Source organism: Protopterus annectens, chromosome 3.part1, assembly GCF_019279795.1.
Source record: "Protopterus annectens isolate FY-2018-M chromosome 3.part1, PAN1.0, whole genome shotgun sequence".
NCBI classification, from domain to species: Eukaryota; Metazoa; Chordata; order Ceratodontiformes; family Protopteridae; genus Protopterus; species Protopterus annectens.
In genome coordinates, this window is record NC_056732.1 from 1,004,808,173 (window position 1) to 1,004,880,261 (window position 72,089).

Consider the following 72,089-nt stretch of genomic DNA (forward strand, 5'->3'; position numbering starts at 1 on the left):
TTAAGGACAACAAAACATTGTTAGTTTTGTGCTGTCCAATTTGGTGGACACAGTCATCATTTAGGTGGCAGTATTTATGGCATGGCAATCAGATGAATAAGAAGTTGTGACATGTCAGCAGAAATTTATGCAAACAGAAGGTCATGTAAGGCTTCAGTTCAAGTTTAGAGTTATAATGATTTAGTAAAATGCAGAAATGTATAAGATTTGTTGGTTTATTTTGTATTTCATTTACTATTTGCAGTTCTCTTTTTAATTGCAGAGTGTCACAGCAGTAGTTTTTTTCCCTGATCAATACACCCATGGAGTTTAATACATTATCAGGTGCATCAGATACTGGAGTCTGATGCAGAATGAGGCACGCTGGCAGCTTTACAATTGCTCCTGGCCAAAGTTTTGATATGCATGTTTTAAAGAAAATCACATGTTTCATGATGATAGAGATTGATTATTTGATACAGCAGGTGCTCTGACCCCCCCGACATATACTTAAGTCACATGTTCATTTGTGTTGACTAATATTTCTATCATGTGGTTAACAATTCAGTTGTCAGGTTATATATTTGTAAAAGGAGACAAGTTTAATATAAGACATAGTACTTCAAGTGTCACTCTGACCTCCACAGAATATATTTTTAAAATGAACCACAGACATTTTGTTAAGTTTTTACTAAACACAAGTCTTCCTTGTAGTCATACACTTACCAAAATACAAAAGTGAACCTTTTAAGGCTTGCCAAAACTCAGAAGAAGAAAAAACAAGTCTTAAAAACTGTTATTACAATATATCCTTTATTTCAGCTTTTCTACCCAGGTTAGCACTTAGGAAAAACAAGTCTATAAGTCAAGAAGCAAGCAGTAGCAGTATTTTGTCTTTTATATTTTATAAATCAAGAATTTAGGCTATTAAATAAATGCCACAATATATTTTATCATAATTCATAGTTGGCATAACTACCAAGATTGTATTCTATGTCAATCAGACAGTGTCATTTGTTAATGTAGGATACTCTTTTTTCTGTATAACAGCTTTGTGTGACTTTGTGATTATGGAAGAAAGAGAGAACTGAGTGTAAGAGTAAGTTTCTGGTTATAATCAGGTAGTCAGCAATTTGTTTATCTAAGTACTAACTTTAGGAACCAACAGTACTTCACCATCATATGCTATTATTCTGGTGTAGGATCCGTTCCTTGTTTAGTAAGTTACAATTACTTAGTACTTTTTATTTGCAATTATTTTTTGGAATCCAAAGTTCTTTATCATAATAAACTGCCATTTTGATAGGCTTGTTGAGTGCAAGTTACTGGTTACAGTCAGTCAGTAACTTCTCCTTGCAAGTACTTAGTTTGAAAATTCATAGTATCCTATCACCATAATACTTTAGGTATAGGGGTTGTTGATTATACAGTAAGTAGCTGGTTTCAGTTAGTCAGTAATTTCTTTTCAGTAACCACTTAGTGTAAAGTTCCACATAACAAACACAAATATTATACTGGTGTAGGATTCGCTGAGTGTACAAAAAGTTACTGATTATAATTAGTTAACCAGTAATTTCTTTTTTGCATGTACTTAGTTAAGAAAACCAAAGTACCTACTATAAAAAGTTATTTTTGGTGTATTGTTTTGTCAAATGTTTAGTACATTGCTGGTTATAAGTAATAAATCTATTTCCATTCTGTAAGTAATTACTTTAAGAAAATAGAATATCTTGTCATGATAAGTTATTTATAGGATTTGTCATGTGTTCTGTAAGTTTCTGGTTGGAACTAGTAGGTCTGTATTTCCTTTCTGTAACTAATTAGTTTAACAGCTTATAGTATTTCACCATAATAAGTTATATTTTGGTATAGGATTTGTTGAAGAGAACTCTATTGTTTATTAACTGGAGGTTTTAACAATTAATTGGGGCATTTCAACTTGTAACTTCATGAATGCGTTATGACACATAATGATACTAATTTGATAGTATTTGATATGCATAATGAATTGCTGGTTGTAGTTTAGTTAGTCTGTGCTTCCTTTTTATAAATAATTTCATTAGGGACTCACAGCACCCTACCATAACAAGTTACTACTTTGGTGCGATATGTTGAAGAGAACTTTACTGTATAGTAATTGGAGGTTTTGCAAATCATTGGCATATTACAATATATAATACTGTGACTGCATTATTACACCCAGTGACATTAACTGGGTAGTTGGTATTTTTATGTAGGCAGTTGAAACTATTTTCTGCACATATAGTTTTGTATAATATTAAACAAAAAGTTAATCTGAGTGACTTGATATAAATACTTTGGCATTTGGGAGAATGCAAACATTTAAAAAATGTATTTGAGGATTTGCTAGAATATAAGTTTTTAGTAGAATTCTAGGATGTAAAGCATACTTAAGAAGCCCATCATGTGCCAGTAATCGTATAAATTGCAAGAAATAAGAAGACAGATAATATAGTCACAAGAAACATTATAGATGCATAACTGACTTTGTTATGAACTGGGATGAGGAAGTTAATATAGATAAAACTTCGAAGATAAACACAATAAACAATGTAGAATCAATAGATATAGACCACAAAGTATTACAAGGCAATGCAGAATAAATAGAAACAGATTACAGAGCATCATATGATATTTCCTAAAAAGAGGAAAATAAAACTAAACATATGACTGAGAAGAAAAATACAGAAACGGTTAAAAATATGGAAGACAATAAAAGAAATGACTTTCAGAAGAAAGTATTCAATTATGAGGTACTTGTGTTAATATAACTGAACATTTGTCATAACTGCATGATCTTCCACAACATTTTATCAGGAGAATCATATTGTGTGAACATTAGAAAGTATTAGTGGGAAGGAAAATTTGGGAGTAAATTTTGAAGTATTTGTTTTTAATGCAGGGGATAATGGGGAGGAAGGGAAATTGAGCGATGATAAGTTTATAGATAACATGGGAAACAGTAGATTATATAAAGATGAAAATTTAAAAAAAGGAGATTGGATAAAATGGATGTATAAGATGATGAGGGGAGAAAATAAAAAGCATAAAATGAGAACTTCAGGTAGTCACATTGTTCTTAATTAGATAAAAGGAAACAGTATTACGTCTTGATTCTTTGTAACAAGTACAAGGAAATACAATGATTTATAGAACTGAAGTATGAGGAATATCATTCCTGTTAATAATAAACCAGTTCAGAAATATACTAATTATGTTCATACCAGTAGTATTAATGAGCCTGAGTTACTAACCTTGGGGGACTCTAGGCTTAGAAATACAGTTGCAAAATTAAGTGATCTGTTCAAGGCAAGGATTATTGTATCACCGCTTACTGGCTTAAAGTTAATAGATTTTATAAAACTCTTAACAAGACTGATAACTATTAAGATAAAATATAATAAAATAGTAATATATACAGGGACAAATGATTTAATATACACACCGTTAACATATGAGCAACAGGCAGTACTGGATGTTGCAGAATGTTAAGAAATAACTTCACTGTAAGTGATATTTTAGTGAAATTATACCTATATATCTATGTACAAAACAGTACCAATATAATTCTTGGCTACACCATTTATGTTGTGTTTACAGTGTTGATGCATTGACTTACTAGGAGGAATGTGTTTAAAATTCATGGTTGTTGATAAAAGTTATAATACATTTAAATTATCATGTTTCTGGGTTGGATGTTTGAAGGAAAAGGGAATGACCCTGTATAAAGATCAAAGTGTGGGTTTGGGTGATGTGAAAACAGTGAAGTGTATTTTTCATTGAATGAGGTGTCTTTGCTAGGCATAACATTTGGGGAAATTGATGTAGTTATGATGCATGGGGGGTTGATAAATGAAATAAATATATCTTCAGTGGAGAACATATAAATTAGCATTCAGGAAAAATCCTTAGCTGGTGAATTCTGTATTAATGGGAAAATAGTTTAGATGTCAAATATTTATATGATCTCATAAAAATATGAAAATGAAATTGTGCAATTTGTGTTTTCTTTCATATGAGGTTCAAGATTAAATCCAGCAAAAAGATATGCATATGAGTGAAGATGAAGGGGGATTGGTGTTACTATATCCATGTGTTTATTTTGCTTCTTAAATTTGTATAGAGTGTTAAATTGGGTAAAGGAAAATAATGTGAAATTAACAGTGAGAATGTTTAAATATAAGGACAGAAAGTTCTGGAAGATGATGAGAATAAAAAGGAAGAGAAAAGGTATATGTAAATGAAGAAATTAAAAAAAAAATCAAGAAAAAATTAATAACATGGAAAATAAAAATTAATGATATAGAGAAAGACAGAAAAGTGTAGTATAATAATATGATGAAACAATATTATTACGTAAATCCATGGGAAAATTTACCAGAAGAACTGATTAAAGCCACCAAGGTCAGGAAAAAGTGGTGTGCCAAGATACTAGAGTGGTGGGATTTCCTATAAAGACTAGTAAAAAAGAAGTTACCAGTAAAGGGGAATATGCCACATAGTGAAAGAATGTTTATTTTGTGGGGAGGAAGAGACAACAGAGCAATCTTTTGAAATGTAAAAGAGTGATGAAACTCTGGAAGAAGTTGTGTGAAGAAAAAATTCAAATATTCATGACATAAACCATAGAGATATGAATAATATCACATATGGATATTATAAGAATAAGAAAAAAGAATATGCGACAAATGTTGAAAAGAATTTATTTTATGTAATATGGGTTATATGGAATGAAAGACTGCATAAAATTTTATTTAATGGAAAATGGATTTGGGAAAAAAATAGATTATGTTTGTGGAACAAGGAGTGGGGATCATTTGTGGAAAATATAACAATGAGGATGTTATAGGAAAATTGATAAATCGTGAAGAAAAAGCATAAATATGCATACATGTGCACATAAATATATAAATAATGTATTTTTCATGTTGTGTAAAATAAAGAACCCCTACTCATTTTGATGAGGGCAAGGGATCCTTTTACATCCACCGGAACTACCACCACCTTAGATGGGACCTTGGTTTCACATCTCATCCAAAGAATAACATAGTCAGGAGTACAATACCCTCTTTTTGCTGCACTGCAGTGTCCCCAATCCATTTACTAGATGTCAGAATAGAACCCACAGCCTTCTGTACCAAAGGTGAGTGTGCTACTTGCTACATCATTGACAAGGTTTTCTGACACATACTTGTATATAACTGTACATATCTGCTACTCTAATTCTGTTTTTCCAATGTTTATATTCCCTCTTTGTGTATTTGCCTCTATGCTCTTTTATCTATTTGTATTTATATCAGTGCAATCTACTGCATTTTATTGTATTTTGCTACTCGTGTGGTTGAGACTGAACTTGGTCAGTTAGGATCAGTGCACTAGGCTAGTCAACAAATTCAAATAAAATAAAATAAAAATGTTTTGTACATTCCTTATTAGAATGAATGGATATTATTAATGAAAACAGTCAAAATGCTATTTACCAGCCCAGTTTTATCAAAAGAAATTCTACCCAAACTAATTTAATATAATTTGATGATCACATAACATTAGCAGCAGATTAGGATTTAGACAGCAGTAATATTCTTGGATTTGGATAATACATTCGATATGTTGCCTCACTCAGTACTATATACTGTTTTAATAAAAGAAAAATACAACCCATATTTAGTAAATTGGATATCTAATTGGTTAGTAGGAAGAACTCAATCCATAACTCCAACTATTCTCTGTCTCATATCGCCTACTTAGAGGCGATCTCTGTTTGACTTACAAAGCCATGTCTGACCCAGCTCTGTTAGGAAAGCTACATCTAAAGAAATCCAAGTCCCTCCACACCACACGCTCCAGAGGCCTCAACCTCATTACCACAATCAACAGAACATGGTAAAGGGACAGGTTCATAACCCAGAGACTGCCCATGCTATGGAATAGAATTCCCATACATGTCAAGCAGAGCACCTCACTGGCCCTCTTCAAGAGAAATCTTGATGAGTGGATGGGAAATAGAAAATTCACCCCAGGGATCATTCCAGTGGCTTTACTTGACAGAGGCACTGTGAACTAAGTTAAGTGGTGGCACGATGCCAAGGTAATCCTATGGGCTAGGCTTGTAAAGGCTCCAGGGCCATTAGCCTAGTGCACACCTATGAACCTATGAACAATTCAGGGGTATATTTTTAAGCCATTAACAACATCAAAGGTCGCTTCATGGTTCTGTGTTACGGCAGCATTCTTTAATACTGTATTTGCAACTTTCCCAAGAAATAAATTATGTTGATTAAATAAGTATGCTAATAATTGTAAAATGAGATTTGTAATTATTGTTAAGAATGATTTACTGATAAGAATGAGTACAGATATATTAATAATTACATGGCTGAAGTAGCTGGTTGGAATGATAAAACAGGTGTCAAATTTAGTCTGAATAAGTACAATACTATGGTCTTTGGTAGACATATATTAAAGGACCATTTGATACTACAAAACGCTATACAATCTGAAGTTAAAGAGTATAAGGATTTGAGTGTTACTGATAACATCATTTTTTTCATTCGCTAGACGTGTGGATATAGTGGTTTCAAGAGCAGTAAAGCAGGTAGGATTACTATTGCAAAACATATCCCTTAGATAAGAATAATACTTAGTGGAATTGTATAAGTTATACATCAAATCGCTATTGGAATACAATAGCATGTTTTGTTCTTATACAATGGTACACCTTAATAGGCTAAAACTTGTTCAGAGGAAGTTTACAAAAATAAATTTATTACCCAACTATGACTATAAAGAAAGATGCTGTCATCTTAATCTTTAAATCATTTATTATTGGCATTTTAGAAGTAAGCTAATTGTAGCCTAGAATGCTTCTCAAAACTAGGTATTACATGCAGCACTAAATGTAATGATTAACAAAAGCATAAAAACATATAAGCACTCTAATTCTATTTTTTTCTAGCTCAGTGTCATAGAACTAATTTGCTTAGGCCATTTATTAAACAAAATATTCTGAAAATATGGAATAAACTTCTAATACACACACACACACACACACACACACACACACACACACACACACATATATATATATATATATATATATATATATATATAGGTCTACTACATTTGGTCAAAAACACATTTGGTCAAAAGTCCATTGGGTGAGCACACGACTAAAAGCTCACTTCACTGAAAACTCATTTGGTTGAAAGTCATTTTGTCGAAAGTTATATATGGACCCTTCCCCAATGAAGTGCCATCCTGGAGTTAGAATATAAAGTAAGGGGAGGTGTGGAGGCATGTGTAGGAGACGTAGCCCCCCCCCACATAGTTTTAGTATATACTGTCTTGGGGAAAGACTTGTTCATTGGAGTTGTCAACATCTATGTTTAAAACATTTAGAATATGTGGGGGACTATGCCCCCCACCCCAAATGTGGGGGGCTGTGCCCACACACACCCTTACTTTATATTACTTTATATTACTTTATATTCTAACTCCAGGATTGCACTTTATTGGGGAAGGGACCATATATAAGTTTCGACAAAATGAGTTTCAACCAAATGACTTTTCAGTGAAGTGAGCTTGTAGTCAAGTGTGCTAAATGTGTTTTCGACCAAACGTAGTAGACCCATATATATAATATATTATATATATATATATATATATATATATATATATATATATATATATATATATATATATATGGGTTCATGTCACTACATCGACATATCATTATGTCGACAATTACTGCAGCGACACAAAATAATCAACAATTGAAACCGTCGACAACTGGAATCACACACTTTAACTTTACCGACAACCCGAAAGCACTTTTAAATAGAATGTTATTTGTCGAGTACTAACATGGGTCAAGATGGGGTGAAACACCAGTACTGTAGACGTACAAATCACGCCCCCATCTTGACCCATGTTAGTACTCGGCCCAAGTATATATATATATATATATATATATACACACACACACACACACACACACACACACACACACACACACACACACACAGAAAAAATGGTTCCCTTCAGATGATCGAACTTTTAAAAGCTCGAATTTCATATGGCCGCGACCATATGATCGAACTTTTAAAAGTTCAAACCGTCTGAATGGAGATCTCCATACAGAGCGAAATGTGAAGATTTCCCTTTTCCGAAATTTAATGCGATCTCGGAGTTGGTGTATTTAAATAGCGGGGAGGGGGTTGCAGGTATGCTTTCCTCTCTGTTAGAAATGTTTAGTTCATTTTTTTTTTCTACCATGTACAAACTTTTGAATGTTCAATCTTATGGTCTCGGCTATATATATATATATATATATATATATATATATATATATACACACACACACACACACACACACACACACACACACACACACACACACATAAATCTTTATCTTTAAGGTTTTTTTTTTAAAGATTAAATGAAAGATAAGACACTTAAGGAATCCTTGTTCTTATATGATCTTTTGAACCTATCTTACCTTTAGAACCATGTCAGGTTTTTGCACCATGTAGGACATAAATTTTAATGTTACAAAAACCAACATTAAGTAGAATTCTCAACAGATTGCTTCATGCTCTTAAGCATTATATCAAAAATGTAATGTATTATGTTATGTCCAGAATTTATTTCAAGACACTGTAAGAAGAGACATGAATTTGGTAATGTGAAGTTCCTACTACACGGTATAAAAAATGCATACTATAATATTCAGTTTCTTTAAAAACACAATGCCTGGATTTGCTCTTCTTTAAGCTCCCTCACTTAGTTCTGCAGTAATTTTCTGTTTTGAATGAGAAAATAGTTTTAGTCACACACTAGCTGGCTAGTTTGTTTTTCCGGTCTTGAAAGTTTTAGTCACACACACAGGTCTTTGCTTTGTGTGCATCTGCTGAGTAACAATGGCACAATACAGTCTTACTTTTTGGCTTTAACAAGGCACATACAATCACTTCAGGCAACTCTGATCATTCTGCTAAGCTCTTCTGGTAACTTTCTTAATAAAGAGCTAGTCTGCTTTTTAACATCCCTGCCAGGCCATCTAAATTAGATGGTTTGCCTTAATCGTTCTAAGTCTGAGACAGAACAGGGACAACTATGTTAACTTGAAATGCAAAAGCTCTAAACCTTACAGCTTTCACATTTCTATGGTAAACCCCTTAATCTGAGTATAAATCATCTTTAAACATAGGTATTGAAGAGAATAGGAATTCATGCAAATATATAAAAACACAAAATAAGTGTTTCATGGGAAGGAAAACCCTTACTTACGTAGTATCACTCTGAGATCATTCCAAGACAGAGAAAGAGCAATCACTCTTAGAACATGAAAAGAATGATTGCTCTTTTCTATACATCTAGGAGTATGATTAACATCATAGGTCCAAGCCTAAAAGAAGATTAGCTACTCTGCTCATTTAGATGGAGTTGCTGCTATAGAGTGTGATAGAGTTACATCTAGGATGACAGATTTATCCCTTGTGCTCATTGTCTTACAATCAAGATAGTAAGATGAATTGTATTTTAGAAGGAATAGAAGTTCAAGCTCTGTTAGATTCTATATGCATGATTTCCCTTATCAAGCTTCTATTAGTTTGTAAGCATGGTGGCAAAAAGGAGTACCACATTACACATATAGTAATTTTTCTGGGGCACCTGTTACATCCCGTGTCATGTATTAAAAGTCACCTTGGGATGGACAAAACTATTAGCCAACATTTTGACCAAATTTGAATGCATTACCAGTGGACATTGTGTGGTTATGGTAAAATTCCAGCAATGGTATTTGTATATGAATCACTTTAATGGACTATCTTATCAAATTTGCAAAGACTGTGCTAATGATGAAGCTATTGGCAGGGAAATGATTCTGTTATTATTCAGAGTAGGTATCTCTAAGGATATATATATATATATATATATATATATATATATATATATATATATATATTTATATATATATATATATATATATATATATATATATGTGTGTGTGTGTGTGTGTGTGTGTGTGTGTGTGTGTGTGTGTGTGTGTGATTGACCAAAGCACTCCCTTTATACTGAGAGTAGTATATCAGTTGAAGACCTCTGCCTACCATCTCCAGATGGATGGGTTAGTTGAAAAGTGTAATAAAACACTGTAATCCCTGTTAAGAAAATGTGTTAATGCAGACAAAAAAAAACAGCACTAGTTCCTACCTCACTACTGTTTGTAATCAGATATATACCACAAGCTTTAAATGGGTCTACCTCATATAAACTTGTGTATGGCAGGCAATTGAGAAGGCTGGTTGCCATTGGTATGGAAACTTAGGAAGAAAAAAAGACACCCTACAACAGTGTGATAAAAACATTATGTTAGTTTACAAGATCGAATAACGTTGGGAATGCCTATTGCAAGGGAAGGCATGGAAAGACCCCAGGAATAACAGCAGAGTTTATAATAAGAATGCTTGATGTTAAGAAATGAACCCAGAAAGTCAGGTACTAGTGGGAGTGCCATCCATGGAAAACATATTTCTGGCCAGATGACAGGGGTTCTGTGAGGTGACAAAATAAATAAATGCAATAACCTATAAGATCAGACAGCTGAGAAATAGAAAGGTAAAGCAAAGTTGCTATATTAATGTACAGAATGCATAGAAGGAGTCAGAAACTTCTGCAAAGAGCTTGCAAGCAGAGGTTACTACAGGAGAGACCAGAGTGTGTCTACCTGGAGTATAACTACAGGAATTCTTGGCAGAAGGACAAAATCTGGAATTGAGAGAATTTTTGCTTAGAAATAAAGGAGTGCTCTCACAAAAATCTCACAGAAGTAAACTAAACTAATAAAACATAACACAGAGACAACACCCAGAGTACATTTTAGGCAAAGATCTTACACAGAACCACAGTTACAGTAACAATTAATAAGATATGAGGCTCAAAAAATTTTTTAATTTGGCATGATGGAAGAAGACAAAGTGAAAGGAGTAGCCCAATACTGTTACCCCCTAAGCTAGATGGAATTATTAGATTACAGGTCTATATTACCTTGTCGAAAAACCTCTTCAGCGAATACCTGTTCGCCAAACACTAAACAGTGAAATCCAACTTCTTTGAACGTAGGGGAAAAAAATCATTTGGCCAACCAAAAACCAGACAAACTTGCAAACCCTTCAAAGTGGAGGGCTTCACCCCCCACAACCCCCAATGAGAACGGGCTCTGTCCCCATGCCCCGCTGACTAAATATACCAACTCCGAGATTGCACTAGAGTGGGGAAAAAGGGAAATTCCCAATGATGATCAAGTGTTTTTCCCCTACGAAAAAAAAAATCGCTGAAACGGCCATTCGTGGGAGCTAGATTTTTGTGGTTTAGCTGTCGGCAAACAGGTGTTTGCTGAAGATATCTTTTGACAAGGTAATATAGACCCTTAAATTACATAATAACAATAGGAAATTGAACAGCATTTCAAAGTTTAATAGCTATCCCATGCCCAGTACTGATGACTCGATAGAGAACTTAGGGAAGATCACATACTCACTGGATTTGATGAAGGAGTACTGTCCAATATCAATTATCCCTGCTACCAAAAAAAAACAGCTTTTGTCAACCTTTGATTGTTTATTTCAGTACAGAACATTACCATCTGGCCTACATGGGACCCCAGTCACTTTTCAGAAGCTGATGGCGTGATGCCCGTGCACTGGCCCAGCAATCAAGGAGCCTCAATCCTCACCACGAACACCAGTGAGGGGCTTCCATATAGGGAAAGTATAATAAATAATACACACACAGTAAAGTACAATTTCCCTTAAGAGCACACAGAGATCACAGTCAGTCTGCATCTGGTTTCTCCCTTTCTCTCCAGGTCCCCAGTAAGACTCCCCACTGGCACAGCTATAGGGTCCAGATCTCAGCCTAGTGGGCAAGCTAAAACCTCCAGCACCCTCTCTGTTCACCCAGTGCTTCATGTCCCTGCCCAAGTAGCTGACACACACACACACACACACACACACACACACACACACACACACACACACACACACACACACTTTGAGATAAGAGTTATATACAACCACAAAGACACTTCTGGGGAAGGCTGGCACAGGTTCTCCAGCTCTGCCCCTTTTCTGCCCAGTCTAAAAGGTAGTACCAGCTGCCACCACCCACTAATATCAAAGGCTCTTCTGAAAGGGTATCCAATTATTACTGTGCAATATTAGTATCCAAATGGTAAGTGTTATTGAACAGTCAAGGCTTATTAGAGTGACTTGGTACAGTATCACTATATACATGCAATGTACTCTAGAGCTTAAATTATCTGTAAATAAAACAGCCACAGTTGAAAGGTTTAAAATATTTAATAATAAATAATAAAAACACAAGACAATACTTCTTATGACACAGTGCTAGTCAGAGAAATACTTAAAATAATACCATAGAAAAGTTCTGACATCACAGAAAAACAAACTAGTCTAATCTTCCTATTTCCTAGCTATATCTAAGAGAAAACACAGTTCTAAATAACTTACATATAGAACAAAGCAGTGCTGGTGATGTTGGATGTTCTCAAGACAAATGCTCTGAGCTCTCTGATTCTCTCTCTTTAAATTAATAACACAGAGCTGCTTCACATGACATCATTATTCACACTTCTCTGGTGTTCCCAGGCTAACATAAACTACATTTACATTCTTTACACCTGGTCAGAAACCAGAGCAATAAAGGACATTTATACAAGCAAATTCTAGCCATTAACTCTGGTCTTAAAACAATAGGCAGGATGTCTCCTTCTAGATATATCGGCTCTGAATTTTGACATCAAAGACAGTCATAAAATGCTTGACTTAGCTTTCTTACAGCAGAGTGCACTGTTGTTACATTTTTGCAGTTCAGTATCCAATGCAGTCTTTTCACATTTAAGAGAACAAGCCTGTGGCTTATATTAATATTTACAAATGACAGAATTAACTACAAAATTCTATTTGGCTAGGCTGGCAGCCTTTACCTATCTTCACAGATGGCTAAAATATGGAATCCCCACTCACTGTGTGTGTGTGTGTGTGTGTGTGTGTGTGTGTGTGTGTGTGTGTGTGTGTGTGTGTGTGTGTGTGTGTGTGTGTGTGTGTGTATATGTGGGTGGCATGCTTTCAGCTGTTCCAGATTTCACAGAATGTACCTGATTTTTGCCTGACACTTGTCTGAACTGGAAGATATCATCATTCAGCTAAAGTAAGTGTGCACTGAATAGGAACAAAAGAGAAAAGGGTATGCCATGGTGAGCTGAACAAGCACAAAAATACCCCTCCAGTACAAATTTCAGTCTGGTAGTGAGTGCAGAGGATTGAGGCTATGTGTTATGAGCAGCTAATGAATTAATTCCTTGAACACATGGTTTGATTGACATAGATGCTTTCAGCTGTCACAGATTTCACAGAATATATCTGATTTTGGCTGATACTTTAATATGTTCCTTATATAAAGTTTATATTTTGGCAAATGACCAAAGATTGTAATCAGTAAATACTGGCAGACATTTGAGTTTTAGACTTAGCAGCAGCATTCAAAAAAAGCATGCCAGTGTAAAGCTTATTACTCTAACAACTTTCTAAATATATAAGGCCTGTATTTGCCCCTGCTTTCGGACTTTTGTCCCCCATTATTTCTCTGATTCTAGAGGTCAAACACTGAGAGGTATGTGGGGAGGGTTGCAGTGGGATGTATACTGTATTCTGACAGTAGTAATCTCTAAAAATACATTCCTGTGTGTCAGTTTTTTATTTGTTAATTCATTTGATGCCATTCCTATTTCTGAGGTGTGTGTGTGTGTGTGTGTGTGTGTGTGTGTGTGTGTGTGTGTGTGTGTGTGTGTGTGTGTGTGTGTGTGTGTGTGTGTGTGTGTGTGTGTGTGTGTGTGTGTGTGTGTGTGAGTGCCAGAATGTATATGTGTCGGTTGAGTGAGATAGCAGCAAATCACTAGCGCAGTGGTACAGACAGTGGAGTTGCCGCCTCACATTGCTTGCTTCCTGGTTCAGTTTTTGGTTGTGGTTTCATCTTATAGTCTGCACATACTCCCTTTCTTTGCATAGGTTTTATTGAGGTGTTCTGTTTTTCTCCCCAAGACCCTCAGGTCCCTAACATATTTTTCTGGCCATTTGTGCTTCTACTTTCATTCCAATCTAACACAAGAGGGGTAATGGAAGGTAACAATTTTTTGGAGGGGTAGGGAGGTGGGCACTATTATCAGATAAGATTTGTAGATCCTTGCAAGCATTTGACCTATCCGTTTATTGGGAACTAATGTTTTGTTAGCTTTGAGCATTAACTGTAGGCACAACATAGTTCTCCTTAAAAAAAAAAAAAAAAAAAAAAAAAAAAGACAGAATCTTTAATAGTTCATGATTTTTTTTCAGGCTGTCATCAGATCAAAAGGTTGTAAGAAGCTATAAAATGCTCCTCAGACCATCTAGAACTCTATAACAGGACCCCCAGCCCCCTGGCTTTGTTTGATTACTTCTTCCACAGTTACTGCAGTGGAGCCTTGACCAATTAAAATGTATTAATATGATGAAGGAAAATTTAGCAAATATGATTAAGTCTGAACAAACAAGAAGTCATCTATCTGAATGATGTTGGCCAGGTTTGGGGATAAATAGGGAAAGGCACCAGGGAGGTGCAAAGGGGATTGTTGTGCAACAGGGAGACCTCTGGAGTTCTTTGGCTAGGTTTCCATTTTCATGGACATCTGAAGTGTGCATTGTCAATAAAGTGACCATACAGAGTAGGCATTGAAGAAATCTGTGGATGAACATGAATAACACCATCTGTTGTTTGATCACAAGCAACAGTTATTGACCTGCCATAAAAGAGCTCCCACTTAATCAATTGCTTCCCACAGACCCACCCCACCCAGGCCCCCAACCCCCCTTTGAAGTCACCCATCACCACTGCATAAAGTGTAGGCTGTGTTAGAATCCATAAGAGTTGCAAGCCTGACTGTAACTGCTAAGAAATGTAAACTTAATATGGTCAAAACCAAGTATTTGGGGTATGTTAGAGGAAGAAGGTTGGTAATATCATGACTAGAAAAAAACATAGGCCATGGAAATTGGCCTGTACCCATGAATAAGAGACAAGTGAATGGTTTCCTTAGACTAGCTAGGTAGTACAAAAGGTTTCTGCCTAATTTTGTGGCTATTGTCTACCTTTAATAGATCTCATAAGGGTAAAGCTATTGTCAAGGTACAATGGTCTTTTGAGGCAAATATAGCATTTAATGAACTAAAAAAAAGATAATTTGTTAGGAAACTGTGTTAGGAACTTTTGATTTTACTAAAGAGTTTTCCTTATATAAGTTCATAAGTTATATAACAGCATTAAGCCCATATGGACATCAAGTAACACTGATTCCAAGATTTCTGGATCAAACACTTTGTCCCCAGCCCATGAATCCATAAAGGATTCTAAGTTATTACTGTCTTTTGAAGCGGTAATTAATACCACTAATCCTTGAGTTAAGTAAGACTGACATAACTGTATCCTCATAGTGCCTAAATCAAACTTCATAGTTGATGTCTCCATATTAAACTACATTTACATTCTTTACACCTGGTCAGAAACCAGAGCAATAAAGGACATTTATACAAGCAAATTCTAGCCATTAACTCTGGTCTTAAAACAATAGGCAGGATGTCTCCTTCTAGATATATCGGCTCTGAATTTTGACATCAAAGACAGTCATAAAATGCTTGACTTAGCTTTCTTACAGCAGAGTGCACTGTTGTTACATTTTTGCAGTTCAGTATCCAATGCAGTCTTTTCACATTTAAGAGAACAAGCCTGTGGCTTACATTAATATTTACAAATGACAGAATTAACTACAAAATTCTATTTGGCTAGGCTGGCAGCCTTTACCTATCTTCACAGATGGCTAAAATATGGAATCCCCACTCACTCTGTGTGTGTGTGTGTGTGTGTGTGTGTGTGTGTGTGTGTGTGTGTGTGTGTGTGTGTGTGTGTGTGTGTGTGTGTGTATATGTGGGTGGCATGCTTTCAGCTGTTCCAGATTTCACAGAATGTACCTGATTTTTGCCTGACACTTGTCTGAACTGGAAGATATCATCATTCAGCTAAAGTAAGTGTGCACTGAATAGGAACAAAAGAGAAAAGGGTATGCCATGGTGAGCTGAACAAGCACAAAAATACCCCTCCAGTACAAATTTCAGTCTGGTAGTGAGTGCAGAGGATTGAGGCTATGTGTTATGAGCAGCTAATGAATTAATTCCTTGAACACATGGTTTGATTGACATAGATGCTTTCAGCTGTCACAGATTTCACAGAATATATCTGATTTTGGCTGATACTTTAATATGTTCCTTATATAAAGTTTATATTTTGGCAAATGACCAAAGATTGTAATCAGTAAATACTGGCAGACATTTGAGTTTTAGACTTAGCAGCAGCATTCAAAAAAAGCATGCCAGTGTAAAGCTTATTACTCTAACAACTTTCTAAATATATAAGGCCTGTATTTGCCCCTGCTTTCGGACTTTTGTCCCCCATTATTTCTCTGATTCTAGAGGTCAAACACTGAGAGGTATGTGGGGAGGGTTGCAGTGGGATGTATACTGTATTCTGACAGTAGTAATCTCTAAAAATACATTCCTGTGTGTCAGTTTTTTATTTGTTAATTCATTTGATGCCATTCCTATTTCTGAGGTGTGTGTGTGTGTGTGTGTGTGTGTGTGTGTGTGTGTGTGTGTGTGTGTGTGTGTGTGTGTGTGTGTATGTGTGTGTGTGTGTGTGTGTGTGTGTGTGTGTGGTGTGTGTGTGTGTGTGTGTGTGTGAGTGCGCGTAATGTATATGTGTCGGTTGAGTGAGATAGCAGCAAATCACTAGCGCAGTGGTACAGACAGTGGAGTTGCCGTCTCACATTGCTTGCTTCCCTGGTTCAGTTTTTGGTTGTGGTTTCATCTTATAGTCTGCACATACTCCCTTTCTTTGTATAGGTTTTATTGAGGTGTTCTGTTTTTCTCCCCAAGACCCTCAGGTCCCTAACATATTTTTCTGGCCATTTGTGCTTCTACTTTCATTCCAATCTAACACAAGAGGGGTACGTGGAAGGTAACAATTTTTTGGAGGGGTAGGGAGGTGGGCACTATTATCAGATAAGATTTGTAGATCCTTGCAAGCATTTGACCTATCCGTTTATTGGGAACTAATGTTTTGTTAGCTTTGAGCATTAACTGTAGGCACAACATAGTTCTCCTTAAAAAAAAAAAAAAAAAAAAAAAAAAAGACAGAATCTTTAATAGTTCATGATTTTTTTTCAGGCTGTCATCGGATCAAAAGGTTGTAAGAAGCTATAAAATGCTCCTCAGACCATCTAGAACTCTATAACAGGACCCCAAGCCCCCTGGCTTTGTTTGATTACTTCTTCCACAGTTACTGCAGTGGAGCCTTGACCAATTAAAATGTATTAATATGATGAAGGAAAATTTAGCAAATATGATTAAGTCTGAACAAACAAGAAGTCATCTATCTGAATGATGTTGGCCAGGTTTGGGGATAAACAGGGGAAAGGCACCAGGGAGGTGCAAAGGGGATTGTTGTGCAACAGGGAGACCTCTGGAGTTCTTTGGCTAGGTTTCCATTTTCATGGACATCTGAAGTGTGCATTGTCAATAAAGTGACCATACAGAGTAGGCATTGAAGAAATCTGTGGATGAACATGAATAACACCATCTGTTGTTTGATCACAAGCAACAGTTATTGACCTGCCATAAAAGAGCTCCCACTTAATCAATTGCTTCCCACAGACCCACCCCACCCAGGCCCCCAACCCCCCTTTGAAGTCACCCATCACCACTGCATAAAGTGTAGGCTGTGTTAGAATCCATAAGAGTTTCAAGCCTGACTGTAACTGCTAAGAAATGTAAACTTAATATGGTCAAAACCAAGTATTTGGGGTATGTTAGAGGAAGAAGGTTGGTAATATCATGACTAGAAAAAAACATAGGCCATGGAAATTGGCCTGTACCCATGAATAAGAGACAAGTGAATGGTTTCCTTAGACTAGCTAGGTAGTACAAAAGGTTTCTGCCTAATTTTGTGGCTATTGTCTACCTTTAATAGATCTCATAAGGGTAAAGCTATTGTCAAGGTACAATGGTCTTTTGAGGCAAATATAGCATTTAATGAACTAAAAAAAAGATAATTTGTTAGGAAACTGTGTTAGGAACTTTTGATTTTACTAAAGAGTTTTCCTTATATAAGTTCATAAGTTATATAACAGCATTAAGCCCATATGGACATCAAGTAACACTGATTCCAAGATTTCTGGATCAAACACTTTGTCCCCAGCCCATGAATCCATAAAGGATTCTAAGTTATTACTGTCTTTTGAAGCGGTAATTAATACCACTAATCCTTGAGTTAAGTAAGACTGACATAACTGTATCCTCATAGTGCCTAAATCAAACTTCATAGTTGATGTCTCCATATTAAACTACAGCTGTAAATTTTATGTCCAAGATAGTTTGTACACTAGAGTTGTGAAATACCTTGCAGGCAAATATTAGTTTACTATGGATGTAATGATGATGAATAGTAAATAAATTGAGGTATTTGCATCTATTATTGCTACAATAATCTTTGTGAAGAAAAATCAACTTGGTGAATTTTCTTTGTACTCTGTCAAGATGATTCAACTGACCTGCATTATATGTACAAAACATATTATTGTACACTAAGATTGTCCTCATATATGCCTTATGTAGTAATGTAAGACAGATCTCATTTCTTGTGGTAAGATTTATAAACACGTATCTTATTTGACACATATTTTTATTACTTATCAGTTGAGCATTGTGTCAAGGGAAAGATTAGCAGTGATGGTAATTTCCAGGTCTTTATATTAGATTACCTCTTCTAGTGTATGCTCTAGTAGGTACACAGGTGAATGAACTGCAGCCTTTCCAAAATACATTGCTTTACATTTGTTATAACTAAAATGCATACCTATGTTGTGTGCCCAATCACTAAGCTGTCCAATATAAAAATTTAAATGTTCAATACACAGGTAAATTTGTGCAATTAACTCAGTCTTACAATTATGTATGTACTTACTTATTCAGTATGTCTTAGATCTATGAATAGAGGCAAATACAATATAGCAATAACCTACGGCTGGGTGCGGGTAATGCTAGATGTACCCACTGTTGGTGTGGTTTGGTCAAGAGGGCAAAACCCAAGTGGCCAAACAAAGCCAGCTGTGAGTAAATCAGCATTACCCACACCCAGCCATGGGTTATTGCTATTATACAATTACATTACTTAATAGAAAAAATGTACTTTTCTTAAATGATGTAATTGTATAATGGTGCCGTGGTGTTCTTCCACTTTAATTTGATGTCTTGGGGATGCTTGATGTACTGTGCATGCATATGGGACTCATGAGCCCAAGCTTACACAGAACACCTGTGCTTTAGAAAGAAATATAGATGGGGAAGATGTTACTAAGCCACTAGGTCAGCTGTGATATTCTACATGCAGGAAGAATCAGGTATATTTTTCATTTCTTTTTTTGTTGTTGATGTACCTGATTCTTCTTTTTTTTTCAATAAACATCTTTATTAAATTATCACATATGACACAGGCAATCTTACATTTATATAAATGAAAAACAAACAACATTGACACCACTTTAGTTGTAAACATTATACATCACAGACACCATTGAGGCAACAGCAGTTGCAAACATTATGCATCACTTATAATCTTTCCAGTCATTGTCAGTTAAGCATTATATGGCTCATTCAAATCCTGCCCCTTAAGCATCATTCCTTTTCTGCATATATTGTTCCCACAATTACCATTTTTCCAATGTAGTTTGCACCTTCCCTTTTCTAAAGATCCCAATTCCAGTTGTTTTATCTCTGTTACTATATTCACTACTTCTAGTAAAATTGGTCTAGACTTTGATTTCCATTTTCTAGTAATTGCTTTTTTGGCAGCCACCATAATTAGACTCAGCAAGGCTTTACTATGTCTAGGCAATTCCGATTCTGTATCATAGCTCAAAAAAATCATCTCCTCACTCAGTCCAATCCATTCACCCAGCATCTTCAACAGAGTGGTCCACAGGAAATCCCTAAAGTCTGTGAGCTCATTACACTCCCAAAACATATGTCCCAGCCACTTCTTTCTTGCCATTCACACCTCCGACATTTGCTATCCACCTGAGGAAAAATTCTTTGGAGTCTACTTGGGGTATAAAAATACCCATGTAAACAAATCCATGTAAAGATCCTAAATCTTCTAGACTTTGTTGCATATTTGGGAGATATACATATATTCCCCCATTGTCTCTTTGTGATTTGCTTATCCAGTCTCTCTCCCCAATCCTTTCTAAACTCCTCTGATTGATTCTTTTAATTATCATGCAATATTTTATATTCTCTACTAATTATTCCTTTTTTAAATGGCAGTTTCTGTTCTAGATTCTATTAAAAACTCTACCAGTGCTGGTCTTTCATCTAGACCCCCCCTATTTCTTTCTCTTTGCCTATACTCTGATATCAATTCTTGATAGGGAAGGCAATCTCTAATCTGCAGTCCAAATAAATTCTTGGCCTCTTCCCATTCTATTACCTTCCCCTTTCTAGATATTTGCTCCCAATACCTTGGTTCCTTTGCCAGTTTTCTCCAATAAATTCCAGCCCCCTCTTGTCTATTCTCTGTATCCCTAACCACAGTCATCCATATCATCAGAATCTCTTTTTTCCATTCTCTTGCTGGTTTAGTTATTAGAATACTCCCTGCTATTTTATAAATATAATACTCTGTATGATATGTTTTCTGCCTGTGCTATGTATAAGAGCCTTAACGGTGTTGCTCTAAAATACCCCCTCAAATTGGGTAACCCTAATCCCACTTGACTCTTGCTCTCTTCCCTTCCCAAATAAAATACTTGAACTCTTTTTTAATTGCTAACCACAGCTTCTCCTCTGGTTGATAAAAATATGCCTGACCTGTGTATAAGACTAAAGGGACTAAAACATTTTAATTTCTTGTATCTTACTATCAATAACAAAGCTTCCAGTTTCTCAGTTTTTGTATTATCTTCTGTTTAGTTTCTTCCCACATATCCTTAGCTGCCACAACAGCGTCATTTCAAATGCATACTACTAAATACTTCATTTTATTATGTCCCCATAAATATGGATATCGTTGGACCAATTTGTATGTGGGTATGTAATTTACTGCTATTGCCTTTGTTTTAGCTTCATTCATTTTGTATTCTGAGAAGATTTGAAACTGTCTTAAAATGTTCCACAACACTGTAATGTTCCTTTCTGGTTTTGTCACTATTAAAATAATATCATCTGCAAATAGAGACAGCTATTCCTGACTACCATACCAATTATATCCTTGAATTTCTGAGTCCTTTATTTTCTTTGTCAATGGTTCTAAATATAATGCAAACAACAAGGGGAAAGCAGACAACCCTGCCTGGCTCCTCTACTCAAGCAAACTCAAGTTACCTACTTTCACATCTAACTTCTCTAGTGCACACTGCAGTGCATTCTTTTCAATCTTACCTTTAAGACTAGCACTTTCTCTAATACCTGCTGGAAAGCACTCCTTGTTAACAAGGAGAAATTAATAGTAGGCACTAAACAGCCTATAACTGCAAAGTACCTTGCTAAGTAAACAGCTCCTTTACAAAGGTGATTTCTCCTGTCCACCTGGTGAATCTACCACCCAACACTACAACCTGTGAGAGATGCACTTACATAGCCAAAATGGAAGCAAAGCTCTCCACACAAGATTGTGCTAAACAGTCAAGAGGAGAAGGTTAACACCCACACTACATCTCAAGCAACACATAGCCCTTCTAAACCCACACCACCAACACCCACATATAGCAACACTAAATCCACATATGCAGAGGCCCTTAACTGTAACCTGCCCAAGCAACAAAGACCTCTGAAGCTGAAAAACACCAATCACAACCAATGTGTCACATAGTTCACAAAACCAGTGTGCCACCCAGCAACAGCCCCTAAGGCAAGACAATGTACCTAACACTTTAGTCATAGGTGACTCTATAGTCCGGCACACTGATGTCCCTCTCACCAGATTGAATAAGGAGAAAATTACAGTCAGCTGCCTGTCGGGTGCCAGGATCTTCCACATAACGCATGCACTCAAGTCACTCCACAACAAGTACAAATATGACTCTGTCATTGTCCATGTTGGAGTGAATGACTTGAGACATACCTCCCTGGACTACATGAAAAGAGACATGGAAGAGCTCTCGGATCATGTGGTCCTGCCTTTGCCCAGAATGATACCACAATATAAGGATAAAATGATTGACTTCAACAATTGGCTGCTTATGGTGTCATTCAAAGGGGATCCAGTATCTGTCTGCCTGGGATGACATGATTGACAGACCACGCCAGAGATGGTCTGCACCTTCAGGTTACTGGCTTTTTAGGCAAACTTCAAAGAAAAACCACCACCATAACAGGTACAAGCATGCAAAATCTGAAGGTAATGCTACTCAATGCTAGAAGTCTAAACCTCAAAATGCACTCTCGGCACTCCTAAAAATGGAGTGTGCAGTAACTGAGACCTGGTTCAAGGCTCCAGAGAGCACCCCTGCAATACCAGGCTAAACCAGGACAACACTAAAGGTGGAGGAGTGTCAATATTCACCAAGGATATTCACACTACCAGGCTAGTTGGCCAACAATGTGTCTGAAATTCTCCAAGTGCAACTAACACTAGGTAAGACTGCAATCCAAATTGTAGCTTGCTACAGATCCCCCACCATACCCAAGATTCTCACTACACCTTTCTAAACATACTGGAAAATATTAAGATAGAACCAAACACCCTAATACTGGGTGATTTTAACTACCCTGCCATTAACTGGGAAAACTACTCATGTCCCAACACCTTTGGAATTCATAAATTCTAATGCCCTGGATCAACTAATCCATAGTCCCACCAGGGATCCAATATCCTAGACCTGGTCACCATACCTATGGTCACCCCCTCCTTAACATCCACATCCCACCCCCACCCCCAGTAAAGAAACCACCATAAAAACTTCAGCCAACGTCAGAAGTGACAAACTTCATAACACCCATGCAGACAGGAACTGAATCTACACTAAGGCACTGTACGAGCACATCCACCATCCCAAATAGAACCAAAATGCTCTCATCCCAAAAAAGGAAGCCAATCTGGTGGTCCCCTGCTATAAACAAACTTTACAACAAAAGGAAGAAACTTTTGCAGAAAAGAGGAAAATCCCAGGATGCAAAAAACTCCCTTACTGGCCTCAGTAAGAAACTGAGATGCCTCATAAAATCCTCCAAGATTCCAAAGACAACCACAAAGCATTCTATAACTATGTCAAGAATCTAAATGGCAATGCTCAGATGAGCTAAAACAGAATGGCATTAAATATACTGATCCAAAGGATATTGCCAATATCCTGGCAGATCGATTCAGTGCCAACTTCACCCTCTCACCCCTAAATGGCCCATCCACAGGTACAAAAACACTCTCTAAAGCCAAGAATACAGCATCCATGGGACCAGATGACATCCCGGCTGTGTACTACATGAACTACAATATGAACTGGCACCTCACCTAAGTGTCATGTTTAATCATAGCCTCACCTCAGGTTTCATGCCCACTCGTCCCATCAGTCTGACAAGCCTTATCTGCAAGGCCATGGTATCATGGAACTTATAAACAAAGACATTGGCAACCTTCAAACACTGGACCCCACCCAGTTTGGGTTTGTGAAGGGCCGATCTTGTCTCCTGAACCTGATAGACTTCTTTGAATCAGTCTCCAGAGTCGTGGACAAGGGTAAGGTGGTCTACACAGCCTATCTGGACCTTGACACCATCCCCACTCTGGAATCATAGATAAACTTACTAAGTTGGGCATTAATCCGTATGTCACCCAATGGGTTGCTAAATGGCTTACTGATAGAACCCACACTGTAAAAGTAGCCAACTCCAAATCCAGCGACAAGTGACAAGTGGAGTACCTCAGGGTTCAGTCCTTGTTTGGCATCTACTTCAGTACAGGTCAACACTAAGGGACTCTGGCTAACAAAGTTTGCAGATGACTGCAAACTGGGAGCCAATATTGAATCCCCAAATGATGTGGATACTCTACAAAAGGGCCTTACAGAAACAGATGCTTGGTGCCAGAGCCATGGGCTCAAGCTCAATGCCAAGAAATGTATTGTTATCCCTTTGGGAAAAACATGTATCCATGAATTACCATATAGGTGGCAGTACACTAAACACAGAAAGTGTGATAAGAGACTTAGGGACACAGGTGGACAGTGGTCTCACCTTCATAACCACACCGCCACAACAATCAGGAAATCCTTCTATGTGGCACACCTCATCACGAAGGGCTTTTCATCCAGAAAAAGGAGGTCATTGTCCCACTGTACTCATCCTCATTAGACCCATTATAGAATACAACGCCCCATTTGGTATGTACCTCTCAAGACATCTGCAACAACTGGAAAGGCCTCAGAAATACCTCACTAAAAGAATCACAGGCCTAAAGCAGATGCCCCAAAAAACTCCAGCTATACTCTGTCGTCTCTGCTTAACATACAAGGCCATGTCAAACCCAGAGCTGTTGGACATGCTACACTTAAAGAAATCCCAATCCCTCAGAGCTACACGCCCAGGGATCTAAACCTTGTCATCACAATAAACAAAACATGCTGGAGGGATAGGTTCCTGACCCAGAGACTCCCCAGTCTCTGGAATAGATTGCCCATACATGTCAAGCAGAGTGCCTCTTTGGACCTCTTCAAGAGGAACCTTGACGATTGGATGGGAGAAAGGAAATTCACCCCAGGGATCCCTGCTAGACAGGGGTCCAGGAAAGTAAATAATGTGGGAAGAAATAGCCAGGGAATTGTTATGGCTAGGCTTGTATAGGCCCTAGGGCTGATAGCCTAGTACCAACCTATGAACCTATGAACCTAAGCAGAAGTTATCAGAGAGGACCCCACCTGTTGCACTTCTTATATGCATTAATAAAATTGATAGGGTAACTTTAAAGCTAAAGACAGATACATTAAATACATTAAACAAAATAACACAAATAGATTATGAGTTGTTTGACATATTAAGAAATGGATTTCATGTAAATTTATGAATTGGAACTCAACAACTCATAAAAGTTTTACAAAACCTGCAACGCACTTTATTATATTAACGTAGGCTAGAGAAGAACTTAAGAAGGTGCCTACGATCATGAATTTTTAAGAATGGTTTTAACATATTTATTTATTGCATATAAAATTGGTTTTTATTGACATATGTATTTTTTGCAAGTTTGAAATGTCATAGTGAAAGTATATTGGTGTTTAAGTTCTATTTATAACTGTTTTATGTAACGTAGTTTTGTTGCATTAAGAGGATCATGAATATTCATGAAGAAACCAAGCTGATTTGACAATTTAAACTATGAATACCAGCATTTAATTGGTAAAATGCATTAATTGTAAAGCAATTAAAGTATTTAAATAACATAAGCACAACATTTTAGTATCTGATGAAGTCCCACATTGTGAGACGACGAAAACGCATTTAGTACCTGTGATAGAAGAGCGTTAATATTTTTCGTGTGGTTTGTGAATAAACTGTGGATTTAATTTCTTTGTTGCCTGGGGGTACTTTCAAGCACTTTGCATCATATTTCATGGTAACTTTTGGTGGCTTTCTACTGGATGCTATCGCTTATCGTTGTTTATTAGATGCATTAATAAGACATTGAGGTTTGGGTGTTCATTTAAGTAGTTTATTGTATACAAATACATCAGGATGGATGGCAGGAACATTACACTTAAAGGAACTATCTAACCAACTTACTGACTTGCATGTTCACACTCTGGCTGCTCCCTCAAAATGGCACTCTAGCTTACATGTGCTCAGTACTTATCTGCATGTGCTGACTCACTGGAAAGCTTCTTAAAGTTAGATCACACACTCTGGTCTACATTATCCTTCTTTACTGAGCTGTCTCATATAAACAATGACATTTCAATAGGCATGCTATTAATCAGACACTAATAAACAACAGTCATGTCCAGGTTGCCATGTATCTGGAACTAGATTTCGAGATGCAACCTTATCTTGTAACATAATAGTTAGGACTGGGTTTTGCAACAGGGACAGTCACTGGGGAATGTTCTGCTTGAGGAGTCTCAGGGATTTTCTCAGGAATGGGGATTGCTAATGGAATGTCCTCTTGAACAGGAGCATTGGACAAGTCATTCTGAGAATTAGAGTCTTTGTCACAGGAAGATGCTGTAACACTGGTTTGAATACTGGTAACAAATTATTCTGATTTCATCTGCATTCCATAACTTGTGATTCCACAATGTACAATCTCGGCTCTTGACACAAACTCTTTACAAATCTGATGTGATCAGAACATTTTGACATCTGCATCCTCACTATCTCCCCTTTTTTAAATTAACTGAGTGGTTTGCTGGTTTTATCATAGTAAGACCTCTGGGACAAATGCTTTTTTAACAGTTGGGCTTTTACTGCTCTGCTGTTCTTAGCACCTGGAACCAACAAACTACTTCTGACTGGTAGTATGGTTTGGTTTGTTTTGACATAAGTCTCTGGGCATTTGAACCAAGATGTTTATCATGAGGAATGTTTCTGAGATTTAACAAGGTTAGAAAAACATCGGTATTGTCAAGTCTGGATTTCTCTGACAGCTGTTTTGCACTTTGAACTGCACCTTCAGCCAAGCCATTTGACTGAGGGTATTCAGGACTACTTGTAATATGAACAAAGTCCCACTCCTCTGCAAATTTCTTGAATTGATGACTTGTAAATTGTTCACCGTTGTCAGAAATAACTGTACGGACTACCATGGACAGAAAAATGTCACTTCGACTTAGTAATGACAGTACTGGAAGTTAGATTAGGAAGAAGGTCAATCTTGAACCAATTTGAATAAGAGTCTAGTAACACCAAATAATGTTGACCATTCCACTCAAAGATATCTGTGGCTATTGTTGACCAAATTAGTTCATGAATCTGGCTTGAATTAAGTGGTTCTTTCTGTTAATGCAGCTTTGTACTATTACATACTGAACAAGATGAAAGTACATTCTCAATATCTCTTGACACAGAAGGCCAAATACAAGACCTCTCCCCCTTCTTTTGGTAGAATCAGTTCCTGGATGGCCACAATGCAAAATTTTAATATACTCTTGTTGCAAGGACTTTGAAACAATAATTTTAGGACCTTTCATGATGATACCACTGTCTGACAAAATCTCATCTCCATATGTAAAATATGGCTGCAGTTCTACTGGTAAACAAGATTGCTTTGAAGGCCATCCTCGACTGATAAAGTGGATGAACTTCTGAAGAATTGGACCTGAAGCTGTGTGAGTTATGAGCTCATCAAGATGTGTGAAAGAAAAATTTCTCACTTCCATGACCTCAAAATTAAGTTGTTCATTGTTATGCTGTTCTGTGTTTTTTCTGGGTGATCTAGATAAATTATCAACAAGATAAAGAAGTTTGCCTTTTGTATAAACAAGATTGAAAGTGTACTTCTGCAATTTGAGCTTCATACATTGCAGTCTAGCTGGAGCTGCATGCATAGGCTTTCTCAAAATAGTAACAAGAGGTTGGTGATCAGTTTTGACCTGGATAAGTCAACCATAAATATAATCATGGAATGTCAAACATGCAGACACAATTGCTAATAGCTCTTTCTCAATCTGGGCATACTGCATCTCGGTCCAGGTAATAGTTCTCAATGTATAGGCTACTGGTCTACTATCTTGAAGAATGACTGCACCTAGACCAAATTTAGAAGCATCACAACAAAGAGTAACTGGTTTGCGAACATCATAGTAGCTGAAGGGTGGTAGGTAAGTAATTTTCTGCTTCAGGACATCAAATACTCTTTGGTACTATTCTGACCATGACCAAATTACATATTTGCATATCAGCTCTCTGACCATGCCAAGAAAATGTTGTAGGGCTTGAACATTGTCTGGAGCTGACATCTAGAGAATTGCTGTTTGCTTCCAAGGATCTGGTTGTAAACCTGAACTGGTAAACAAGTGACCAACAAAAGTAACTTCTCGTAGCCTGAATTTGCACTTCTGAGGATTCAGCTTAAGATTCACTTCACATGCTCTTTCTGGAACTTTCTGTCATGTTCAGTTTCACCATTGCCTCCTACTAGAATATCATCTACTATAATAGCACAGGGATAGCAAGAAAAATTTTGCTCCATTGCACACTGAAAGACTTCACTGGCAGAATTTATTCTGCATGGCATTGTCAGAAATCTCTATCTTCTGAATGGCGTACCAAATGTGGTTTATAATGAAGATTTTCAGTCAAGCAAAATTTGCCATATGAACTCTTTGCATCTAAGACAGAAAAAACAGTGGCATTTGGCATGAGGGCAGCAACCTCTTTCATTGCCAACATTGGATTATGAGGCCTTTTTAATGCTTTGTTCAGATCTGTTGGATCAATACATATTCTGATATAATCTGAGCTTTTCTTATTAACTACCACCATGGAGGATACCCATTCAGTAGTTTCTTCTATTGGACAAATTACTCCTTGCTGCACCATTTTGTCTAGCTCGGCTTTGACTCTGTTCTGCTTAGCTACTGGAACTTTCCGTGCTGGTCTGACAACTGTGCTGACCTCTGGGTCTAAGTTCATAGAGTATACAACTGGTAATTTGCCTAGTTTGTCTGCAAAAATATCAGCATACTCAGAAAAAATAGTTTGGGCGAAATTTGAGCTGCTGTCATGCAAGCTTACATTGTGAACTTCTTTATTAAGTGAAAGCAGTCCCATTTTCAAACAGTCTCTGAGGCCAAATAATGACTGCACGTGTTTCTTTGCTATGAAAAACTGCAAGTCATAGCTTTTTCCAGCAGAGTAACATGAAAGCACTACTGAGCCTTCAGTTTGAATCTTTTCACCACCATAAGCAACACGCTTTGTATACTTTGTCAAATCAAGTTGTTCTGCAGCTTTTACTCTAGCAAATGTTTCTGCTGACATAACATTGCACTTTGAGCCAATATCTACTTTGAGCTCAACAGTACTCCCACTAATCCAAACAGTTAAAAAGATTTTGTTCTTTGCCCACAAATCTACTGCATGACTGTTTTACCAAGCACAGACACAAAATCAACATAAAAAATAGGGTCTCAGCTTTCTAATTGATCACCTTGCCTCTTGGAATGCCCTCTTTTAATAAAAGACTGTGCCTTATTTGATTTGCAAAACTTTTTGAAATGATTCCACTTATGGCACATATGACACTGCTGACCAAAAGCTAAGCATATTTCTCTTTGGGTTTGTGATTTCCACCACAAGTACAACAGTTGACTATGAAGCTGGGTGGCGGCACATGTTTTGACTTTGCTTACTCACCCTTATGCTTCACCGCGCATGCTCTAGAATTTGTTTCAAAGACTTGTGGTTTCCCAGGGACTGTTACAGGACCTGCCGTAACTGCCATGTGCTTGAGCCTGTTTCTTTTAACCATATGCTGCATTCTATCAACATGAGATTTGTCACTGTGCCTTCCACCGCTATTTTCATTTGTAAGCATACTTGTGTGCCATTCTGTAAGCTCATATATCTGACAAATCTCAATGGCCTTATTCAACATTAAATCACTGTCTTGAAGCAAAATCTTTCTCAGTGTCATTATTAATACCACACACACGTCTGTCTTTTATCAACTCATCTCTCAAATCATCAAATCTGCATGCTTTAGCCTTGTTTCTCAAGTTAGTTGTAAATGCTGCAAAAGTTTCACCAGGCTTTTTATCCCTTGTGTAAAATAAGTGCCTTTCTATTGTAACATTAGTTGTGATTACACACATTTCTCTAAATTTAGATTTTAAGCACTGGGGTTTTTCTCTTGTTTCAAACAGTACCATTATATGGTGGTTCCCCCTCCCCTGCAAACACAGCAGGTGCATAAACAAATGAATGCTCTCTTTCAATGGCCACTGAACCAGCTAAATTAAGCAGAATAAATGCTTTTGTGCATGCATCTTTGTCAGAAAAAGCAGCCTGTATAAAAGTATTGTATTCCTGCTCAAACACTCTCCAATTTTCTGCAATATTGTTATCAAACACAAGCGGTGTGGGTTTGCAAAATCCTTGTATGTCCACAGATTATAGTAGAACACAAAGCAAAACTGGCCCTTGTAATTATGTATGAACATTCACACACACAGCAGGTACTTGTAATAATATTCACATGTACAATAAGCTCTTTGAAATACTGTACTCTGTGGAATATGCCTTGAAATAACTGTACTTTGCAAAATATTCTTTGAAACAACTTTGCTTTGTGAAATAACTGCACTGTAATACTGCACACACTTGCAAACACTTTGCACACTTTGGATACTTTGAATAGCTTTAGTTAGTACAAAAAAGTAGCTCATAGCAAAAAATATAGTTGTTTTCCCTTTTTTGTACATTTTATGTGATTCAGGTATTGTTTCAAACATTTTTGTAATTATTTTGAATATTGTTATCAATATGTCACAGTTCCGGACATTTTGTTCAATAAGAAATTTGTTTTGAGTATTCTGAGTGCTTCATTTTATATTTGCAGCAAAAGAACTCATGTAAGCAAGTTTTACTACCTGGAATTTGTTTCTGACCTGTTTTGTGAGTTGTTTGAGCAGTAGAAATGATTGACTCCTGTGTATTCCTCCAACCTTTACCGGTTGCCTCATAGCTGTAACTGTGGATCCCATTCTAACACCATGTCACTGTTCTTATGTGCATTAAGAAGACATTGAGGCTTGGGTGTTCATTTAAGTAGTTTATTGTATACAAATACATCAGGATGGATGGCAGTAACATTACACTTAAACAAACCATCTAACTGACTGACTACTTACCTGCATGCTCATACTCTAGCTGCTCACTCAAAATGGCACTGTAGCTTGCATGAGCTCAGTACTTATCTGCATGTGCTGACTCACTGGAAAGTTTCTTAAAGGTATATCACACACTCTGATCTACACCACCCACTGTAATTTTCATCTCCGATCCCTCATATATACTCCTAATCAACCTTATAATTGTATCCGGGAAAGCAAATGCTTCCATTGCCCTGCTTGTGAAGTCCAAATTTACTCTGTCAAATGCTTTCTCTGCATCAAGATCCACCAAAAACAGTGGTATTTTCTTAAATTCTGCTTCCTTCTGGATCATCAATGTTCTATTAATACTGTCAAATGTTTGCCTCCTCTCCACAAAACTACACTGATCCACACATCTATCAATTTTGGTATCACTTTTGCCATTATTTTAGCCATTATAGATATAAGCACTTTATAAACATGGTTTAGTATTGAAATGGGCCTGTATGAAGCTGGATCTGATGGATCTTTACCCTCTTCAGGTATTACAGTTACCACTGCTTTCTTCCAGGATGCTAGTACTTCTCCTTAAAATACTGTTAAACAAAACTTTCCAGATCTTTATCAGTTTTTCCTTCCTAGCTTCCAGACTTTCACAGGAATGCCATCTATTCCTGGGAACTTTCCTGTAGATTGGTTATACATAGCCATTTTCATCTCATCTCTTACTATCCTATTAGTAATTGAGCCTCATCTACCTCTAACCTTGGCATATTTAATTCTTCCATAAGCGTTTCCATTTGTGCCTTTTCTGGATTTTCATATTTCTCTGCTTTATACAAACTTTCATAAAATTTCTGAAATATTTCTAATACTTCTACAGGATCTCTTGTTATCTTCCTTGTTATAGGCTCCCTAACCTTGGTGACAGCCCTTTCCACTTTCTGTTGCCTGAGTTGTTGTGCTAAAAGTTTTTGTGCTCTAGAATTATTAAAAAAAAACAGTTGCTTAACAGCAATCTTTCTAACTCATGCGTATTACCTAGGCAATCCCTTGTTTTCTGTTTAGCATTCTCCAGTTGCTCCTTTTCTTGTTCTGAGAGATTCCCCCTATTTTGCAATACTTTAACAATGGTCAGTCCCTGTAAATAATTCTTGTTACTCTTAACCATATCTCCCTTTACTTTATTTCCACCCTAGTTTTAAACTCCACTTTAATTTTGTACCTGATTCTTCTTGATCACAGAACATCATGGCTGACTAAGTAGCCTACACAAACCTTCCAGATCTACAATGTTGTTTGTTGTTTGGAAGCATACATCTCAACTTCTTAGAGCAAGAAATCTAGACAAAACCATAAATAATGAGGGATAAAGGTCCAAATGTATGGACAGTTTTAAGTATTGCTGTTACAAATTAAGAATATTGATGGAATAACAGGTTTTGCATTAGTATTAATTTCCTGAAGGGTATGAAGTCTGAAACTCAAATGTCTGTCATTTTCCAACTTTAACCTTCAATGATTTGAAAAAAAATCATACACTTTTACAAGAAACAGACCAAAAATCTGAAGCAAAAATGTGGGCATTTTGTAAAAATATGTACAGTTGAGAGTTATGACTGAAAGTTGTATACGCTGATAAGAAAGTCCATCTGCTCAATGATACTTTAGCAGCCGGACTTTTACTGTTGGCATATTCTTGATTTACAATGACCACACTGGTTAGGCTGACCAATCAGTGAGCTTGCTTTTGAATTGTAATGACCAGTCATTGTATATAATGAAATAATGTTAGTACAAGAACTGAGCCTTGTAGAACAACAAGATGGATAGAAAGACAGTTGGATCTTATGCCATGCATTGGGATTTTTCAGTTAACTATGACATAATACATTTTACTAGGAATATATTGACCTTAGCCTAGATAAGACCTTGGTAGATTACATGGTGAGGAAGGAAGTCAAAGGCCTTTGATAAGTCTAAAAATTAACTCCACATGAGAGACCTAGATCTAAGGCCTTAGTAATTTGATCATAAAACCTTAATAAACTTGTCAGTGTAGATCTTCTCTTTACAAAACCATGTTGCTCTAAGTCCAAAATGGTGATATATATGCTATTGTTCCCCAGTATCTCAGTAATGTATATTGATGTTACCGTAGATGTTTTCCACAAACTGGAAATAATACATGTTTGTAATGGCTTGTTAAATATTAATTATACAATGATAGCTCATTAGTATTCAAAAACATGTTCTCTGATTGGTCAGCCCAACCAGAGTGCCTACTGCTAATCAAGCATATAGCAATAGAAAAAAGACCAGTTGTTGAAGAACCATTAAGTGGCCAGACTTTTTTCTATTAGTATATGGTACAGAGGCATATGTCTCAATTATCCATATTTTTGCCTCATATTTTTGGTCTGTTCTTGAAAAAAAATTATGGTTTTCTGTCAAATCCCTGAGGAACAAAGTCACTAAATAATGATACACAGTTTTAGTTTCAGACTTCATATCCTTCAGACAATGCACAATAATAAAAATCTTACTATTATCACAGCTTTCTGAGTTTATAAGAGCAACATTTACAATAAGTCCCCATTTTGCCTTTATCCCCACTTTGTTTATGGCTTTGACCACATTTCTTGAACTAAGAGGTTGAGAGGTGCATATGCAGGGCAGAGCAAATACAAGGAAAATCAGGTATGCTCTGCAAAATTAAAGAAATGTACCTGATTTTCCTTGTACGTCTGCCCCATCTCTTGAATCTCTAAACTGTTCAGATTTTATAATAAAAAAATAAAAATAAAAAAAAGCAGTGGAGATCTTCCACTCTCCATTGCTTGCTTTCCATAGCAATGATATACTGTGCAAGCATGGGAACGTAAGGCCTATATGCATGCATAGAATACATGAACAAACATGGAAGACTGTGGGAACAATGAGGAGGAAAACTACAATGCCATTATATAAAATCATTATTCAAGAAAAGTAAGTAAATTATTTCTTAAAATAATGTCATTCTATAATAGAAATAACTGACTCATGTCTGTTGGTATATTGAAAATGTACCTATGGCTGGTGTAAACCCGCGGTAGTGGTGCTGCGGTAGCGTTGTCGCCTCACAGCAAGATGTTGTCATGTTCGATTCTCAGCTAGAGCGTCTTCTGTGTGGAGGCATGCGTGAATGGGTGTGCCTTCGTTGAAGGTTGTGCGTCACGGCTGGTAACTCAGCACGTAAAAATCCACTACCAAACATTAGCGGACTGGAGTTCCGCTGTGGTGACCCCTAACCGGGATAAGCCGAAAGACACAACAACAACAACAACCTATGGCTGGTGTGGTTTAATCACTCAGGCTTGTGATCAAACCACTCCAACCATGCATAAATCTTTAATATAACAACCAATTCTCAGTTATTGCTTAAGTATAATATCAGTAGTAAGTGATTTTTAATTGTTAGTAATGGAAAGGATGGAATTGAATCAGGCCCCAAAGAAAATGAATTTCTTATTTTGCTAAAAACTCTTTCTATAAAGCCCTGATAATTAATAGGGCAGGAATTACAATGTTAGTTGATAATCTGTCAAAACTAGATCTAACAGTGAACAGTGTTGCACAGTGTTGGTTGAGTATACCAATATGTCAAAACTGGGTTAGGAGCAGTGCCATCCCTAGTCATTCAAGTTGAGGCACACACTGTATACCATATCCACTGGAAGCTTAGCAGTTCAGGAAGGAGCTACTTATCAATTTAAAGAGAGAGTGTCTATCAATAAAGTGAGTTTTTATTCCTTGGAATATTATTTGTTAGGCAGGCACTTCATTTTGGTAACAGATTATGACCCTTTGCAAAGTTGTGCTGGTGGGCTCAGTCCCTTCAACCTTTTAAATATACAGTATTTCCCAGGCCCAGCCTAGCCAACAAAAAATGTTGATGTGCTGTCCAGGCCTACAACCCCATAGTTTTGTGCTAGGATGTAGGTAGTTGTAACATAAATAAAGTATAGGAATATTCTCACAGAATTATAGTCAGGAGACCTCTATATGAACTAGCTAACAAGGCTTTAAATACCAATTATTCTTGAATATATGGATGCTGCCTGTAAACAGGAACCAGGAAGTTAGCTGCTTGCTTGGAGAATATGGGTGTAGAAGCCAATGCGAAGTCAGCTAATTGACAGCCAAAAGACACCATTTGAAGATACATGATGTGTGTCTGAAGGGAGATGTGAAGAGGGAGATAAATTATCTAGGCTGCATATTTCACATGTTTTTTCAGTGGTTAATTGTCTCTTGAGTGACACAGTGAATTTCTGGCCCTTTGTCTTTTGTGGAAAAGATTTTAAACCTGCATAAACTAAAGCACTGCTGGTGATTCCCTGCTGGGAGAGGAAAGTAATCCTATATTTTTTTATCTGTAACAGACAGAGCTGCTTTATGTTTTACCTACTCCATTCTGTTTTCTGTTTTAAGAAATCTGATTGGACTGGTGTTTTTCTGTGAAAGGTAGACACTTAAATTATCTAGGCTGCACATTTCACATGTTTTTTTCATTAGTTAATTGTCTCTTGACTGATACTTAAATACACAGTGAATTTCTCACCCTTTGTCTTTTGCTGAAAAGACTTCAAGCCTGCATAAACGAAAGCACTGCTGGTGATTCCTTCCTAGTGTTTCCCACGCAACCTCACCTTCACTGATGTGCTTTTTAAACCTGGTGTTTTAAGCTGCCCACCCCTACTGTAAATTGAGCTTATAAGCTTCTCCCTTTCTATACTGCTGTTGATAATATTGAATTATACAATGACTGGCCAGTAACATCATAAAACGAGCACGCTGATTGGCCAGCCCAACCAGTGTGCCCATTGAGAATATACAACGAAAAAGGTCCGATCACCCGGACGTTTTTCCGTTGATATATTCATTCATTTTAAGTGTTAAAAAAAAAAAAAAAAGCATAGCAATGGAGATCTTCTTTTCTCCGTTGCTTACTTTCCTGAGCACTGATTTACTGGGTATGCATGGGAACGCAAGTTCCAAACGCGTGCGCAGTACATCAGCGATGGCAAAGTGGAGCTGTCTAGCAGCGGAAGGACAGCATGGCACCGTTATACAAGGATGTTATTTAAGAAAAGTAAGTATTTTTTTTCTTAAATAATGTCATTGCATAATAGCAATAACACAATTCTGGATGTGGGTAATGCTGGATTTACCCACGGTTGTCTTTGTTTGGTCACTCGGGCTTGACCTCGTAACCAAACCACACTAACCGTGGGTAAATCCAGCATTACCCACACCCAGGCATGGGTTATTGCTTAATTATTCACTTGCCTTTCCTTGTGCTTATATTGAAAAAGTGCATTTTGCCTCTCAGTGTCTGTTCTACTGATTTACTTGACCTGAATTCTTTTTAGCTAGCTGTTGGATAAAGTACTGTATGTAGTGCTGGGTCCTTTACTGTTTGGAATCTACTTCTTGGAAGTCCAGGCTAAATTAGATGGCCTTTGGCTCACCAGGTTCACTGATGATTGCAAACTGGGTGCAATCAGTGAGTTTCCCAGTGATTTTAACATACTACAGGAAGGACTAATGCAGACAAATGACTGGTGCCAAAGCCATGGTCTAAAACTAAACCCAAAAAACTGCATTATTATTCCCTTTGCAAAGTAGAATTCCCCAGTAACTACAGTATTGACAACATCCACCCACCTCCAAGCTCAAATCCAGTGGTGCAAGATCTAGGAAGGCAGTCTATGTTGCATACCTCATAAGTAAGGGGATTGCATCCAGGTCTTAAGTATGTTACACTGTACTCGACCCTCATCAGACCACTAATAGAGTACAATGCTCCCTTTTGCATGTACATTAACGGATACCAGCAGCAGCTTGAGAGACCACAGAGGTTCCTTACCAAGAAAATACAGGGCCTCCAAACCATGACATATGTGGATAGACTAAAAGCCCCATCACTGTACCGTATAGACTGCTGAGAGGAGACTTGTGCCTGCATTCTCCGACCCTGCCCTGATGGCTACACTTCACATATACAAATCTAATGGCACAAGAGTCATTCTGTCTAGGAATCTTAACCTAGATTGTGACATTAACAGAAGATGCTGGAGAGACAAATATAGCTTCCACAGACTGACACTCCTCTGGAACAAACTTCCAAATCACGTGAAGCAGAGCTCCTCACTGACCCTCTTCAACTGCAACTTGGATAAATGAATGGAAGATCGCAAATTCATCCCAGAGGTGGCACCCATGTCTGTCATGGACAGGGGGAGGTCTGTGTTGACCATAGACTAGCTCTGCAAAATACGTTAACTTAATAAGGCCAGATAGGGCCACTTGGGATTAACATGGCTAGGCTTGAAAAGGCTCTAGGGCCACTAGTCTACTAACCTCTTATGAACCTACAAACCTATAAGTATGATTTCACAGAAAGGGTGCAGTTGACTGACATACCATTCCTGAAAAGATATCAGGGAAAATAGATAGAACAAAATATTGCATAAGCCTGACATAAAGCAGTTATTGCAATGTGTGGGGAAATATGTTGTTTAATTTGTTAGGTTAAATTCTCTAGGGGTAAGTGCCTGTTGTCAGGGGCAGTCCTGAAGAACTAATCTGATTCAATAATTTGTTTCAAGTCAGATAGTATGGGGTTGGAAACTACAGGAATCAAAGGTAAGCAAATCTTAAGTTTAACCATTTGGGCTGGACTAGTAAAACATGAAACTAACCAAGAGGAATGGAGGACCCTAGATGTATCAAACAGTGCTTTTCTACCATCACAATCTTATTTGTTGAGAAATATAACTATATTTCACTTTTGAACAGTTTATGAAGTAACTATGTATGATTACTAACACTGTCCATGTATAACATCTTGCAGAAACCAACCTGTGCAAAGAAGACACTCAATAAAAATTAAGATGATAAATTAAAACTATACAAGGAAGTATCAATATAAAATGTAGTATACCAATGATGCAAGGAATTATTAATATGTGATGCAGTATGGAAGGCTGGCTTCTAATCAAACTGCAGCACTGCTGATGGAAAAAGTTTAAGGGGATAGACAAGGAGCATTTACACATCTTTTACTGAAGAGGAATTAAAAGTTTGGTTTGCTTCTGAGGAACCACGGTATGAAATGCATTGCTAGAGTTCCTTTGGAGATGGTAGAAGTTATTCATCAACATCTAATACAGATGTACACAAGTCTCATGAACTAGTCATATCACAAAGTGCACAACAGACAGCAACACAGGCAACCTGCCAACATGTGGCATGCAATTATTTTGCATAATATGGGTAATGTGTCCTTGATGCAAGGAGCAAAATGATTCAGATGTACATGGAGATGCCTTGCAGTAGCCAGCACAGGCTATACTGTCCTGTGCATAATCTGCCCTGTGCATAATCTGTCTACAATGTACATCAGATATTACCTCACAAGAGGATAAACAGGGATATAGTGTGACATGGTTGTCATCCTTTACACCTGTGACAAAAGTGCTGAGCATAGCTCTCAACCTCTCAAAAGAGGAAATCTGGACAAAGCTAAAAATAATGGGGTACAAAGGCCCAAAGACAGTGACAAATTTTAAATATTTATTTTATTTTATTTAACATTTGTTGACCAGGAAAGTCAGACTAGGACAGAGCCTATTTTCAATGGAGGCCCCGGAGAGAATTGCTCTAGATGCATGTCTTTGGAATGTGGGAGGAAACTGGAGCAGCCAGAGGAAACCCATGCAAATGTAGGGAGGACATGCAGACTCCACACAGAAGGCACCCAAGCTGAGAATTGAATCGGAGAATCTCTTGCTGTGAGGTGACATTAACCGCTGCACCACTGGGCCACTAAGATGTTCAGCCACATCATCCAATACTGTGGAAGATATACAATGCCCCCACTAAGCAGACTTTCTCCACATACCACAGGTAAACATTTGCGATTATCCATCCAATCATCCAGACTGGTTTTAAATGTTGCTAGGGAAGTATTCTGTTTGATAGGAGGAAATAGCAGTCTATTCCAGAAATGGGGTATATGTTGGGTTAGGTATCTGTCATGCCATCTGGTATTGTTGATGTGATAGTGTAGGTTTAGGTCTCTAGAAAGTGTGTTTGCGTTTCTACTAGTTCCATTTAGGTGAAGAAGTTCAAAGAGGGCTGAGTCATTCATATCATGGAAAGCTAGGCAGAGGTCACCCCTCAGGAGTCTGAATTACACTGAGCAGAGAGACAGGGCTTTTAGTTAGCTAGAGTAGCTGAGGGTACTAAGACCTAGGATCTGTTTGGTGAGAAAATACTGAGGTCTCTCAAGCAGGTTTACATGCTTAGAGAGGTACATGCAGATGGGTGCATTATATTCAATGGTGGTCCTAATAAAGCATGAATAATGTTGAACTATAATTTCTTTAAGACCTTGATAAGACACCATGTAGCATAAGTTGTGCAAGGTAAAAGGATATTTTAACTGCCACAAAAATGTGATGGTCAGAGGAGTCTGTTTTCAACATCTCTTCCCAAGTCCCGATGCTTGTATCAAATTTAAGTAGAATGTTATCTACAAGGTAAGCAGTAGTGTTGCTAGATTTACCAAAACAACTATGCTGTATTTCTTGATATTGAGAGTAAATCTGTGATTAATAAAGCAAGCATTTCTTTGGTCAAGTCCTTCCTGGAGAATTTGAATATCAGAAAGGGATTTGATAACCAAACCTGGTTTACAATCATCAGCAATTTTTTTTAGCCAAGGTCCCTTAATACTGGATTTTATAACACAAAAATATATATACCAAAGAAAAGGGGACCCAGGACAGAGCCCTGTGGGACAGCACAGGTGGTATTTTTCAGTCTTGTGCAGATACCCACCCCACCAAACATAACAGTATGGTTTCTCTCAGATAGCAAATTACTAATCCAACAAACTAGCATGGGTCAGTGTTGAATTGGGAGAGTTTGTCAATGATCTCAGCACGGCAGATAGTATCAAAAGGCCTTGGCAAACTCCAGTAAGAAGTGTAGACTGGATGTCCCTTATCTATTGCATTAGTAACCCTTTCAAAGAACTCATCCAGCATGAACAGGTATGATCTGCCTTTTACAAAGCTGAACTGCTGTGTAGTGTTATAAGATCACCTATATAATTGTTTATTAGTTCATTTATAACACATCCCATGGTCTTGCAAATTATGCTAGTGAGACTAACAGGGTTCTAATTCTCATGGTCTATAAAATGAGAATCCTTTATGCAGTGGCATCACAACTGCCATTCTCCACACCTTGTGGGCATAACCAACGGAAAGAGGAACTGAAGGAGAGGTTTTTGTTTGGTGGGACTTTAGGGCTCTCAGTAGACATTCAGGGATACTGTCAAGACCTATGAAAGTGGTGTTTTTAATACTGGAAATTGCCAAAACTACTTGGTCCAAATTGAGCTATAGAAGATGTATGTGAGGGGGAATGGTAGGAACAGAGGAGAGGGTGTGTGGAGTGGAGATGGAAAATAATTTGTTTGTAAGAATATTAGCAATGTCCCTGGGATACAGAAAAGGAAATAAGTTCAGTATATAATTGTAGTTTACTTTTAAGCTTCTTACTATAGCTGAAGCAGGACTTATGGCTGTCATTTGAATTAGTTGTAATCATCCTAATGACCCTGATAAGCTATTTGATGATGAGGAGGAGTACATACCTGACATGGCCTTGGGTATCTATGATAAGAGTACCAGTGGTTACACGAGACAAGGGGCTAATACATAATTCACTGGGTGTGGACCATGGAATAAATGGAGTTGCCAAAACACTGATGGACTCTGTTTCATGTTCTTCACATCAGGAGGCTGAAGGTGAGGGAGTGGATCAGATGCAGCCTTCAAATGTTTGTGAGCTGGTTATATGAAAAGCATGTGTGCTGCTGATGGGTAACTGCCAGTGACACTGACAACAGCTGTACTAATAACAGCAGTGACAGGATCCGGTGTGCCAGCCAACGTATTTCATCATCAGGCATAACTGCATCAACTGTAACCCACACAAATAGTGGGATTTACACCTGACAACCATTTAGTACATAATTCAAAAGTACTTCCCATCACAGCTCTGTAATAAAGAAATTCTAAACAATGCCTCCCTCTACTTCTTTTAGCAGTGGCAGCATACATCACAGAAAAAAGTTCCTACCTGCTAATGTACATGTTGTAATAATAGTATTACCATCAAATCTAACTGTTTAGCCATGCCATGCTAACTGCATGTATCAAGCCAAACACTGACCTTGCTCATTTCATGAACACATGTAATGCTTGCAACTCAGGGGAGCCTATAAATGGCTATGACACTGATGTAGAATATGATAAACATAAGATGGCAGCAATTGCTTGACTGACAGACATAGCTATGAATATGTGACATGCAGATGTACATATTACTAGGCATTGCACACTAATCTATAGAACACCCCTACCCACCCTTGATGGTGCAGCCTTCATCCTGACTCCTCAGAGAAACAAGGAATGACTGTGTCATTTAACATGATTGGGAAGGTTTACTACCACTGGTGGCACTGTGTGTGTGTGTGTGTGTGTGTGTGTGTGTGTGTGTGTGTGTGTGTGTGTGTGTGTGTGTGTGTGTGTGTGTGTGTGTGTGTGTGTGTGGCAGCCATATACCATGCTTTTTTGTTTACCCAGTTATCCATGCCAAGTTACACATCAGCAACAGGTATGTACAATTCTGCCATGGCCACCAATAGTGCAGACATGTCATGTTATGGTCTTCCAAAGGCAATCACGCTGAGTTCTGCCCTGTCCAAGCAGATCCAGACCACATTCCCAGCTGCCATGAGTAAGAACCTCATTCTTTTCCTGGGTGAATTTTTTATGGCATTAACAATCTCTACCATCTGCCATATGGACACTTACAACATACAAAAACATTTGGTGTTTAAATACATACCCCTACAGTGCCTATAAACAGGACACTGTAGCACCTTGTACTATATGTATGTCTCAAAACAACTATTTGCAGAGCTCCAGTTAACTCATCTAATACCCTGGATAGATCCCCTGACTGGTGCCCCCCTTAACTTGAAGTTGATGAGCAAAAAAAAAAAAAAAAAAAACTCTTCCCCACACCTGTAACAGTAACAACACATGCGGTATCAACATTCATTTATGAAGTGTGATATCCTTCTGGCTTTATAAATCAATACCAGGACCAGTACTGTGACTGAAACTGTAGATTCCTTTAAGGACCTGGGTATATAGGTAGATCCAGCTCTGAGTTTTTCTAATCATATCAACCAGTTGGTTAATGATAGTTATAGAACTATAGGTTGTATAAAAGATTTATAAAGTATACAAAATCATAAATGATGAAGTCGTTGCTTGTTAAGGCAACCTATGTAGAAGATTCTATAGGAATGAGAAGTGTACAAATGGGTTCTCTGACAGAGCAGCTGAAGCATGAAATAAACTAACAAATTACATTAAAACAAGCATTAGTTTAGATAATTTTTTAAGAACAGGCTGCACACTTATTATGGGAACAACTGTTTTGGTATATTAGCAGGTTTGAAGGGTATCAATGCCTGTGCTTGAAATATTTGTACATACATATGTAGGTAGCACTGCACTCTCAAATTATCAGAAACTGCCAGTCACACTCCCTGACAGCTTATATCCAGGGCATCTGCCCCTTTTGCTTCACCCTAGTTACAACTCTGAATACTTATGTCGTTTTACAAGGCATTTTGCTAACTAGGGCCAGCACTGTGGCATAGAGGAATAAATCCCTTACTATGGCCCAAGTGACCTGGGTTCAGTTAGTGACTCTGGTAGTTTGGAATTAGGAGGGAGTAAGTGCACACCTGTCCTGGGCATGGGGTATGTATACAACTTCACAAACTTCCTGGAGGAAGCTGGGGAACCACATCTGTAGAGTTCTCTAAAGGGTGGGCATGGTGGCTTGCCAACATTAGCTGTATGATAATGTTAAAAAAGTCTAACCCCCTTAGAGTAAGCAATATGACAAGTGGTCCTGGGGTGGCTTAAGTTCTATGTTGATCCCAAACTGGTCAAAAGGGGTCCAGGAGCGATTAGGAAAAGTAAGTGGACCTGACGATGGATGGAATTGGGTGTTAATAGTCAGCTGTGTGGGGGAGAAAAGAGAGAAAAAACAATATGTTGCCAACTGTACTGTAGGACAATGAATGTCATGATTACACTCCAAAATTGGAAAGAAGACAACTTTGCTAAGCCCTCCACCTTTAACATTGCTGACAGTTCCACTACATTATCAGACTGTGCCACATGCATGATGCCATTGTCCTCAGTCATCACTGGCCTACTGCCATCAGGCATGTTCCAACATGCAAAATCTTGTCTCAGCGGAACATGTCAATGCATACAGATAACATTTTATACATAGCCTACAGTCAAATACATACCATATGCTGGAGGTTGTAGCGCTAATATTCCTTGATGACAAAAATGTAATGTGTTTGTTTTACTACACTGTTCACATTTGCAAGTCACTGTCTAACAGGAATGGCATGTTCTACTACTCATTTGATGCATACCCTACAGACACTTGGGCAGTCATCAGTGCTTGCAGCCAAGCCACTGTCAGGCATGAGGGTTATCTCCCTTACCATAGAGAAGGATACCAAGAATTATTCAACCTTCATGAGTTGCCTCTGTTTTGGTTGCCCACCCCAGTGATTACCCTGTGACTGATGATTTATTGTACCTTGATCCTGTCTTGCAATAACATATCAGTCATGCTGTGATGTGTGCATCTGTATTGTTGCCTTATTAGGGCCACCCACTGCATTCATGTCCTGTTCCAGTCCCTTTTATACCCCGTCTTGGAATGTCTTTTCTGCTTTATCCTGACCTACAATCTCTGTCTCTACCAAAATTTCTTCCAATTCCATATGGAAAGGTACAGTTATTAAACTTATCTGAAAAACAAACAGTCTGCTTTCCACTTCAGACTTTAGAGCCATCTCAATATTCCCAGCACTTTGAAAAGTATTTGAAATGCTGGTCTTCAATCAGGTTTCTGACTACCTTTCTATCTGTAGAATACTATCCAGAAAACAACATGACTTCATGTGAATCTGTAGAATGACAGCCACTATCCAGGCTTTAACTAATGAGTGACTTAAGGGAATGCAAAAAGGACTATACATAGGAACCATATTTATAGACTTGACTATGGCCTTTCAAATGATTGACCACTACCTCCTTCACTCTACCCTGTTAAGCCTTGGAATAAGTAGAAAAGCCTCCCTATAGCTTCTCTCTCACTGGACATTTTCTACTAAAATAGGATCCTTGACCTACCCCAAAGCACCCCAACTCAAGGGTGTCCCACAAAGCTCAGTTATGTCACCCTTGCTCTTCTCCATGTACATTAACTTACTCCGGTCAGACATTCCAGTTATCCCCATCATCCAGGATGCAGATGGCATGGTCATCCACAGATTCCATTCCTTTCATGATGTTAGGCAGTAATTACACAATCGCCTAGCCCTAGTAAACTGGTTAAATTCCAGGAAGTTTATCTTCAACCCTAATAAAATCAAGCTCATGCTATTCAGCACCCATTAAAGGGTGAAAACCACACCACAAACCCGAACACCTTAAACTGCAATCAAATCTTTCTGAAGCATCCTCCTGCTTTAAATACCTAGGCCTCTGTCTCTATCCTTCCAGCTGCATATTGGGAAGGGAATCCTCATGGTTCATCTTGAATATGCACTTCCTATCCTAGCAGTTACCTCAAAGAAAAAAAAGCCTAACATGGCAAAAAAACAAGCTCTAACAAGATATACCATGTTTTTATCTTACACCCAGACTGAAACATCACTTCTCTATTCTAACAAAACCCAACCGGCTCCCAATGCAAGAAAAAAGCTGATGTCCTCTTTAAGATCCACACTCTTCAAGCTATTAAACAAAAACTTCTTTTTCTACTTCAAAAACAAATTCATAATAAGAGAAGAAACTTACAACATTAGATCACAGTCAGCCTATGCTCCTTCATAAGACATTATGTTGCAAAAATGCAATAACCACATCTTCTTCATTCTTGGCCCCAAATTCTAGTAATTGATCCTACCTTTAATAAGAGACCTTTTGCTCATACATGCTTAAAAAAATCAAACAGTACCCCCAAAAAAATCATTGCAATGGCATAACTTAAAGGTTTTCACCAACATAAACATACATTCATAAAGCAGTCTATATAAAGTAATCCCATTTCCATAACAGCTAATTCCTTACCTCACCCTGCTACCACATCTTTCCACCTTGCTTCTCCATCATTCCCCCTACACCCCATTTATCTCACCCTATATTCAAGATACATTCTGCAGTCATAAATGTTCATATTCTACCTACAATCGCTTTTATCTTTTCTCACTCTCCTCGTTATGTTTCCATAAAACATCCTCCACCAAATAACTTCCTTCATCTTTTGCTTTCAGTGATTGAATGCCTCTGTATCCAACTGTCCACAACTACTTTTCTAATTTTGCACATGGGGTTAGGGTGTCACTTCAACAGTGACAATCATCTAGAGCCAAGGTTCACACCACAGGGTGGCTAGCCCTGCTGCAGTTGCTCTGTCATACCACTCATTCACATGTACACTCACACCTATGACCAGTTTAGAGTATCCACTCCACCTACTGCATGTATATAGTATAACTAGTTATATCTGGCAGTGCATTCTCTTTTTTGCAGGAGCTTGTAAATGTTACAGTTCTGTAGCTGGCTGAGCTTGAAATAAGTGCATTTGGAATCAGTGCTCTTCCCATGTAAACAAGTGCAAATAAATAAATACATTAATTAATTTACCACATGAATAGATAAAAATCATGTAGACAGTCTATCCTTGACTGGATCCTTAACAACAAATCTTCACAGTATCAACACTCTGGTTGCTTTCTAGGCAGCCTAGGTGACCACTCACCAAACTTTCTACATAGACACAAGATCAGCACTCTTAAAAAACTATTTACCACCAAATCAGGAACAAGAAAAATTTAAACCCCCAGACTCTGGTGTCACTTAGCCAATGCAAATGGACACCTCTAAAACTCCTGCCTCTAAACTCAGCTGTTGAATACTTCAACAGCACATTCCTGAATATTCTTAAAAATTTTGCACCATCAAGGACATTTAGAACTAAAATAAACTACACCCCCCTGGCTAACTAAAGAAACAAAATTTTCTCAAACTAAGAGATAAAGCTTGGGAACGCTGGAAGTTGCTTAGCATACCAGCAACTCGGAAACCAAGCCAAAACTCAAATGAAACAAGATAAAAACAATTATCATACAAACATACAAAAGGCTCACCAACAAAGCCCACGTAAATTTTGGTCAGCTATCAAATCAATCCTACATCCTGGCCAAGCATCTTCCCCATCCCCCCCCAACCACCCAAAATTTAGGTACAACTGCTGAACAATTCAACAAATATTTAAATGAGATCATCTTAGCAGTAACCAAAAATAACTGTCCCCCCACCACCTACTATACCCTTAACAGAAAATAGGGACAACAGCGCATTTCCTTTCATCCCATCCCCACAAATATCATAAAAAATTGCTTAAAAACTAAAGACAACAACTATAGCAGTAGACAGCCTCCCGCAGAATATCTCAAGATAGTAGCTGATGCTATCTCCTATCCTGTATCTATTCTAATCAATCAGTCTTTCACTGAACAACAAGTCACACAAATCTGGAAAGTCTCTCACATGATCCCCCTTCACAAAAGAGGTAATTCATCTGAATTATCAAATTACAGACCCCTTACCATACTATCCCCACTCTCCAAAATTTTAGAAAGGTGTATGCACTCTCAACTTCTACACTACCTCTCATTCAAGGGCCTTCTAGCACGGTTTCAGACCTAATCATAGTGCAACTACTGCCCTCCTGAGTTGCACCAATACCATTAACCTACATAGGAGTGAAGGGAGAATTATCTCATCGGTATTTCTTGATGTGTCTAAAGCCTTCAACACAGTCTCCCACCAAAAACTTCTAGCTGTCCTGTCTTACCTAAATCATAGTTCTTCTGCTCTCACTGGATTCCAAAGCTATCTAATTGTCTGTCAGTAAGCAGTGAAGTTGTTGCAAGACATCTCTGCATTATTCCCAGTCTCATTAGGGCGTCCCTCAAGGCTCCATTCTCAGTCCCCTTCTTTTCAATATCTTCACAAATAATCTCAGGATCACTACTTCTCTAGCTATTTTGGTCCAATATGCAGAAGATTCTACACTAATATGTGCAGCCCACACTATTTAGGAACTACAAGACATAATGCAAAAATTCTTCACAGCAATTGAAAAATGACTCTCCAACTCACAACGTATACAAAACACTAATAAAACCAAGCTCATAATCTTCCAACCTACAAGAGCCACAGTCCCCACCCAACGTTTGCATAACTATTTCAGGTAACATAACTATTGCGCCCGTAACCCAGACAAAACTCCTAGGTGTCATTATTAATAAACAAGATTTGACCTACACATATCACAAACTATAAAGAAGGTACACAAAAAACTAGGTAGTCTGTATAAAAATAAACAATTCCTAACGCTACGAAACTAGTCATTGCAAGAACTCATCTTCTCTCAACACTTCTTTATGCCTCACTAATACTCACTAATCTCAGAAAAACAGACCTAGGAAAACTCAAAACTTGTTATAACAAAATAGCAAAATTTGCCACTGACTCACCACATAGAACACACCACTTTCTAGTTCTAAAAGATCTATCATGGCTAGAATTTCCACATAACATACACCACAATCAGCTGATAATAGCACATAAATTACTTAACCAGCCTGACAAAATATCTGTCTTACAAAACCTACTAGAACCATATTCCAATCACAGATTATTACACTCCACCAACAAATGTTTACTAAGTCACCAAAACTACAAACACCTGTCGAAACACTCTATACTCTAGTTATGTAGCCAAAATCTGGAACACTCAATATTTAAGAACTACAACCAATACCACTCACTTTAAAAAAAAGACCCAAAGACCAATTGTCTAATAAATGGCTCTGCTCATGTAACAGCCCTGGTTAAAAAAAAATTCAGTCCTCATAATTAGTCTACTCTTCACAGTCAGTCTGTAACCCACCTTTGGTTACACACAGTTTTAGAAAAAAAATTAATTTAGCTTGACAGGCAAAACTTCCTTCTAGTCTGCTCAAGTGTTTACCTTGCCACATATGTCCCACTAGGTGCTAAATTTTCTGCTGGTACAAAATGTAATTTATATTTGTATTCTGCATAATCTGTATCACCTCTGCCTATTGCAACTGGCTTCTGTACACTAACTTTAATTTGTCTGTTGTCATAACATATTTATAGAAATTGTTTAAATTGTCTCTGTTATAAATAGTTTTGTTTTAGTATGTGGAGCTTTTCTCCCTGGGCCTTCATTGAAAATGGGTGCACACACAGTCGGACTTTCCTGGTAAACAAATGTAAAATAAATAAATAAAATAAATAATGTATCCAGTCATTGCCATTCCATCAGTCCCATGACAAGTCATATACACCTGTGGGTTATACATATGGATCAGTGAGCGTGTTTGTGTATGTTTCTCTGTGTGTGTGTGTGTGTGTGTGTGTGTGTGTGTGTGTGTGTGTGTGTGTGTGTGTGTGTGTGTGTGTGTGACTGTCCATCCCCAGCCAACAATGGACTCATTATTCTCTCCAACCCCTTACAATGACCACTACCATGTGTGTTGTTATAGTGTAATCATTCCAGCAGCAGTGAGTAATGTTAGCTATGACTGCTCTCCATTGAATGCGTGCTAAAAGCACAGTCTGTCCCTGGTGTGCTGGAGGTCTCATATCCCCTATAGCATGTTAAGCAGTCTGCATGAACATGCAATGCTGCTGCAAACCCTACACAACAGGAGAGTGACTGGGTCTGACCATACACCTCCGGTGGCCTGTCAAGATGAGCTCCTACCCAAACTGGACTTCAACATGTCCTACCCTTTTCCATGTGCATTGTCAGGTTCAGCCCCCCTCAGAAGTCCTATAACATGTTCTATCCTGTCCTCTGTGTGTTTTGAGGTTGAATGCAACCAGCAGAACTACAACTAGTCCTGCTTAACATACAAGGCCATGTCAAACCCAGAGGTGTTGGACATGCTACACTTAAAGAAATCCCAGTCCCTCAGAGCCACACGCACCAGGGATCTAAACCTTGTTATCACAATAAACAAAACATGCTGGAGGGATAGGTTCCTGACCCAGAGACTCCCCAGGCTCTGGAATAGATTGCCCATACATGTCAAGCAGAGTGCCTCTTTGGCCCTCTTCAAAAGGAATCTTGACGATTGAATGGGAGAAAGGAAATTCACCCCAGGGATCATGTCAGTCACCCTGCTAGACAGGAGTCCAGGAAAGTAAATAGTGTGGGAAGAAATAGCCAGGGAATTGTTATGGCTAGGCTTGTATAAGCCCTAGGGCTGATAGTCTAGTACCAGCCTATGAACCTATGAACATATGCCCTGTCTCCTGTGCCCTGTCATATTGAATCCCCCCAGCAAGACTGCAACTTTCCTGCCCTGTCCACCGTGCCTTATCAAATTGATACGCCTCCCAAAGCACAGTAATTATGCTAATAAGGTGATTTAGCATAGCTGTCTCTGAATTGTTCCTATAATGTGATGTGTTACCAGGTATAGACTGTGCTGCAATGTTGCTGTATTGCCCATTTGCAGGCTGGGAAGTCATGTATGGTATGGTATGGTATGGTATGGTATGGTACAGAAACAAATGCTTGGTGCCAGAGCCATGGGCTCAAGCTCAATGCCAAGAAGTGTATATTTATCCCCTTTGGGAAAAACCATGTACCCATGAATTACCACATAGGTGGCAGTACACTAAACACTGAAAGTGTGATAAGAGACTTAGGAACACAGGTGGACAGTGGTCTCACATTCGATAACCACATTGCCACAACAGTCAGGAAATCCTTCTATGTGGCATACCTCATCACTAAGGGCTTTTCATCCAGAAAAAAGAAAGTCATTGTCCCACTGTACTTATCCCTCATTAGACCCATCATAGAGTACAACACCCCATTTGGTATGTACCTCACAAGACATCTGCAACAACTGGAAAGGCCACAGAAATACCTAAAAGAATCACAGGCCTAAAGCAGATGCCCTATGCTGACCGACTAAAAAACCTCTAGCTATACTATGTTGCATATCGTCTACTCAGAGGCAATCTCGGCTTAACATACAAGGCCATGTCAAACCCAAAGATGTTGGACATGCTACACTTAAAGAAATCCCAATCCATCAGAGCCACACACTCTAGGGACCTAAACCTTGTCATCACAATGAACAAAACATGCTGGAGGGATAGGTTCCTGACCCAGAGACTCCCCATACTCTGGAATAGACTGTCCATACATGTGAAGCAGAGTGCCTCCTTGGCCCTCTTCAAAAGGAACCTTGACGACCGGATGGGAGATAGGAAATGTACCCCTGGGGTCACATCAGTCGCCATGCTAGACAGGGTTCCAGGGAAGTAAATATTGTGGGAAGAAATAGCCAGGGAATTGTTATGGCTAGGCTTGAATAGGCCACTTGCACTGTACTACTGACACTGACATTCTGTTATCAAGCAGACTGCTGATGCATGTTAAGTGGTATCCAGTATGTGTGGGAAAAGTCACAGAACCCTCATACCTAACAATGGCTTAGATGTGAGAGCTGGACTGAGGATAAATACCCAAGCACTTACGTGCCAGGCTACCATTTATTTCCATATTTAGACTTATTAAAGATATATCTATCATTATTGCTAGATATATTGTTGACCAGGTTAGTAGCCTCTTTTCAGAGAAGACCCGAGGTGGTATTTTTATACTACCAAGGGGAAATTTGCCAAGGGCAATGGGGGAACTTCCCCTACTCTTAGTAGTTGGGGAAAGGATTTGTGTGTTACACATCCTGACTTCCTATTTCCTGTCCAGGTGTGGAGGCAGCCAGGAGGAACAGGAAGAAAATATGGCTGATTCCGCTTTGGCTGAAAATGAAGTGATGGTTGATGAAAATGTAGATGAAATGGTAGAATCACTACCACATGTTTTTTCTGATGCTGTAGGTGCAGAAAAAAGCAGTGATATTGGAAGAAAAGGAGATTCTAGCTGTAACAGAAATAGGTCATTTGAAGGAGGGACAGTTACCTCTAAGAAATACATAATTACACAGCTCCAATCAGAAGGGTTGCAGTATGATTTTTTTTGAAGAAATTATAAACCAAAGAGAACCAGAAAGTGGAGCAGCAATTTTATGGAGTAACACCATGAAAAAAATAGAAGAAGAAAAAGGAGAAGAAGAGACTGTGCCAGAAAAAGTTCAAGAGACAAAAACGTATGTACAAACTGTGGGAGAAGGAACAAAGAAGAAAAAAGAAATAAATGAAACAAAAAAGAAGTAAACAGTACATGTGAGCTGTAAAAAAGTAGAAAGTCTGGACACGTATAAGGTTTTGGACTCTGTCATAGCACCTCTGGGTGTCAAAGCAAAAAAGGTAAGAGCATTCATTTTAATTAATAAAGAGATTTTTTTTGTGACTTCATATTTGAAACTGGGCAGGCCATGGAAATTTTTGGGGGGGCATATGAATAAAAGAAAAATATTTATCCATGGTCAGAATATGTCATGCAAGCTTTTAACAGACAAACAAAAAAAGAATAATGATCCAGTTTAAAAATGAAGTTGAAGCAAAAGAACTGAAAAAATATTTGTTAATGATATGTAAAGAAGTAATGGATACTACAAAAATATATGATGAAAGATGACTATGGACTGGAGGATGGGAATGTGAAATAATACTGAAAATGGAAAATGATAATGTTATGCATGTACCTAGTATTATTGATGTTCATGGTAATAGGGGTTTTGTGAAATACAGGGGTCAACCATAAACTTGTTATTTTTGTGGAAAAAAGATCATTTAATCAATGAATGTGATATAAAAAAGATGTATTTATGTGGTAAAACAGGGCATAATGCAAAAAATGTGATTTAAAGTGCAAAAGATGTGGCAATGCTGGTGATTCATGGCTAGAATGTGAAATTAATGTGAAAGAAAATGAAAATTAAGTTATACAGAATAAAGAGATAGTATAATGTGTTATACAAGAAATGTACAAAAAGGTGTAACCAATAAAGAGGTTATACATAAAGTTAAAGAAAGCAGAAAGAAACAGAGGAGACAAGTGAGGAAGAAGCTGATTGGTGCACAGTAAGAAATAAAAATAATTTGATAAGGAAAAGAGTTAGAAAGGAAAAGAAAATTCAAAAACATAATGCTTAGAGAAAATAAGAAAGGAAAGGGATAATATTTTATTATACTAACTGTTCTTAAAAGCTGAAAATATTAGCTTTAAATGTGAACAGTATGAAAAATCTTAAAAGGAGAATAAGTATATTACAATAGTGTGCTGCAGTAGATGCACATATTATTGTTTTAGAAGATACCAGATTATTAACAGAGGAAGAAAGAACACAAACTGAAAAACTTTGGAATGGTGTGGTAGTTTGGAACATGGGTAAAGAAACAAGTTCAGGTATATGTATATTATGTCAAGAAAGCATTAAAATATTAGATGTAACCATAGTGGAACTAGGCAGAACTATGGTAATATAAGTTCATAGATTAGTACTAAGCTAACTGCCCTTGCGAGCATTTTAAGCCTAGCCAATTATGCCTTGTGAGACTCAAACCCTGCACCTTGTGTTTGTAAGGCAAACACCTTGACCATTAGGCCACCCTCCCAACCCTGATGTGATGTGAATAGACGTGAGATGGAAAAAATATGTGTATAAAATTATAACTTTATATGCATATGTAACAAAAAAGAGAAACAAATGATGTTTAAAATTATTTTTGAATATGTTTGTGCAACTATGGGCATTATAGTGGTGGGTGATTTTAATTGTAATTTAAGAAAAAATAAGAGCAATTGCGATGTTAAAATGGTTAAAGAAATTAGGAGAAGTGGAAATTTAAGTATGTGGGAGAATAACCACTGGACCTACAAAAGGAATGAAATTAGGACAGAAATTGATTACTTTTTAATATCTGATAGTTTAAAGGTTTAAAAAGGAATTAAGTATGTTGGATTTTCAAATCAGAGAATTAATGAAAAGGAATTAGATTAGAAGAGAAAAAAACTTATGTAATTGTGAAAAATCATATGGATATGAGAGAGTTTTATGAGAATTGGACTTTTTGGGAACTTAATTTTAAAGAGAAATATAAAAAAGTGTTTTTAGATATGTATAAGGAAGAAAAGAAGAAAAGAAAAAGAGAGACATAAGATATTAAGTCAAGAAACATTCAGAGACTTATTAGAGAAGAACAATTCCTTTTATGAAAAGAAAGAGAAATATATAAAATGAATCAAATTAAAATTGAGAGCTTGTTATATAAACAAATATATTGTTTACAAGGAAAGAAAGAAGAAGTAGCACCATGTTTGAGTAAAATAATAAAAGAAGGAAAAATAACAGAATTAAAAAATAAGGAAGGCTAACAAATAAAATAGCAAGAAGGAATATATAAAATAATTAAAGAATATGTATTGGAATTATTTGTTAAAAGAGAAGAAAACAGAACAAATTTACAAATGTGAAAAATTAAATAATGAAGATAAGAATTTAGAATAAAAAACAACTATGAAAGAATTTAATGAAATTCTAAAAGATCTTAACATGAATTCTGCAACAGGACTAGACAAAATTGAATATATGTATAAAGAAATGGAGTGACAAAGATAATTTTTATAGAAGTTATGAATGAATGGTTAGAAACTGGAATTAAAGACAAAGAGATATGTGCTGGAGTTATAAAATTTATATTTAAAAAAGGAAATAAAGAGGAGAGAAAAAATTGGAGACATAATATTTAATAATATGGATTATCATATTTGTTGAGAATAATAACAAAAAGCTTACAAAAATGGATAGAATATATGACCAAAATGTATTCAGAAGAAAGGGAAAAGGAATTTAAGAGTTATTATGAATAATAAGACAAATAATTGATGATATAAATAACAATGTGGTGATATAAGTAAAGCCTATGATAATATTCAATATAAATCATTATGGGGAATTTTGCAGGCATATATTGTAAACAAAAAAATTATAACTAATAAAACATGTTTATGAAAGGAACTATGTGAAACTAAATGTAAATGGCTGGATTGGGGAAGAAATAAAAACAGATGTGGAATAAAGCAGTGCTGCCTGGCTAGTAGTGTAATTTCCTTATAAGTTATGAATGTAATAGTGAAACAAATTAATAAAATAAGTAGTGGTAGATACAAAATGAAGGAAGTACAATTGCCAATAATGTATAATTATGTGGATGATATTGTATTAATTGTTAAAAATAAAATATGGATGGAAGAAATAAATGAAAAATTAAGTATAAATTAAAAAAAAAAATTGGTTTAAGTATAAATAAGAAGAAAAGTAAAGGATTTGGTTTTGAAGGTACGATAGGAGGTATTGAGTTCAATGAAAGATATACAGCTATATTAGGCATAATATTTGGAAGGAAAGAATACAGACAGCAATGGAATAATGTACTCAAAGTAAAGGATATGACTATTTTTGGAAATCATATAGATTTTCATATAGAAACAAAGCACACTTGTTGAACACCATGGTAATCAGGAAAGTTGCTTATAAGTTCATAGGTTCATAGGTTGATACTAGGCTATCTGCCCTAGGGCATTTATAAGCCTAGCCAGAGTGTGTTTGGCTTTCCCCGCCCTTTTAGATTAGTTGACTATGCCTCTGTATAGTAGGTTACAGAAGGTAGCCCTTTTAAAGTTAGTTTACTGTACCCCTGTCAAGCAGGGACACAAAAGAGATCCCAGGGGTAAACTTACGATCTCCCATCCACTCTTCAAGATTTCTCTTGAAGAGGGTCAGTGAGGGGCTCTGCCTAACATGGATTGGGATTTTGTTCCAGAATGAGGGGAGCCTCTGGGATATGAATATGTCCCTCCAGCATGTCCTATTTATTTCAATGCTGAGGTTCAAGTCCCTGGAGCATGTAGCTCTAAGGGATTTGGATTTCCTGAAGTGAAGCATGTCCATTACTTCTGGGTTGGACATGGCTTTATACGTCAAACACAGATCGCCTCTGAGTAGGCGGTACACAACTGAGTAGAGCTGGAGTTTCCTTAGCCGAACTGCATAGGGCATCTGTTTGAGCCCCCTGATCCTCTTGGTGAGATACTTTTGGGGTCTTTCCAGTTGCTGAAGGTGTCGGGTAAGGTACATCCCAAATGGGGCATTGTACTCAATTATGGGCCTGATAAGTGATGAGTAGAGGGGCACAATGACCTCTCTTGATCTAGATGTGAACCCTTTCATGATAATGTGGGCTATATAGAAGGTCTTTCTAACCAATTTGGCAACGTGATTGTCAAAGGAGAGATTGCTATCTACGTGGGTCCCCAAGTCCCTAATTACTTCTTCCGTACTTAATGGATTACCATCTATGTGGTAATTTGTGGGCACTTTGTTTTTCCCAAAGGGGATGACTATGCACTTTTTGGCATTTAGCTTTAGGCCGTGGCTCTGGCACCAGTTATCCGTCTCTGTGAGACCCTTTTGGAGGATGCTTGTGTCAGTCGGAGAGTCGATTACAGCACCCAGTTTGCAGTCATCTGCGAACTTGATCAACAATAGTCCACCCATGTTAGCCTGTACCTCAGAGATATATATACCGAACAAGAGAGGTCCCAGGACTGAGCCTTGTGGGACACCACTTGTAACTGGTTTAGAGTCTGACATGGCACCTGCTATTCTGACCATGTGGGTTCTATCCCTGAGCCAGTTTGCAACCCATCTTGTGACATAGGGGTTGATATTTAAGCTGATGAGCTTATTTATGATGCCCAAGTGGGGTATTGTGTCGAAGGCTTTTGCGATGTCCAGGTAGGCTGTGTGGACTACCTTCCATTCATTTGTTGCTAACATCTATACAATTGCTATTAAGTATGAAAAGGAACTAATGATGATAATATTTTCTTTTATATGGGGCTCTAGACTGAATCCAGTCAAGAGAGGGATTCTATATAGGAAAGAAGAACAAGGAGGCTTGGGTTTAATAAACCCAGTAGTACATGCAGCATCTTTAATTTTAAATAAGGCATTTAAAGCAGTTATGAAGGAAAATAAAAACATGATAGAAATGATACTATATTATAAATACAAAGAACTGTGGGAAGGAATTGGAGTTAAAAAAAAAGAAGTAAAAGCAGTATGAATGAAGAAATGAAAGAATGCCAAAACAAAATTGTGTTATGGAAAACAAAAAAGAATATATCTGAGAAAAATAGAAAGGAATGATACTTAAATATTATTAAAGCATTTTATTGCATTGATCGATGGAAAGATTTAGAAATAGATAAGAAAAAAGCTATAATTATGAGATATAATAACTTTAAAAAGATTAAAGACTGTAATGATTTTTTATGGAGATTGTCTATTAGAAAATTGCTGGTAAAGGGAAATATACCATACAAGAAAAAGCAAGATAGAATATATACTAAATGTGGAAAGTTTGAGACTGCTTAGCATGTGTCTTTGAAATGTGATAGAGTTAGCCATTTGTATAAAGAAATATGTAAACATAATAGGGTGAAACATTTGTTAAAATTTGAGCAAAAATATAAACATAATAGAATTTGGTTATTATGGTGCACAAAAACAGGAAGAAGTGAAGAAAATGGGCAGAGTAATATTTTATGTTTCATGGACTATACAGAACGAGAGATTAAATGAAATTAAATACAATGCAAAATGGACTTTGACAAAGATTTTGGAGAAAATAATGTTTTGGTTGTGGATGAAAGAGTGGGGAGATACTTAAATTGATGTTTATAATGTATGGAGAGTTGTAAATAGATATAAATAATGTAAATATGTAAATAATATGTAATGTATATGGGCCGGATTCACGAAGGCTTGCACGGAGTCTTAGAGTAGAGTAAGACTCCATGCACCCATCATGTCTGACGAGCGATCCAGGAACAGCCTGTAGGGGCGTGTAAGAGAGCTCCTAAAATGGCTCTTACACGGACAGGGCTGGGATATGCAAATTACCTCAATTGCAGGTGAAAGGCATGCAAATGAGGTAGATTTGCAATTCAGAAAACCCGAACCTGTCCGAGTAAGAGCAGTGTTATTTGCAGAAATGTACTCAGTTGACAACTGAGTACCATTCTGCAAATAGCAAAACAGAGTCATGACAGCTCCAAATAAAGGTTGCATCCAGTGCAGGAAGCATGCCAATGGCCAAATATACGGCCATGTGAAATGTTTCCTGATGCAATATGAAAATAATAATATTTTTTTTTTCGCCGATTTCCGATGTTTAAGCGTAGCGCAGCACCACGCAAACAGGGTGCACTCTAAAACCCAGAATACTAAAAATTAAAACCCACAAATGTGGATTTTATTGAAATTGTTAATGTACAATGCAAGGGAATGACAGGCTGAAGACAACATGGCCATCGAGTAGAGGTTGCTAAGGGGGGAAGTTTAGTCTAAGACATGTAACCAAGTATTAGTAGGCAATCCTATGTAAATGAGCGTTAGGATAGTGAATCGCAAGTTTACATAGCAAATGAGCACAGTCAGTGGAGTGTAGGAGTAGGATATGGGGAGTAACAGAGTAGAAGATAGGTGACATCACAAGGGGGTATGTATGAAAGAAGTGAAGCTCATTGGAGCAGAGTGGCATGTGTCAGCTGTCATTCACACATCATGGAAAGAGGTGTGTCAACAGGTAGGCTAGGGGAAAGGCAAGAAATGGAAGGTGTATGCCATGGATAACACCAAAGTTTCTTGCTGAGCGGGTATGCTCGCGTGTGCGCACGTGTAAACCCGAGTAAAACAGAGTGCACGCGTGTAAGCGTGAGTGTGCGCATGTAAGCCGGAGTAAGCATGTATAAGGCTGTTTAAAGAGTTGTAAGCGCATTTGCACTGGTGTGCATGCGTTTTAACCCAAATAAGCAAGTTTTAGTCTGTGTAAGCATGTGTGCACGCGTGTTAGCTGCTGTGCGTGTGTTTGTGCTTGTGTGCTCGGCACCCCCCCCCCCCGAGGAAACAGAAAGGAAAAAGGAAGCACAACAAATAGTAGGAAGCTACCAGGGAGTACTAGCAGAGCTAGCAGGTGAAAACAATCAGAATCAGGCAATTACACAGGCAGTACACTAGCCTAGCCCAGCCTAGCACTTAAAACTCTGCAAACAACAGTCCATTATGTTTCTCACAACAGACACTGCAGTAAGCTAATAGAAGTGAAAACTGAAAAAGCTCTACTGAGGCAAAGAAATGTTAGGGGCTGCCATTGCTGTTATAAGGTGACATATGCAACATGCTGAGGGTGGTGACAATGGAAATGCTGCTGGACAACCCACAGTGAGGAGATGGAGTAGAGTGTACAGGCCCAGGGTAACCTACCAGTGGCTACATGAGCTGCAGATAGTGGAGCACTATAGAGTGGACAGAGACCTCCTGCAGCAAATTGTTGAGCTGTGCAGGCCACGCCTCACACACAGAACCAACAGAGGGGAACCCATCCCAGTGGAAACCAAGGTATGTGTTGGCCTAAGAATATTAGCAACAGGTACCTTCCAGAGACCAACTGGTGATATGATGGGGATATCACAGGCATCAGCATCCGGGGTACTACACCAGTTCCTGGATGCCATGTCAGCACATGTCGGTGATCATGTATATTTCCCCAATTCCCGTGAGGTATTGGCCAGCAATATGCATCTCTTCCAGCAAATAGCGGAATACACTGAGGTAGTGGGTGCACTAGACTGCACGCACATATGCATCAAAGCATCAGCCGGCAAGCGGGGTAGGGTCTACTTCAACTGCAAGGGCTTCCCTCCATCAACTGACAGGTTGTGTGTGATGCCCAGGGCATAATACTGAATGCGTGTGCAGGCTGCCCTGGAAGCTACCATGATTCCCATATCTGGCATCTGACGCAGCTGTACCAGACATTTGCCAATGGGGACATCCCACATGCTCACCTAGTGGGGGATGCTGGCTATGCACTGGAGCCATGACTGATGACACCCATCAGAAACACACACACACCTGAACAGGAACACCATAATGAGGCACACGCACAAACATGTAATGTAATAGAGCATGTGTTTGGGCTGCTCAAGTCATGGTTCTGGTGTCTGGACACATCTGGTGGAGCCTTGCAGTACTCACCAACTACATGTACCCAAATTGTCATGGTATGTGCTATGCTACATAATATGATCCTGCGAAAACAGCTGCAGCAAGACCAGCATAGGCCTGGGCCAAACAGCCCCCCACCATTGCCAAGGCCATCACAGGCAGAGCATGACTCGGAGGAGGAACAACCTGAGCCTGCCCCACTAGGCAGAAGGAGGTGTGCCCAGTATGCTTTGGCCCTGGCAAAGAGGCAACACATAGCACATACACTGGCTCAGTAGGAACTCTGGAAATGATACCTCTCTCTGACTCACACATATAGTAAAAGGGATGCCTAAGTTGACAATACCTGCTTTCAAACATGTACAGGGAGTGTAGTATGTGCATCCAACATAGGCAGCCCTACAGCACCACCTAAGGCATGATTTCCATGTGTTAAGCAATATAAAGCAGTGCTAAACAGCATTTACCACCATGTAGTATATGCAAACAAAATCACACACACCAACTAGCACAACTGTGGTCAATGTTCAGTAATATTGGGCAATGTCCAGCAATGTTGGTGAATATTGAGCAATGTCGGACAAGCCTGGTCTAAGTAGGGCATAGCTGAACAAAAGCCAACATGCTCATATTTGCTTAACTGGCCCTTAAGCAGTCTGGTCTGCTCAGTATGAAAATATAAAGCAGTGATGGACCTTGAACCCAGGATACTGTGCACTATAGCCAAAGTACTGAACCACTAAACCATGACAGTATTGCAGTGATCAGCCGGTATGAAGGAATGTTGATAAGTCTATGCAAAGTATTTCATGGAAACCCTGCAGGCACAGCATAATCCCTGTCGAGTTATGACACAAAGGTGAGTCCTGCAGTGAGAACAGAACCTGACTTCCAACACACACAGTATAAATGTTAATATCGGTCATGTTCACACACATCAACAAATGTAGTGGACCTCAGATAGCAACATACTGAAAGGTCACACTGGGCATGCTCACACACTTGAATAAATGAGACAAATGTCAGGCAACAAAACACGGAATGGCAGAACTGGGCATGCTCACACACTTAGGTCATGTCTGAGTACAGCAGTGGGCCACGCATATCTGGCAGTTGCATGTGTTAACCCAGGAACCTGTCACTATAAAGCAATCCACCCTGTGCACACAGTTATATGACAACAGACACATCTATAATATAGTGGAACCCTGACATAATCAAATATGTTCTGCAGATACCAAAGTTGTTCATAGAAACTGGTAAAGCAAAGATGATAAAGACCTGCAAACAGTATCAGCAATAAACATTGTGCATCTTGAACATTAGCATAGGTTCAGAGGTCGATACTAGGCTATCTGCCCTAGGGCATGTACAAGCCTAGCCAGAGTGTGTTTGGCATTCGCAACCCTGTCAGATTACTACACTGTGTGTGTGAATAGTAGGTCACACAAGATAGCCCATGTACGTTTAGGCTAGTGTGCCTCTGTCTAGCAGGGACACAGAAGATATCCCAGGGGTAAACATACGATCACCCATACAGTCATCAAGATGTCTCCTGTAGGTGGTCAGTGGCTGGCTCTGCCTATGTGAAACTGGGATTACATTCTGGAGTGAGTGGAGCCTCTGGGATAAGAATCTGTCCCTCCACAATGTCCTATTAACATCTCTGCTGAGGTATATGTCCCTGGAGTGCGTAGCTCAAAGGGAGTCAGATGTCCTGAGGTGGAGCATGTCCAGTAATTCTGGGTTGGGTATATCTGTAAACAACAGGCACACATCATATCTGAGTAGGTGGTAAGTGACTGAGTAGAGCTGGAGTTACTGCATCTGAACTGTGCAGGGCATCTGTGTGAGTCCCTAGATCTGCTTGGTGAGGAACTTCTGTGGCCAGTACAGTTGCTGCAGGTGTCGGGTAAGGTACACTCCAAATATGGCATTGTAACCAAGCATGGATGTGATGAGTATAGGGGCACAATGACCTCACTTGATCTAGATGTGAAACCATATGGGATAAGGTGGCCCACATAGAAGGTGTGTCCAACCACTTTGGCAACGTGAATATCAAATTCGACAGTATGAACAAGTCATGTCCCCAAACCCCTAACAACTCCTACCATATGTAATGGAGTACTACCTATGTGGTAATGTGTGGGCATGTTGTTATTCCCAAAGGGGATGACTATGCAACTAATGGCATTTAGCTGTAGGCCATGGCTCAGGCACCAGTCATCCATCTCTGTGAGACCCTATTTGAGTATGCATGTGGCAGCTGGAGAGTTGATCATGGCACCCAGTTTGCAGTCAAGTGCAAACATGTACAGCCATATTCCCCCTGTGGTAGCCTGTATGTCAGACAAATATATACTGAACAAGAGAGGTCCCAGGACTGAGCCGTGTGGGATGCCATGTGTAACTGGTGTATAATCAGACATGGCACCTGCAATTCTGACCATGTGGGTGCTATCCCTGATCCAGGTATCAATCCATCCTGTGAGATATGTGTCCATATTGACGCTGGTGAGCCTATGCATAATGGCTCAGTGGGTTATTGTGTTGAAGGGTTTTGCAAGGTTCAGGTAGGCTGTGTGGACAGCCGTCCCTATGTCAATGGACCTGTTAGCCATTTAAAGAATACAAACAGGTTCAAGAGGCAAGATCTGCCCACAACAACGCTGAAATGTGTAGGACACAGTGTCTGTAGGTTCCCGATGTCTATGTGTATGAGTCCCATGACAATACGCTCCATAGCTTTGCAGAACAGGCTACTTAGGCTTATAGGGCAATATTGTCTGTGGTCCATTGTGGCACCAACTCTGTGGAGTGGGACCACTGTCACTGTACACCATTCCTTGGGTACATATCCTGTAGTAACTCCGATATTGAACAGTGATGTAATGTGAGGGCTGCGTCTGTCATGATGCTCGTGTAAGATGCAGGCTGGGACACCGTCTGGTCACATTGATACTGTGATGTACGCTTTGGGGATGGCAGCACTCACCTGTTACTGTGTGATGTCAGGGAGGTTATACTCTGTTGGGATGGATAGTTGCTCCTTAGGGGGGATGGGTGGGAGACATCTGCACTGAACCTGTTTGCCAGGATGTTGGCAATGCCAGTGGGTTCAGGGTAGGCTTATTCAGTATACAGTAACTCACAGCATATCAGTGAGTGTCCACCCAGGTTCCTGACATAACTGAAGAAGGCCGTGTAATAGTCCTAAGTGTCTGTTGCAATTGTCTGGTAGAAGCGGCCCTTAGAAAAGTTCATGAGTGATTGTAGCTGTCTGCTTGTACAGATCACAGATGCCTTCCCAGTCTGGGACTGTGCTCTATCATGTAGTAGCTTCCTCCTGATGTTGTACAGCTTATTAATGGCTGGGGTCTACCAGACAGGTCCCCTGCCATTGGAGTAGTGAGTCCTGTTGTTATTTGGGATAGCACAATCCATGCAGTACACTAGGTGTCCATAGAATGTGTATGTAAAGGATGCAGCAGTGTGAGCCGTATTTGCCACTGTCTCAGGGTCTCTGAAGGATACCACCTTGCTTCAGTGAAGTGAGACATTGGCTCATGAGAAGTTCACCAAGATTACCCAGGATGGGTGTGTGGAGGGTATATGTATGTCCAGTGAGATACATGTATGTTCTGACCTTACCAATGAGGGGTATATCGCTGGTGTGGAACATAGAGTCCTCATGTTGGTGATGATCAGGTCCAATATGTATTCCCCCTTGTGGCTGTGCTGACTGGTTGTGCCATAGCATATGAGTCTACAAATTGTAGCGACTGTTGGGTGAGGGTGTCGAGGCTTGAGTAGTATCCCCAGTCAATATTTGTGTATATGAAGTCACACAATATAGTGATGTTTGTGGAGACCTTCATATTTTCCATAGTTCCCACAAAAGCCGAGTGTGGTTCCTGAGTTTGGGAGTGTGTTCTGTAGCAGGCAACAAACTGAAAGGCAGTATTGTACAATGGTAGTTGTATACTCCTCCCTCATCAGACCCATGATTGAGTATAATGCCCCATTTGGTATGTACCTCACCCGGCATTTGCAACAGCTGGAGAGACCACAAAAGTACCTCACCAAGAGGATCAAGGGTCTCCAACATATGTCTTATTCTGTCAGACTAAAGAAACTTCAGCTCTATTCAGTAGCATACCGCCTGCTCAGAGGTGATCTCTGCCTGATGTACAAGGCCATGTCCAATCAGGATCTGATGGACATGCTCCACCAAAAATCCAAATCCATCAGGACCACAAGGCTAAAGACTTAAACCTTGGCACAAGTATGAATAGGACATGCTGGAGGGATAGATTCATAACCCAGAGGCTTCCCATGCTTTGGAACAAGATCCCAGTTCGTATTAGGCAGAGCCCCTCACTGACTCTCTTCAAGAGAAATCTTGATGAGTGGATGGGAGATCGTAAGTTTACCCCAGGGGTCACATCTGTGTCACTGCTAGACAGGGGCACAGTAAACTAATTCTATTATATAAGGGGACCTTCATTGTGTCACTATTAGACAGAGGCACAGTATTCTAAATTTATTCTATACATTTTTTGTACCATTTCATGGGGTGGCAAAAGCCACATCACTATGGCTAGGCTTACAAATGCCCCAGGGCAGATAGCCTAGTACTATACTATGAAACTTTGAAACTATATGTATGGTCTGTGATGCTTTGTGCAGTGCTACTAACCCGGAGGTGTGTGTATCTGTGATGTATATGGATACTCCCCCTAGTTGTGTTGTCTGTTCCAAGTCTTGTTGTCAGACAGCATGGTATGAAACATAACCTGGTAGTGCTGGTGTGCATAAGCAAGCCTGAACCAGGTGTCTGTCAGTGCACAGATATCGCTATCCTCCATACTGAGGAGAGTCCTGAGTGGCAATATGAGGTTAACACAACTGTTGTTGAGCAGCATTACCCTTAGTTTCATTTAACCTGTAATGTCTATGGAGGTGGGTTTGTCTTCTGAGCCCTGCTTAAAAAGGCACTATGGTGGTAGCAAGAGCCTTAGCCAGCATTCCAAAGTCCAAGGGTGACAGGTGCAAGCTGTCCATAGTGAAGCTACATGGCATGTTGAGCATGTCACCATAGGCTGCCAGACACTGTATCCCCTATGAATTAAACAAATTTGTTAGGCAACTGTTAAATGTGATATGTGTGTCCGTATACTGTGACATCATAATTGGTGGGTGTAAGATGCTAGACAAGGTCAGGGTCATACTGGCCTGGGCTACATGATCAGAGTGTTCCTCCATGTATCATGTCATGTGGTCCAGGGAGTAATGTCTGAGGTTATACACACCAGCATGGACAATGATGGTGCCAGTCCTGTACTTGCTTTGGAGTGACCTGACTGCCTGTGTTATGCGGCAGATCCTGGCACCCAACAGACAGCCCAAAGTGACTATTCCCTTGTTAGGGCTGGTGAGTGGTACATCAGTGTGTCTGACAATAAGTGTCGCCTATTACAAGTGTATTAGGTGTGTTGTTTAGCCTGAAGGGCAGTGACTGTGTGGCACACTGACATTGTGAACTATGTGATATGTGGGTATTGTAGTGGGGTAGCAGGTGTGTGTGTGTGTCTGCTTTGGAGATCTCTGCTGCTTAGGTAGAGTACATTTACAACATCCGAGTATGTCTATGTGTGATAATGTCGTTTGAGTGCTGTTGCTAGAGGATATGTGAGAATGATATGTGGTGTGTGTGGTTACCTTCACCACCTGATAGTCTGTGCCAGTCATGATTCTGGAGAGTTCAGCACCCTGTATGTCTATATAGGTGCATCTCACACATATATCTGAGTTTGTCGGGAGGAGGAGAGGGTTGTCTGTGTACATGAGGCAGATGTGACATTGTGTCAATATCACAATATCCACCAGCTGGACTGAAGAGTACACACGAAACCGACCCCTGGACATGCCAGGATATTATCATGACATACTCTGTAGCCTGATCACTTAGGATCAGTAGGGTGTTTAGCTTGTAAAAGAGTATAACAGGGATTAGTGCTCATGTTTGTTGGTGTTTTGTAAAGAGTAGCTGAGAAGGAGTCCAGACTGAATCATGACACCTCCTTCAGCTATGTCATAAATAGCAATGTACACCCATATATGTCCTGAGTCAGGGCCAACTGTACCTGAGTGACAATGCCGACATCATGACAGACAGGCCCATATGTACATACCCATCTCCCACTGACAATAGTCCATATCATCATACCAGGATATATCACATGTAGAATGGATGAGCAGCTACCCCCACTGCCAAAAGCATGGCAGCAAGTGGAATACATTGATTCCCAATATGTGTCATGCACAAACTACAGAACAAACAGATCATGCACCTGAACAGTCAGCTGAGCCTCACCCCTACACAGGATGTGGAACCGTTGAATGTGTCACAGCTACATATGGCACTCCCCACAAGTGTTGGTGCACAACACACCATGGGAAGTCAAGTCCAGTACGCCTATGAAGTCTGATCTGCAAGGTCATGGAGTCCATCATGGTTGCAGTCATAAACAGAGCTATTGGAAGCTGACATACACACAACCCTACCAACTGTGGTATGTTCATGTGTGGATCATGGTTCCCAAACATGCTAGACTGTTTGCAAGGCAGCCACCCAGGACATACATCAATGAACACATCTACACATGTGTCACATAGACTTTGAATAGCCCTTTATCAACATCCCAGACACATGTAGTATCCACAAAACCAACAAGCTGTGCATAAATATGTGTTGACATATGACGGAATAACAATGTGTCCACAGATAGATCACACAAGGTAAGGATTCTGAGGTCTTGTTCAAGCTGTTGACACCTGCTGACCCACATGGACCATTCCTGGAATGGCATAAAACAAAGTGTACACACATCACCATGTCTAGTCTGATGATGTCACCATCCTATAAATACAGCAGGAGAAGGGAAACCAGCCAGTAAAGCAAATAGTGTGCCGTGTTAATGAGTCTCTCTCTAGTATCATAACATAGTTAGGTAGGGGTTTGAATCCTGCAAACAGTGTGTGTGTGTGGGGGGTGTATGTGTGCAGTTTCCTTTGAGAGGTGTCCCCTTTTTGGAGTCTGGGAAAACTCGCTAAAAGAAGTACATTCCTCTTTGGAAAGTCCGATGATGTCACCATCCTACAAATACAGCAGGAGAAGGGAAACCAGCCAGTAAAGCAAATAGCGTGCCATGTTAATGAGTCTCTCTCTAGTATCATAGCATAGTTAGGTAGGGGTTTGAATCCTGCAAACAGTGTGTGTGGGTGTGTGTATGTGTGCAATTGTCTTTAAAGGAGTTCCCTTTTTGGAGACTGGGAAAACACACTAAAAGAGGTACATTCCTCTTTGGAAAGGCTGATGATGTCACCATCCTACAAGTACAGCCGGAGAAGGGAAACAAGCGAGTAAAGCAGATAGCTTACTGTGTTAATGCATAGCTCTCTAGTATCATAACATAGCTAGGTAGGGGTTTGAATCCTGCAAATTCTGACTGTGTGTGTGTCACTGTTGGTCAATGCGGTGTGGGTTTTGCTTTTACTATGGTATGACATAGTATGATTACAACAGTAAGTGCATTGCACACATCAGGTATCTGCGTGGCAAATATATATGTGTACATGTCCCCTCAATCAGTACATAGGTTTGAAGCCTGCATACTACATGAATACATTTGTTTCCATTGACAAGTTGTGCCGCTGCTTCTCAGATCATAGGTCACATATGTATGTATGTGACAAGGCCATCCACTGTCGTGTTTTGTGGCCAAGGTCATCTGTGGCACACACACCCATGACAGTTACTTAAGAGTAGTGTGAGTGAGGGTATATGTCAGACATGGTCATACACAACAAAGACTGCCAAGAATGGACAGTCTTTATAGGTGTACGACTGCCTTGTGGATATGCATTCAGGCCTCTAATGTCTTATGTGATACACCTTGGGACTCCACAATACCTATGGATATGTGGATACCAAGGGACACATGACATAACATGAGGCTGTATGTACACATTGGTACCCAACATACATGTTGAGGGCTACCACCTGTGTGGTACTGACGGGATAGTATGTATAGTACATGAGGAGGACTATGCCATAGTCGGCTTACTGCTGTACAGCATGTATCAGACAACATGTATCTGTCTGCATGATACCCTTGTGTAGGATATGCGTCCCATCCAGGGAATGCATTGTAGGCCAATCCATGCATTTCCAGATTTGGATGGACACATCCCTAGTGTGTCTGCATGTACCTAAGGGGGCTATATGCAAACAGGTGTGGTCACAGGAATGGGTGGCGGTCATTACCACTGGTTAGTGTTATAGTGTAGCACCAGAAGGATCCAATTGTTACTGGGTTCCCTACTACTGTGTGTCATTTGTCAGGACATCATCCAATGATTGCTTATAGTCATGCTGTTGAGGTTGTGTATACTACCAGACCACAAATCATTGACAGATATTAACAGTATCACCCACAGCATAGTGTCAACCCATGTCATACACACGTCTACCCATGTTAGTACATAACTGTAGTAGAATGCATACTGGCCATTGAAAGATACTATGAGATGTTAACAATGTGTACAACAGGGTATGCCACACATCCCATGTGTCCACTATGCACGTACATCCAGGCAGTGCACACCCACCATGTTCACAGATGTACACTTGCTAATCTGTACTGCACACATCACACACGTACTGTCCACTCACTAACACATGCTGGCAACACATTACACTTCAGCCAAGTGGCACATGGGTGGACAATACATACTCAGACCTAACAGTGGTGTAAACAATGCTACATTGACAATCAGAGCTTTGATGCATAATGTCTGCTCAGATATACCTACAAGAATGTTGTTACACTTCCTTGTTAACAACTTGCTATTATTGCTACACTGCTATAGTGTCACCCTGTGCATCAGCACCATGTTAGCCTGTCCCTCCTTCAATGATACAGATGACAGGAGGTGACACAGGTATCATCATATGCACAGGGCATTTTGTTGTTTGCCAGAGCCTGACATTGACCCATCCAATCGACATGTCTGTGTGTGTGTGTGTGTGTGTGTGTGTGTGTGTGTGTGTGTGTGTGTGTGTGTGTGTGTGTGTGTGTGTGTGTGTGAGGGACAACAGTACAGCATGGGCCAATGTTGATGTAATGTGTGTGTGTGTATGTGTGAGCCCTAGTTGTTTGGTTAATGTGTGTGTGTCTGCATGCACACAGCTCCACCATGTGGCTGCCATATATGGTACTGTGTGGGACAGCCACAGACTGTACCTGCTAGGCTGTACAGATCACTGTCTCTGGCCACGGACATAGTACCTGTGCCTGGCAGGCATGCTACAGACAGTATCGGGTACCAACCCTGACTGGGTACTGTCATCAGAGGCAGAGGTATAATGACTGGACCCATGTCCCTCCTGGGAATGGCCAGAGCCATGTGCATGTGGTCTACTAGGATAGTCAATGGACAGGCCAGCCCCAGCTACGGGAGCGGCTGTGAACTCTGGGCTGTCCGCGACCACTGCCAGCTGTTGCTGTTGCTGGCATACGTCCGCATCGACATCACAACCATCCCGCATGGTCCTGGCTCATGGAAGACATGTTGTGGAGGGCATCTAATGTCTCCCCCTAACATCTATCAATGACCTCGGTGTAAGTCCGGATGGCACCGGCAAGGTCACGGATGCTGTCATTGATAGCGGTGTAATGTGCCCTCTGTGCCCTAAGTCCCTGCCTGGTGTACCATTCCATATGTGCCTGAGCCTCCATTACAGCCCAGAACATACTGGTCGTCATAAGACCTGTGAGGGCATGACTGCCAGGGGCAATATGACCAGTGGTGCTCCCCCAAGAACCCCTGGACCTCCGCCTATGTGGTACCATTCCAGGTCTATGGCTATGGCTGCTGTGAGGGGATGAAAGTGCCATGCATACCACACTTTCCTGGTCAATGCCAACTGTATGCTGTCCCTCGCCTATGGCCATTGGTGGTGAGGGATGTATTGACAGTATGAGTGTGCACATAGATGGGGTTGAATGCTGTGTACTGTCAATTGGTGGACCAACGACAGACCCTGTCAAATCTTCCTGTGCCAAAATACATGTGTCATCATCACCACTATTTGTGGCAGTGGCTTCAGGTTGCCTGCTGCTTTTGCCAACCCCTAACTCAGCACCTGTGAGAAGAAGACAGGAAACACACTTTACGGTCTGCACATGCACACATGCACACATGCACACATGGACACATGCACACATGCACACATGAACACATGCACACATGCACACATGAACACATGAACACATGCACACATGCACACATGGACACATGCACACATGAACACATGCACACATGCACACATGAACACTACACACACATACCAGCAATCCAACACATACTCTATAGTGGGTGAAGGTGGGTGTCAGTATCACAAGGTCAACAGTCACCACACACGTGTCAGCATGCAGAATATGTGTTGCACAAAACCATACAGTGCAAGTGTAGACACCCCTATTAAATGGCAGTATACATGGCTTTGATGCAACTGTGTAGTTATTCAGTGATTAGCTACACCCTGGAACACAATGTGTACATGGACACAACATTGCTGTGCAGGTATTATCAGCTCTGCAATGCCCTGTGCACCATCACTCACAAGTATACATGCCATGGCTGCATGTGTTATCTGTGTGACACATAGATATCCATGTCTGAGTGCAGTGTCTGTGTCCATAGCAGATAATAGTGGGCACGGGTGTAGCACATGCATGCTATGTACACACACGGGATGTGTGGTGCACGTTGACATGAAGGAATCCCAATGCTCGACATGGCCAGTGTACAGTGGTTACGGTGAGTGTGGGACATATTGCAGATATGTGGGTGCCAGACTTGACATGGCATGCTACACGACTGCAACATTAAACGCCACATATACCTAATGTGTGTCAAGTGAGCTATACACCCACTAGCATTCCAGGACATATAATGTGACACTTTGTGTGGATGGTAACTGCTGTGCATATTGTGTATACTGGCATATGTAAGCACACAGACAACATGCTATGCATATTGTGTATAGGTGCATATGTTTGCACACACACAACACTGAGGTGCAAAGCAATGACTGCTATGAGTAGTACTGTGGTCACTGTAACTGGATGGGGTGTAGTACCCTGTGCCATCATCAACATGCATCTTGTGGTGACTCACAGCTACTAATGTGTGCAAGACCACTGCCTAGCATGCTGTACCTGAACTGCAGTGCTGTGGCTATGTTCACAATTACACAGCCACCTTGTACATGGGTGTGTGAGGTGCCCAATAGGGAGCATTGCCTAACATGACTGTGTTATGTGTTGCAAAGTGTTGCACAGCCCCATGATAGGCCTCTACCCCTGAGGTACGTCATGTGTGTGTGCATGATATATGGGATACTGAAGTGTGACCTTACAGCGGGTGTGTGGTAATGCCAAATGTAGCATGTTTTCATGTACTGCGTATGATAAATGTGTTCTGTTGTGTACAGCTGTAGCAACTATGCATATCCAATGTGCAGTACAGTGTTGCCACAATTGTGTCTGCTGCACTGTGCATTGCATGTGATTGAGGCAGCTACTGACTTTACTGAGATGATTGATGTCTCACAACAAACATAAACAGCATGGATTATGTGTAGGTGTGTTACGTGTACATGGCCTACACCTCACCTATGACATGCACATTTCCTTACCAATATTAAAGTGTTAACACACTCACCAGCATGTATTGTCTGCCCTGCTGTCACACCAGATGGACCTAGAAGAATATGACACAGTTTGTCAGTGGCCACAACTGTGGCATTGCTACTGTGAGCGTGCTAAACAACAGTGGAATAACAGTCAACAGTCACAGGTGTATGGATACTATTCCAAATATCAGTATTGCACATGTTAGGCAGCACAACTGCTAAACACACAGTGCACATCTCACATATGCATATTCTAACAATACAGGTAACGGTAGTCTACAGCTAGGGCGTATTACCTGCATGCTCCATGTCATCCTGCTGGGTGGTTCCAGCCTCCATGATGACACATGTGTGACGCTGTTGCTGCTGTAGGCCAGGAGCCACCACGCTTAGGAGCAGCTCCTCCACTCTGGTGAGGGGGGGATGTATTGCCGCCCCACCACCTGTGGCAAGCTGTTGCCTATGGGTATCAGACGCACGCCGCCGGACAAGTCTAATTAAATCACTGCAGTGATGGCGTACCTGCTCATATGTCCGGTTATGCATGCCTATGTCATTTACCCGGCGAACAAGGTCTTGCCACAGTGCAACGGTCATGCTGGTGCTGGCTGGCCCTGGAAAAAAGCAGGTTATAGTGCTGCACCAGGCTGTTCAGAATTTCCTGCTCCTCTGCAGCTGAATACGATGGATTACGTTGATGAGCCATAACCCTGGAAGACAATTAAATTATATGTGTGAGCATGTCATGTGGCACACAACATTATGAAGTACAGATATCACTTAACTGCCATATATAGCATCTATCTGTCTATCAGAGGATACACACATTCAATACCACATATCAGTGCTCAGCCCACAACTGGCTGACAGTGCCTGCAACACTCCATATAACACACCAGTATACACCAGTAGTCGACACACTGTTTGGGATACAATGCACAACCTCGCCCCGGGGGTATATATCAAGCTAATGCATGAAGAAATATGTCATCCAATGCAATGAATGTTATGTACATTTACAGTAT